At 41.3% G+C, this 71878-nt stretch overlaps 9 protein-coding genes across 9 annotated transcripts; 6 read left to right on the plus strand and 3 right to left on the minus strand.

The window, feature by feature from the left end:
• Window positions 1-228: 228 nt before the first annotated feature.
• On the plus strand, window positions 229-993 carry LOC106091304 (trypsin-like). Its single transcript, XM_059368596.1, has one exon. It carries the CDS (start codon window positions 229-231, stop codon window positions 991-993), a length of 765 nt encoding a protein of 254 aa, XP_059224579.1.
• A 3720-nt stretch (window positions 994-4713) lies between these two features.
• LOC106091311 (trypsin-like) lies at window positions 4714-5528 on the plus strand. The gene has a single exon (XM_013257789.2). The coding sequence runs from the start codon at window positions 4725-4727 to the stop codon at window positions 5487-5489; it is 765 nt and encodes a 254-aa protein (XP_013113243.2). The 5' UTR covers window positions 4714-4724; the 3' UTR covers window positions 5490-5528.
• Window positions 5529-7671: 2143 nt separating this feature from the next.
• LOC106091310 (trypsin-like) lies at window positions 7672-8524 on the minus strand. The gene has a single exon (XM_013257788.2). It carries the CDS (start codon window positions 8482-8484, stop codon window positions 7720-7722), a length of 765 nt encoding a protein of 254 aa, XP_013113242.2. The 5' UTR covers window positions 8485-8524; the 3' UTR covers window positions 7672-7719.
• A 3604-nt stretch (window positions 8525-12128) lies between these two features.
• LOC106091309 (trypsin) lies at window positions 12129-12975 on the plus strand. The gene has a single exon (XM_013257787.2). It carries the CDS (start codon window positions 12159-12161, stop codon window positions 12924-12926), a length of 768 nt encoding a protein of 255 aa, XP_013113241.1. The 5' UTR covers window positions 12129-12158; the 3' UTR covers window positions 12927-12975.
• Window positions 12976-23478: 10503 nt separating this feature from the next.
• Window positions 23479-24355, plus strand: LOC106091308 (trypsin-like). Its single transcript, XM_013257785.2, has one exon. It carries the CDS (start codon window positions 23510-23512, stop codon window positions 24272-24274), a length of 765 nt encoding a protein of 254 aa, XP_013113239.2. The 5' UTR covers window positions 23479-23509; the 3' UTR covers window positions 24275-24355.
• Window positions 24356-27551: 3196 nt separating this feature from the next.
• Window positions 27552-28400, minus strand: LOC106091313 (trypsin). The gene has a single exon (XM_013257791.2). The coding sequence runs from the start codon at window positions 28360-28362 to the stop codon at window positions 27601-27603; it is 762 nt and encodes a 253-aa protein (XP_013113245.2). The 5' UTR covers window positions 28363-28400; the 3' UTR covers window positions 27552-27600.
• A 13803-nt stretch (window positions 28401-42203) lies between these two features.
• On the plus strand, window positions 42204-43102 carry LOC106091298 (trypsin zeta). The gene has a single exon (XM_013257777.2). It carries the CDS (start codon window positions 42229-42231, stop codon window positions 43066-43068), a length of 840 nt encoding a protein of 279 aa, XP_013113231.2. The 5' UTR covers window positions 42204-42228; the 3' UTR covers window positions 43069-43102.
• An 8137-nt stretch (window positions 43103-51239) lies between these two features.
• Window positions 51240-52075, plus strand: LOC106091297 (trypsin eta). Its single transcript, XM_013257775.2, has one exon. The coding sequence runs from the start codon at window positions 51254-51256 to the stop codon at window positions 52040-52042; it is 789 nt and encodes a 262-aa protein (XP_013113229.2). The 5' UTR covers window positions 51240-51253; the 3' UTR covers window positions 52043-52075.
• Window positions 52076-67609: 15534 nt separating this feature from the next.
• LOC106091301 (trypsin 5G1) lies at window positions 67610-68633 on the minus strand. Its single transcript, XM_013257780.2, has one exon. The coding sequence runs from the start codon at window positions 68491-68493 to the stop codon at window positions 67720-67722; it is 774 nt and encodes a 257-aa protein (XP_013113234.2). The 5' UTR covers window positions 68494-68633; the 3' UTR covers window positions 67610-67719.
• Window positions 68634-71878: the final 3245 nt, after the last annotated feature.

A 71878-nucleotide genomic window follows, 5' to 3' on the forward strand; every position in this document is an offset into this window, starting at 1 on the left:
TTTATATAGGTCCTCCTCCTCCTCCGTCCATCTTATTTTATTGTAAATTTTTTATGTATAAAAGTTTAATAATAATTGGTTCAAAACATTTTTATACAAATTTTAAAATTGTGCTAAATATAGGCAAATATTGAGTTGCCCTATCGCTAATATAATCAAATTTTCTTATCTGGGTATAAATAGGCTAATCGATGCACATTACAATCGTCATTCAGTTTTGTTAATTAAATGTTCAGTATCGTAGTTATTTTCGTCTTGTCCACCAGCGTTTTTGCGGGTCCTTTGCTCCATGGAAGGCATGGTCGCATTGTCAACGGCGTGGAGACTACCATTGAGAAACATCCCTACCAGGTCTCTTTGCTAACCTATTCGGGTGGCCATTTCTGTGGTGGCGCCCTCATCAGTGAAGACATCATTGTGACCGCTGCCCATTGCATGCTGGCCTATTCAGCTAAGCAAGTAAGAGTGCGTCTAGGGTCAAACGAATACGAGAAAGGTGGTGAATGGGTGGCGGTCAAGTCTTTAAAATACCATGAAGGTTTCAACCCCTTGTCCATGATGAACGATATTGCTGTCATCAAAATGTCCAGCCCGGTGAGGCAATCGGCCAAGATTCGTTACATTCCCATGGCCACTAAGACCCCTGCTACTGGTACTTCTGCCATGGTTACTGGCTGGGGGGTTCAGTGTTTTTTGACTTGCACCACCAAGTCAAAGATTTTGAAAGAAGTTGATGTGAATATTATTAATGAGAAGGACTGTGCTTCCAGCGAATACAAATATGGTTCCACAGTCAAGCCTACCATGGTCTGCGCCGCTGCCCCCGGTAAGAGCAGTTGCCAAGGTGATTCTGGTGGTCCTTTAGTTGCCGAAGGCAAGTTGGTTGGCATAGTGTCGTGGAGTGTCGGCTGTGGCAGTGATGGTTTTCCCGGTGTTTATGCTGATGTTCCCTCTTTACGAGCCTGGATAGAAAAGACGGCCAAGGAATTATAAATTGAAATGATTGATCCAATAAAAGTTTGTTTTAAATTTGTAGTTTTATTTTCACAAGTCGAGTGCGAGACGCTGCCGCCAGAGGCACAGTCTTGGATTGACGGAACTCTGTTATTGCCATCTGGGAGATCATTCCATACAGATGAATCAAAGCTAGAGGCAAGAGTGGGCCTGAGGGTCTACATTGAGAATCCAGGGACTGAGAAAGGTTTTCGACTGCCTGACCATAATACGATTCTGGAAGCGGAGATCCGGGCGAACACAGAACGGGAGATGTGGTGAGGTGTACACACAAGGACTTCGACTGTGAACATCTTTATGGACAATAATTTGGCCAGGGCAATAACAACCAGGACGGTAAGGTCAAGAACAGTCTTGGAGGGTAACAAGGAGACGAACGCCTTCTCTGAAGATGACACAATCCGCATCATTTGGATGCCTGGTCAAAGCGAAGTAAGGGGATTCAAAGCATGGCTTGTTTGTGCATCACAGCCGCAGTGAGGTCGTTACTATCTGATGCACTGAATTTAGTGCTACATCTAATGCCCCTGAACATTGCGGCTAGACAAATTGCTGCGACCACTGCCGTGAGGTTAAGGGAGCATTCTCTTTGGTCAAGTGGCGGCTACGAACACAGTGTAATCTTTGATCCTTGATACAATATCCGATGTTCCAGACAGTGTGGATTACACCCTACCGGAGCCGCTTTTTGATAAAAAGTACTGTACCACTATTCCTGATAGAGCCGATTGAAACTACTATATCCCAGGTAATAGAAGTTGCATAGACTTCTATTCGGATGGTTCAAACTAGACGACCAGGTGGGCTTTGGGCTGTACTCTAAAGATCTAGAACTGATCATATCGAAAAGGTTACCCGGCCACTGCAGTGTGTATCAAGCGAAGATCCTTGTAATTAAGGAAGTGGTGGAATGGCTATGATATAATGTCATAACGACGATTGGCGACGATAAATACATTCTCAGACAGCCAGGAAGCCATTAAATCCCTGGAGAACGTAATTCTAAATTCAAAAACCGCTCTCGACTGTCGCAGATCTCTCAAAGAGATGACTGAACAGTTCAAAACTCAACTGTTCTTGGTGCCGGGCCACAGAGATATCCTAGGGAATTGTAAAGCGAACGAGCTTGCAAGACTTGTAACTACCTTAAACATTCCAGAGAAACTGGAATCTGTGAGTATGCTTCTAACGACATGTAAGCTAAGTTTTCAGGACCTAGCCTGAAGGACAATGAATGATAGGTAGATCCAGGCACGGAATAGCTTTGAGCACCACACAGGCTGGAAAATTGAGGTCCGATCTGTGTGGTGTTCATTGTTGTGACGAGAAGCTTAGCTTCGAGCTACTGGGCGCGTCCACAGGTTGCAAATAGTGCAATGCTCCATACGCAGTAGCTGCAACGGTTGTCGCGGACAATCAGCGGTATCGAGCGGAGAGTCTCAGTGAGAGGTCGGGCGGTACGGCTCTTGCACAAATACTCGGTATCTATGATGCTCGATATGACAGGGCGAGTTAATGGCGTCTTTAAATAACCAATGGCCACCCTGTTCCAGCGGCGATCGGTCCTTTGGACCGGAACGAGCTTGCTCACCTTCAGCAGCTTGACGATGATCGACACCTTCACATGAAAATATGGCTGCTACAACAACAACGATCGATCCAAGGAACGATTATTGATTGGGATCATTACCTTGTTGCAGGAAAGGTTTGCACCCGTGTGAGCATGGCTGATGGGTATGGACGCTGGACATTGAAAAGTTGGAAACACAACAGATGGCAACGACATACTCCACTCGACTGACTCAACTGCTTGATGAAAGCACTCCTTATCCCGATGATATAACGGCGCAGTGTTCATCCCTTGCCCACTCAATGAAAAATGCCGCGAAATCCGTTCTTGGACAAGCCTCCCCCCAGAGACTCATGGTACGATCCAGAGTGTCAATATGCATATAGGGCAGCCCAGTAATCATCAGCAACGTGCCAGATGAAAGAATGGTACCGGGACAAAAGGAGAGAGGAGAAACGTATATTACGCAGAAAGAAAAATAAAGAAAGGAAAGTCATGAGTGTGAAGAGGACAGGAGTCAGAATAAAGTCCAGTAATCCCACCAAAGAATCAAACATCAAACCCATGACTTTAGTGCAGGCAAATCCTTCTGCTGAGACAAAGAAGGAAATTTTGTAACTGATAGAAATATTGTGCCTTGGGATAAGGAAATAAAATCTCCCAGCTGCTAGTGTCCGACAATGGTGGCGAAGGGGAAACCGCAGAACCAATCCCTGATGATGGTATAGAGTGTTTACCTAATAGTCAGAATGAGGTCCAAATAGTTATAACCCGACTGAAAAACCACGAGGCAGCAGGAGTCGATGGGTTGCCCGCTGAACTATTTAAGACCGGAGGCTGGAAAGGCGCTGACAAGGCACATGCATCAGCTCGTCCGCGCAATCCGATTAGAAGAACACATACCCGATGATTGGAACCTCAGCATACTGAATAGATATGGCACACCACTCGCAAGACAACGCATGCTATTCGCCTATGCCAACGACATCGATATCGATATCATGGGTTGGTCACCGGAAGTAGTAACTGCAGCCTTTGAAAGAATCGAAAGAGAATCAGTGAAAATGGGTCTCGAGACGAGGCAGTGCTTGGAGTGATTAAGAGAAAGATTTTTTGTAAAATTTATGGATCAGTTTGCATTGATGGGGAGTATCGGCGTCGTTCCAAATCGGTCTATAAACTGATATAGCTCCCATATAAACCCCATTAGTCCTCTACGGCCCTTAAATGTTGAAATACGTCACTAAAATTAGGTTTATTGGCCATCAAAGCACAATGGTCTGCAAGGACAGTTTTTTGTTCTATTAGCTTGACGAGCGCAGAGGTTTGCATATCCGCCTATGACGCTGAACACATGGGTTCGAATCCTGGCGAGAACATCATAAAAAAAAATCAGCGGTGGTTGTTTCCTCCTAATGCCGGCGACATTTGTGAGGTAATATGCGGTGTTAAAACTTCTCCCCAAAGAGGTGTAGCACTGTCGCATGCTGTTCGTTGAGCTTAAAATTTGAATCGGACAGCACTCAGTGATATGTGGGAAGTTTGCCCCAGTTCCTTAGTAGAATGTTCATGGGCAAATTTGCAATATTTGTCGCATATTTGTTTGCATAGCTTGTCGTTAGCATTTTTGGTCCGATTAACGATCCAAGACCATCAAACATATTTTGACAAACATTTTCTCAGAAATTTGACCAAAAATTTTCTGCAAAAAAAAACAACATTCCGGGTTTCGTTCTTATTTAATTTCAGTAAACTCATTATTTCAAGAAGACTACAAACATTTGAAGATAAAAATGTGCTGACTTTATTTCACACTGAATAGACTATTCAATGAAGTGAAAATTTTTTGCGCTGAATTGTTGTTGACTGCGATAAGGAAAAGAGGCCTACGCACAGACTGATGTGTGTCCATAGACAATAAATGACTAAAAACAGTTCTTATAAGTTTATTATCTTAGTCTTGGCCAACATAAGCCAAAGCAGCTAATATGACAATGATCTAAATTGGCTAATTGACGCATTGGAAAGCCCCCATATCAGGATTTCGATAAGTCAACGTAGCTATTGATGAGCTAGTGTGACCATAGTTTTTGCTATAAAAGACCTCTGCAATATTCAGTGGCCAGTAGTCGAAATCAAAATGTTCCGTTTCGTAGCTGTATTCGCTTTGGTTAGCTGTGCCTTTGGCGCCTCCTTGCCCGATGAATTGGATGGTCGCATTGTCAATGGTGTGGATACCACCATCGAGAAGCACCCCTATCAGGTCTCCTTGCAAACCACCTCTGGCAGTCATTTCTGTGGTGGTTCCATCATCAGTGAAGACATCATTGTGACCGCTGCCCATTGCATGCAATCCTATACCGCTTCCCAATTCAAGGTACGTCTTGGCTCTACCGAATACAACAAGGGTGGTGAATTGGTAGCTGTCAAAGCCTTCAGATATCACGAGGGCTACAACTCCAAGACCATGGTCAACGATATTGCCGTCATCAAATTGGCCACTCCCGTCAAGGAATCCTCCAAGATACGTTACATCGCCTTGGCCGAAAAGACCCCTGCCACTGGAACTCATGCCATTGTCACCGGCTGGGGTACCAAGTGTTATTTGACCTGTGTCAGCTTGCCCAAGACCTTGCAAGAAGTCGAAGTTGATATCGTTGATGAGAAGGCCTGTGCTTCCAGCGAATACAAATATGGTTCCGAAATCAAGCCCACCATGGTGTGCGCCTATGCTGTCGACAAGGATGCCTGCCAAGGTGACTCCGGTGGCCCATTGGTTGCTGAAGGCAAATTGGTCGGTGTTGTCTCCTGGGGTTATGGCTGCGCCAGATCTGGCTATCCCGGTGTTTATGCTGATGTTCCTTCTCTCCGCACCTGGGTTGAAAAGACCGCCAAGGAATTGTAAATTGAAAAGTGATGCCAAATAAAATTATGATTTAAAAAATAATAATACTCTAGAAAAAACTTTCCCAAAATTTTGGAGTGATGATGAAATTCTCCATAAAAGGGGCGTGTTTCAATATTTTCATTATATCTCCCCAGTTGTTTTAGGCCAATGGTAGTGTGTTTAATTTTAGGCACACAATGTTGATAAGAATTTGGACGATAACCGTTTCATATCAGTTGTACAATAAAAGCAATTTGGTAAAAGCAAACAACAAAGATGAAGAACGTTTAAAATTATTTTAGTAATTTTAAACACCCCGATTTGGGGGTTTTTTGGAGAGTGGGGTTGTCCCCCGAACTGATCTACTGTCAAATAACATTTATTGTAACCCCATATTGCCATTGGGCTCAAAATCAAATCAAATTCGTTTTCTAATCTGAAATACCTTTCATTTCAGTCTCTTATGCAAAAGTCAGCAAATATGTCCGGTTTGGGTGTGGGCCCTAAAAACTATCAATGTCGAGATCCACTCCCTTTAAGACCTAAATTGCTATGGTGAGCAAATACGTCCTATTTGGTCGTTGTTATGGGGATAGGACATCCCCTAGGCAGTTGGTCCCGAATGTTGATATCAGATTCGTAGTCCATAGTCGGCAAACATGACCAGTTTGGGGGGTGTTTTGGTGGTTGGGGCGGCAGTTCAGTGACTTGGTCCTAAAAATATATATCAGATTCGTGTTCTACTCTAAAATACCTCTTATTATAGCCCCATATTGGAATGGTCAGCAAATACGTCCTACATGGGTGGTGTTATTGGGGGTGGGGTGGCCCCATATACACTTTCTCCGAATATTAAAATTAAATTATTGGTTTACTCCCAAATACCGTTCATATGAGCTCAACATTGCTATGGTCGTAAAATTGTTCCTTTTGGGGGATGTTTTTGGGGAGGGGGCGGCCAACCAAACACTTAGCCCCACATTTGAATATTAAATTAGTATTCTTAAATTGGTAATACATTGTTAATAGGATTAGAAAGGAGATTTAGACGTGACAATATGTTCGGAGAGTCATCACTGTACTAGGTTTGTAAAAGCACGACCAACGTCGAATTCGATAATCTTCCGAAATAAAGTGAAAACCCACTGCACAAAATTTTGAAGACTACTTAAGGAATGATTTGAGCATATGGGAATATTTCCGTCATTGCTACAGATTGACGGACGCGTTCGAATCCGGGCGAGAACATCGGACAAAGCAGTGGTTGGCGACATTTGCGGGGTACAATGCCATGCATGGTCATTTAAAAATTTTTCCCCAAAGAAGTGTCGCACTGCGGGACGCCGTACGGACTCGGCTATATAAAAGGTCCCTTATCATTGAGTTTAAACTTGAATCGGAAAGCACTCATGTGTGAGAAGTGTGCCCCTGCTCTATCGCTGGTGTTTTTAAAGATAAGGGTAATGAGAAGTGCTTCTTAGGGGAGGGATGGCACCTCAGACATTTCGACTCAAATATGGATATCAAATTCGTGCTGCACTTCCAAATGCCTTTAATTTGAGCCCAAATTACCATGGCCGGTAAATATGAAATGTCGCCAACATTAAGAATGGGACTTAAATGAAGGGTATTTGAGAGTAGAAAACGAATTTTATATCCAATTTTGGAGCCAAGTATTTTGGAGTACGCTCTAAAGCACCCCCTAAACTGAACTTCATTTCCGTTGGGTATAAAGAACGAATTTGATATCTATTTTGAGTGCAAAGTGCCGGTGGCTGCTGCACCTTCAAAACACTCTCTCCAAACGGTTCATATATACCGACCATGGCAATATGGGGTTCAAATTAAAGCGATTTGGAAGTGCACCACGAATTTGATATCCATATTTGAGTCGAAATGTCTGAGGTGCCATAACTCCCCTAAAAAGCACTTCCCATTACCCTAATTTTTAAAAACACCAACGCGTTCACCGTCGTAGACTACAATGCACGAATTCTATATATCCGCATTCAGGCCGAAGTGTCCCCACCCGAAAAAGATATTAGAGAGTTAAAGAAGGCGCAGCGGAGCGGGTCCGGTTCGGCTAGTGATTACCAAAATTAATTTGGACCAAATTTCCTAAAAAAATGAAATTTTTACAAAATTTCTTTGAATGATTCTTTCCAATCACCAAACCCTATCTATAATCTTAACACAAAAATTCAATAATCAATTAATCGCATTTATTTCTTCTATCGCAACAAAACGTTTACAATTCCTTGGCGGCCTTTTCAATCCAAGTGCGGAGAGAAGGAACATCAGCATAAACACCGGGATATCCGGCAAGAGCGCAGCCCTTGCCCCAGGAAACAACACCGACCAATTTGCCTTCAGCAACCAATGGGCCACCGGAATCACCTTGGCAGGCATCCTTGTCTTTGGCATAGGCACACACCATGGTAGGTCTGATTTGAGAACCGTATTTATATTGGCTGGAAGCGCAAGTCTTCTTATTAACAAAGTCAACTACGACTTTTTGCAAGGTCTTGGGCAAAGTGTTGCAGGCCATGAAGCAGGTGGTACCCCAGCCGGTGACCACAGCAGGAGTTCCATTGGCGGGAGTTGTATCAGCCAATTTAACAAAACGGATCGTAGCGGATTCCTTGACGGGACGGGCCAATTTGATGACAGCAACATCGTTCACCATTGTGTTGGGGTTGTAGCCTTCATGGAACTTGAATGACTTGACCTCTACCAACTCACCACCAGTGTGGTATTCAGTGGAGCCGAGACGGACCTTGAATTGAGAGGCAGAGTGCGATTGCATGCAATGGGCAGCGGTAACAACGACATCCTCGCTGATGATGGAACCACCACAGAAATGACTGCCGGAGTTGGTTTGCAGGGAGACCTGGTAGGGATGGTCCTCGATGGTGGTAGGAACGCCATTTACAATGCGTCCATAGAAATCATTGCTGGACACGCCAGCCAGGGAGTAGCTCACCAACGCAAACAAAACTACTAAGCGCAACATTTTGTTGTGAGTAGAAAAAACCAAACTGATGAGTTGGTGTTGGAAAATTTTCCCTTTTATTCTTTTGAGTTTGCTACTCGAAACATGTGGACATTGTGGAATTTTTTAAGATCTATATTTCACGTGAGTTTTGCCGATATTGGTTAAATGATTGAAGTGCCATCACTTGCAGGGGCTTAACTGATAGAAGGCGAATAATTTCAGGAATTAAGTCAATTTTCATCGCGATTGCGGTATTTGTTTCATTGAAGAATTTTAAAATATTTTCCAAGCACAGGCCTAATGTTTGCGTGACATATAAAGGGTGATATTTCAGCTATTATCTTTTTGGAAACACTGGTTTAAACAGCTCACGCATGTTTTGTGTTTTGTTTCACTGTCAAACATCTTCAGTTTGGTCTATAATTTAACCATGAATTGTCTTACAAACGAACAAGGCTTCCAAATTATTGAATTTTATTATCAAAATGCGTGGTCTGTTAAGAAAGTTCATCGCGTGCTTCTTCCATTTAAACACGACGCTCATTTTTGACTCAATGGGTACGTAAATAAGCGGAATTGTCGATTTTGAGGTGAAGATCAGCCTGAAGCATTGTAAGAGCTACCAATGCATCTAGAAAAAGTCACAGTTTGGAGCCGTTCATAGGCTGGTGGCATCATTGGACCGTACTTCTTCAAAGATGATGCGAATCGTAACTTAACTGTGAATGGTGAGTGCTATCGTGAGATGATAGCCAACTTTCTTTATCCAAAATGTAGGAGCTGTACATGCATGACATGTGGTGTCAACAAAACGGTGCAACATGCCACACAGCACGCGTAAGGATGGAATTATTGCGAGGCGAGTTCGGTGAACATTTAATTTCACATGGCCGCCTAGATCGTGCGATTTAACGCCTTTAGACTATTTATGTGAAAGCTCATGTCTATACAGACAAGCCAGCTTCAACTAACGCATTGGAAGACAACGTTGAAGCATTAGTTCGTGAGATGCCGGCCGAAATGTTGGAAAGAGTAAACCAAAATCGGTCTAAGCAGATGGACCATTTGAGGTGCAGTCACGGTCAACATTTGCATGAAATAATCTTTAAACCTAAATTTATATGGACCGTACTATCGATTTAAATGCATGCATTTTTTTTTTTTTTATTGATTTTTTTCAAAATTCATTTGTGGCTTAGCACTTTTTAAGAAAAATGTCTATACCAAAAAAATTAAAACGCGTTAAGGTCAACCATGGGTATTCTAATACCCGTATTCTTTGTGTATAAACCTGATCTTCTGATCTCATAAAATCGGAGTTTAGTTATATATAGCCGCTATATAGATCGATTTCTAGACTTAAAGTCTTGAGGCAATAAATTGGTCATTTTCCACACAGTCCATTCTGGTAGACCTCTACCCATTTCTGTGAAGTGTGGTTCAGATCGGACTATATTGGGATATAGCTGCCTTATAGACCGACCGCCCGATCTCCCGATATTGGGTATTGAGGCCATAAAAGAACCATTTATTTCTCGAATTCGCACAATGTGTTCTGGTAGACACCTACCCATTCCTGTGAAATGTGGTCCAGATCGAACCATATGTGGATATAGCTGTCATACATACCGATCTCCCGATCTCGAGTAATGAGCCAATAAAAGAAGCATTTTTCATCCTATTTCGGTGAAATTTGAAGCAGTGCGTTTTGATAGACCTCTACACCTTTGGCACAGTGAGTTCTGGGACCCCTCTAAGCCCTTTTGCTGAACATCATCCAGATCGGACCATATTTGCATATAGCTCCCATATAGACCGATCTCCTAATACAGAGTATTAAGCCCATAGAACAAGCCTTTTTCATCCGATTTTGATGAAATTTGAAGCAGTGCGTTTTGATAGACCTCTACACCTTTATGTTGAACATCGTCCAGTTCGGACCACATTTGCATATAGCTGCCATATAGACCGATCTCCCGATATAGATTATAGAGCCCATAAAAGGAGTATTTTCATCCGACTTTGATGAAATTTGTAACAGTGCGTTTTGATAGACCTTTACACCTTTGTGTCGAATATCGGCCAGATTGGCCCATATTTGCATATAGCTGCCATATAGACCGATCGCCCAATATAGAGTGTAGAGTCCATAAAAGGAGCATTTTCAACCGACTTTGATGAAATTTTTAACAGTGCGTTTTGATAGACCTTTACATCTTTGTGTCGAATATCGGCCAGATCGGACCATATTCGGATATAGCTGCCATATAGACCGATCTCCCGATATAAAGTATTGAGCTCATAAATGGAGAATTTTTCATCGAATTTAGATGAAATTTGAAACAGTGCGTATTTACCCAATAAATACCCAAGCGTTGGGTAGAAACCCATCTCTAACCATGCCCAGTTTTAACATGGGTCGCATTAAGTTCTTCAGTCGTTTTTATAGGCAGAAACTAAAACGAGTTGAAATAGAAGTCATAACAGAATAGAAATTCAACTTTTATACCCACCATCTAAATCGATCTAGCCATGTTCGTCCGTCCGTCTGTCGAAATCACGATAGAGGTCGAACGCGTAAAGCTAGCCGCTTGAAATTTTGCACAGTTACTTAATATCGATGTAGGTCATTGGGGATGGCAAATGGGCCATACCGGTTTAGATTTAGATATAGCTCCCATATAAACCGATCTCCCGATTTGACTTCTTGAGCAGCTGGAAGCCGCAATTTTCGTCCAATTTGGCTGAAATTTTGCATGTAGTGTTCTGTTATGATTTTTAACAACTGTGCCAACGGTACGGTCCAAATTGGAAACAAATATCGAAAGACAAGGTTAGGTAAGTTTAAAAAGAGGATGCGCATATTAATTTGCCCATGGCACTATGGACATACACCTAAGCCAGATTACTGGCCTGTTGTGCGCTTCAAATACTAAAAAAGTAAGCTCGAAAAAGAAAATCTGTGTTAGGAATTCGTTGCTACTTACAAAATCCCTAATTGTTTTCCATATCACGCTCTTAAGTTGGTTCATGTCTGGTATTAAGTCCCCCCTTAGTACCGGTGTCCTTTAGCCACGAAAGCCGGGCAATGACATAGGAAAGGCTCCAACATCTCATCATCTTCACCACATGCCCTACACATGCTATCACTTGCCTCGCCGATTTTGCATAAGTGAGCTCGTAGTCCTATGTTTCCCGCTATGATACCAAAAACTATACGATGGACAAAGTTTCCGTAATTTTTGCCAACATCGAAACCTGTAGATATAATTATAGAATATCTTGAAACTCGTGCAGAAGCAGATTCTGTAGTTGCAAAGAAGAAATAACCAGCAACTATAACAAGTACTTGACCAAACCGTACAACCAAAATTTATTTAATTCCTGCAGTTAATTGTCTTATATTAAAATACTTTAGTTAAGCCCCTATAAACGTTAGGAGAAAACACTTCAATAGCTTTAAAGTGTAGATATCAGACACGTGTTTGTAGGACATTATTAGACCAATATCGACAGAACTCATACGAAACTAAATCTTCAATTAATTCTATGAAAGACCTGTCTCCATAAACATGGTAAATGATACGAAAATCCCACAATGTCCACAAGCGTCGAGTAGCAAACTCAAAAGTATAAAAGCGAAATTTTACAACTACCAACTTATCAGTTTCGTTTTTTCTCTGGACAGCAATATGTTACGTTTCGTAGTTTTGTTATTTGCCTTGGTGAGCACCTCCCTGGCTGGCGTCTCCCGCAATGATTTCTATGGACGCATTGTAAATGGCGTTGCCACCACCATTGAGGAACATCCCTATCAGGTCTCCCTGCAAGGTCTCTCCGGCAGTCATTTCTGTGGCGGTTCCATCATCAGCGAAGATATCGTTGTAACTGCTGCCCATTGCATGCAATCGCACTCCGCCTCTCAATTCAAGGTTCGTCTCGGCTCCACTGAATACAACACTGGTGGTGAATTGGTAGAGGTCAAGGCTTTCAAGTTCCATGAAAACTATAACTCCGGCACCATGAAGAATGATGTGGCTGTCATCAAATTGGCTCGTCCCGTCAAGGAATCCGCTACGATCCGTTTTGTTAAATTGGCTGATAAAACACCTGCCACTGGCACTCCTGCTGTGGTCACCGGCTGGGGCACCACCTGCTTCATGGCTTGCAATACTTTGCCCAAGACCTTGCAAAAAGTTGTAGTTGATATTGTCGATGAGAAGACTTGCTCTTCCAGCGAATACAAATATGGCTCTAAAATCAAGCCCACCATGGTGTGTGCCTATGCCGAAGACAAGGATGCCTGCCAAGGCGATTCTGGTGGCCCATTGGTTGCTGGAGGCAAATTGGTCGGTGTTGTTTCCTGGGGTAAGGGCTGCGCTCTTCCCGGCTATCCCGGTGTTTATGCCGATGTTCCTTCTCTCCGCACATGGATTGAAAAGACCGCCAAGGAATTGTAAACATTTGTTGCGAAGAAAAAAATAAATGTGATTATTTGATTATTTTGAATTTTTGTGTTTTGTTGTGATGTGAAAGGACACAGTTTATAGTTAATTTTATATAAATATAACATTTCTTTAAATTTAATTTTCGATTTTGCTAGCTGACAATTGAAGAGCTTTTAGTGAAATACCATGCTATTAAAAGTATATCGCTTGACTAACAGTTTAACAATAAAAGTGCCTTTATCTGAATCCCATATGATCTTTATTGGTCTTCGAATTTAAGTTTGGATGTAAGGTGTACTCTATTCTTAAAATACTTTATTTCAGCCCTATATTCTCATGATATCTGATTTTGTGGTGTTTTCGGGGGTGAGGTTGTCCCCCAGGCACTTGGCCCTGAAAAAATATCAGCATCGTGCTCTTCTTTCAAATACCATTACCTTAAACCCCATACTGCCATTGGTTTAGGGAAGTTTACACGATGAGGCTTCCCCGAAACACATGGCCCCAAAATAGGTTATCAAATTCGTTTTCTAATCTCAAATACCTTTCATTTGAGCCACATATTGGCATGGTCGAAAAATTTTTTTCCCTTTGTGGGGTGTTTTGGGGAAGGGATGGTCGTACATCTGGATATCAAATTCGTATTCTACTCCCAAATAACTTTATTTGAGCCCCATATTACGGTGGTCAGTAGAAAATTGCTGTTTGTATGGTATTTTGGGAAAGGAGTAGACCCCTAGAAAATTGGTCCCGAAAGTGGGTATCAATTCTTGCCCTACCCCTCAATGCCTTTCATTTAAGCTCCACATTGACATGGTCGGTAAATATGCCTTATTGAGGGGTGTTTTGGGGATTGGGGTGGTGGTCCCCTGCACACTAAGCCAGGAAATATATCAGCAACGTGCTCTATTCTCATATATCTATATATCATTTATTTGAACCCCATATTGCCATTGGCCTCAAAATTGGATATATAATTCGTTTTCTAATCTCATTTAAACTCCTTATTGCAAAAGTCAGCAAATACGTCCGGTTTGGGGTATTGGCCCTAAAACCTATAAATATTTAGTTCCACTCTCTTTAAGACCCAAATTGTCTTGGTGAGAAAATATGTCCTATTTGGGGGTTGTTATGGTGGTGAGACTTTCCCTAGACAGTTGGTCCCTAATGTTGACATCAGATACGTGGTCTACTCCCAAATACCTTTTATTTGAGCCCCATTTTTCCATAGTCGGCAAACATGACCGGTTTTTGGGGTGTTTTGGGGAAGGTGTGGACCGCAAGAAACATCGTCCCTCATTTGGATATCAGATTCGTATTCTGCTCGCAAATACCATTCATTTAAGTCCCATATTGCCATAGTCGGTAAATATGTCCGATTTAGGGGTGTTTTGGTGGTTGGTTGGTCCCCCTAACACTTGGACCGACATTTGGATATCAGATATGTTTTATTCGTGTGGGGCGGCCCCCTAGATACCCTTTCCGAAATTTGGATACCAAATTTTTATTTTTAGGGTACTATATGAGAGCACACAAAATTTCGCTTAAATCGCACCACCCATCTCCGAAATCTGGCGTTTCTGAAAATTAGGGTAAGGGGGAGGGTCCACCCCCTTCAGATATCAAAAAATGTTGTACCCTATTTTCACCACGGGATCATTATGCACCATCTGTGAAAATTTCAAGAAAATCGATTCAGTCGTTTCTGAGTCTATAAGGCACACACACACAAACAAACCTACAATCAAACACAAATTCATTTTTATATAAGATATACGACTAGCCGAACCGAGCCCGCCCTGCTGCTCCTTCTTTAACTCTCTAATATCTTTTTAGGGTGGGAACACTTCGCTCTGAACGTGGATATCGAATTCGTGCCATTGTAGCCTATGTCCGCTTAGACGCTGAACGCCTGCGTTCGAATCCTGGCGAGAACACGATCAAAATTAAAAGCAGCTGGCGACATTTGTAATGTATCATGCCATGCATGGTCATGTAAAAAATTCTCCCCAAGGAGGTGTCGCACTGCGGCACCACGTTCGGACTCGGCTATAAAAAAGGTCCTTTATCATTTAGTTTAAACTTGCACTGAAAATAGATATCAAATTCGTTCTTTATTCCCAGCGGAAATGAAGTTCAGTTTAGGAGGTGCTTTAGGGCTCCAAAATTGGATATCAAATTCGTTTTCTACTCTCGAATACCTTTCATTTGAGTCCCATATTGTCATAATGGGTCAATCAACGTAGTTGACTTATTTTTGGAAGAAAAAGCGCCACCTAGACTTGAACGCAAATTTTAATGTCATATTCGTAATCTCCGTAATATTCGTAAAATCCCAAATGCCTTTTATTTGAGTCCTATATAGACTTGGTCGGCTAATGTGCCCCTTTGGGGTTATGTCGTATTTGTATTCTACATTCGAATACTTTTCATTTGAGACCCATATTGACATGAACGTCGAATATCTCTGTTTAGAGGAGTTTTTGGGTTGGGTGGCTCGCTCGTTTTCTAGTCTCCAATACCTTTCATTTGATGTCCATATTGTGCCTATCGGCCCACTTTTTGTTTTGGATAGTGTTTTTGGGATAAGGGGCGGGACCGCCCCCTTCCGATATCTAAAAATTATATAGCCTATTTTTCCTTCCAGACAAACTTACACTATCTGTGAAAATTTTAAGAAAATTGGTTCAGGCGTTTTTGATTCTATGAAACAAACAAACCATGTCCATTTGAGGCGTTTTTGTGGTGACCCCTATACTGAGATCTGATTTTGTATGCAAGATTTGTAATCTACTCCCTAATATCTTTCATTAGAGCCCCATATTGACATGAACGTCCAATATGTCTGTTTAGAGGAGTTTTTGGGTTGGGCGGCTCGCTCGTTTTCTAGTCTCCAATACCTTTCATTTGATGCCCATATTGTGCCTATCGGTCCACTTTTTGTTTTGGATGGTTTGTTTGGGGTAAGGGGCGGGACCGCCCCCATTCGATATCCAAAAATTATATAGCCTATGTTCAGCCGTTTCTGATACTACGGAACAAACAAAAAAACCGAGTCTCCTATATTCATGATGGGTCTTATGCCAATTTTAGGCGTTTTTGGAGGGTAGGGTGACGCCCTATACTTCGATCCGATTTTGTATGCCAGATTCGTAATCTACTCCCGAATATCTTTCGTTTGAACGTCCAATATGTCTGGTTGGGTGAATTTTAGGGTTGGGACGGCCCGATATGTACTTAGACTCAAATTCGTATAGCATTCCCATATTGTCGCGATCGGTCCACTTTTGATTTTGGGTGGTGTTTTTTGGTAACGGTCCGTCCCCGTTACCCAGTTACTTGGACCCAATTTTTAATATGAAATTCGTATTACACTCCTGAATACCTTTCATTTGAGCCCCATATTGTCCCGATCGTTCCACTTTTAGTTTTGGATAATACCATTAGGGTAAGGGGGAGGATCCGCCCCCCTTCTGATATCAAAAAATTATATAGCCTATGTTTCCGTCCAGACCAACCAACACAATCAGTGAAAATTTCAAACTAATCGGTTCAGTCGTTCTTGAGTCTATACGGAACAAACAAACAAACCGACAAACAAACACAAATTGATTTGTATACCCTACACCACTACTGTGGTACAGGGTATTACATCTTAGTGAATTTGTTTGCAACACCCAGAAGGAAGAGAGATAGACCCATTGATAATTATGCCGATCGACTCAGAATCATGTTCTTATTCGTCTGTCTGTCCATGTACAGGTCGCCGTTTTCATCCGATCGTTTTCAAATTTGGTACAGGCGTGTTTTTCAGCCTAGAGACGAGGACTATTGAAATTAGAAAAAATCGGTTCGGATTTGGATATAGCTCCCATATATATGTTCGTCCAATTTGCAGTAATAATGCAATTAAATGGTCATTTGTTAAACGATTCTCTCGAAATTTGGCGCGAAGGATTTTCTTACGACTCTCGACATTAATGGTGAATTTCATGGAAATCGGTTCAGATTTAGATATAGCTTTTATATATATATATATATAGCCCGATTTTTACTCCTAGAGCCACTGCAAGCGTATTTATTGACCAATCATCCCAAAACATCATACAACACTTTCCTTGGCGACTTCCACAATATCTGAGGAGTTTGCTCGAATTCGGTTCAGATTTACATATAGCGCCCATATATTGGGTTGCCCAAAAAGTAATTGCGGATTTTTTAAAAGGAAGTAAATGCATTTTTAATAAAGCTTAGAATGAACTTTAATTAAATATACTTTTTTTACACTTTTTTCTAAAGCAAACTAAAAGTAACAGCTGATAACTGACAGAAGAAAGAATGCAATTACAGAGTCACAAGCTGTGAAAAAATTTGTCAACGCCGACTATATGAAAAATCCGCATTTACCTTTTGGGCAACCCAATATATGTACGCTCGATTTGCAGTAATATTACAATAAAATGGTCTTTTGTTAACCGATTCTCTCGGTTCTTCTCTCGGGAAGGATTTTCTCTTGACTCTCGGCATTACTGGTGAATTTCATAGAAATCGGTTCAGATTTAGATATAGCTCTCATAAATATGTATAGAGTATTAATTGTTAAGTACCACTCTAATACACAATTATACATTGTACATAAATCTTAACATTCTAACATCTTAACACTCTCTCTCATATCTGTTGTCATAAGTTGATGTATCTCATAGACACATACACACATACACCTGTTTATACATATATTTAGTACTAAGCTCTCATTAGTAGTTCTTGCAGCTTTGATTTGCAATAAAGAAAACAGTAAGCATTTGAATACTTACAAGGCCGCTTGTTTCTCTTAACATAATAGTGTAATACACTACATAATTGGCGACGAGGAGAAAAAAAATAACGGAAAACAGCAACAACGATTGCAATTTCAAGTTTGAGGTTCAATAACCTATAAAAAAAAGTGAAGTGCATATGTATATATATATGCAAATGAAAAAACTGTGTTATGGAATTAAATGAAAATAATTATTCAATGCCGCCAAAAATGGATGATGCAAATGTGACTCTAAATAGTGGTCAAATGACGGTGTTCCAAACAACGAATGTGAACGAGTTCAACCCTAATGTGGAATCTTGGGAAGTGTGGAAAGAGCGCCTTGAAATCCATTTCTGTGAAATTGGTTGCACAGAGGACAACATAAAAAAATCGATTTTGTTGAAGTCGATTGGTGCAGTGCCGTATAAAGTGCTACATAGTTTATGCAGCCCTGATTCCCCTGTTCGTAAGACGTATGATGAGCTGTGTGTGATATTGGACACACAATATACTCCACCAACGATCGTTTTTAGTGAGCGAAAGAAGTTTCATGTGGCAGTTAAGAATGATGGCGAGTCTGTTGCAGAGTGGTATGCTCGTGTGAAGACCCTAGCACTTAATTGCAAATTTGGAGCCCATTTAGATGCATTCATCTTAAACCAATTTGTAATGGGTTTGCCAAATTTTATGTTCGAGAGGCTATGTGAGGAAGATGAAACTCTAACGGTGCAAAGTGCGTTGAGAAAAGCTATGATATTGGAAACAAAAAACATGGCGAAAGTAGCAGAAAGGGATCAAAGTTCAGTAAACTTTGTTAACAGATCGAAGCCTTCGAGAAAAAATGGCGGTGGTGGTAACAGCGGCAATAGTTATGGCGGTAACATAAGTGGTGGTGGCAGCAGCGGTGGTAGCGGTAGCAGAGGCAGTGGCAGCAGAGGAAATTTTGGTGGCAGCAGAGACAATAACGGCAACGGTGAAAGAAAATCATCGTGCTCTCATTGTGGTTGGCGTAACCATAGCTCGCAGTCTTGTAAATACAAGAACAGCAAGTGTCATTCCTGTGGAAAAATTGGCCATTTGGCATCTGTTTGCTACAATAAAAAGAGAAGTGTTAATTACGTTTCTAATGATACTAGTGAAGATTATGTTGATAATGATGTTTTCAATTATTCTATTTTTAGTGTGGCTGAGCGAGGTTCTAGTGACGTGTATTCCCTTCCAGTAATAATTGATGGTGTCAAATTGAATGCTGTGTGTGATACAGGTGCGCCATGTACATTGTTGCCTTTGTCGTTTTATGAAAACAACGATGTTAAGAAGGTTCTTCGTCCATGCCATGTACCATATGTGGATTATAGCGGAGACAAATTGAAGCTGGTTGGTGAATATGATGCCTCAATTACTTTTGAAGGTAAAACTAAATCTGTAGTTGTTGTTGTTGTTGAGTCATCGAATCCCCCATTACTTGGACGTTCGTTTTTACGTGCTTTCAACTTTGAATTGCTGCAAGTGAACAATGTAAATTGCCCAAATTTAAATTCCGTGATCGAGCAGTTGAGAATGGAGTTTTCTGAGGTTTTTGAGGAAAAATTGGGTGAATATAATATCAATGCTGTTTCACTGAGGGTTGCTGAAAATGCAACACCTGTATTTTGTAAACCAAGGCCTGTCCCTTTGGCTTGGAAAGACAAGATTGAGGCGAAATTACGTGATTTAATTGCGACTGGTGTGTTGGAACCAGTAGATAACTCCGATTGGGGTACACCTTTAGTACCAATTTTGAAACCAAATGGCGATTTTCGCATTTGTGGAGACTATAAAGTCACAATTAATAAGTTTTTGGAGGATTTCAAGTATCCTTTGCCTCGGATTGAAGAAATTTTTGCTTCTTTGGAGGGTGGTGAACTGTTCACTAAACTTGATTTGTCGAATGCCTACAATCAACTTGTTCTTGATGAGGATTCCCAATTGTTGTGTGCGTGGAGTACGCACATTGGAACTTTAAAAGTAAAACGTTTACCTTTTGGTGTTAAGACAGCAGCAGCTATTTTTCAAAAAACTATGGAAAATCTATTTAGAGGAATTCCATATGTTGTAGTATATCAAGATGATATTACAGTCACTGGTAAAAATATGCAGGAACACATAAGTACGTTGCGTTTGGTTCTACAAAAATTACAAAGTTCTGGATTAAAACTGAATTTAAAGAAGTCTGAATTTTTCAAATCCAAAATATCGTATTTGGGTTTTAATATTGATAAAAATGGACTTAGCAAAAATAATGATCGAATTTCGAGCTTAATTTCTGCCCCGATTCCTACAAATGTTTCGGAATTAAGAGCTTTCGTTGGTATGGCGAACTATTATTCCAGATTTATTGAGAATTTTGCGCAAATCATGTCTCATTTTTACCACTTGTTGGGTAAGGGCGTTCCGTTTGTCTGGTCGGATGATTGTCAGCAGGCGTATGATTTGATTAAAAAGTTTGTAACTTCAGATCGGGTTCTGGTCCATTTCAACCCTGAATTACCAATAATATTAACAACGGATGCTTCAAATAGTGCAGTAGCAGGAATTTTATCTCACCAATTTTCGGATGGTCTCAAGCCCATTGCTTTTGTTTCAAGAGCATTATCAAAAAGTGAGAAAAATTATAGTACACTTGAAAAAGAGGCGTTGGCGATTGTGTTTTGTGTAACAAAACTCAAACAGTATTTACTTGGAAATACTTTTGTACTAAGAACGGACCATCGTCCGTTACTTGCAATTTTTGGTGCAAATAAAGGTTTGCCTATGATGGCCTCAGCACGTATGCAGCGCTGGGCACTGATTTTATCCGGTTTTAATTACACCGTTGAACATGTTAAGGGAGTGCAAAATGAAGCTGATGCTATTTCTAGAATGCCCCAAAGAAATTTTGAGAGCAATAATATTGAATATTCCTATATAAATTTCATAGAAAATGAGGAAAATTTCAACTTGAATTTCAAGACTGTATCTCGTGAAACGAGACGTGACACTGTTTTGTCAAAAGTAGTAGAATGTATTGCAAGTGGAACCCTGCACAATTTAAAAGAAGATTTGTATACGCCATATCGTGAAAAAGATACACAACTTTCTGTCGAAAATGATTGCGTTCTGTGGGGATACAGAATCGTAATTCCAGAGAAACTGAGATCTGCAATCTTAACAGAATTACATCGTTCCCATTTGGGAATTGTAAAAACAAAGGCTTTGGCTAGATCGTATATATGGTGGCCTGGTCTTGATAAAGATATCGAAGGTTTAATCAGGAATTGTATTCATTGTCAAAAATTGCAATCCAGCCCGGAAAAGAGCAGCCTAATTCCATGGGTGCCTGATGGTTCTGTGTGGAGCAGAATACACATTGATTATGCTGGCCCGATTAAAAATTTTCATTTCTTCATTATCATCGATGCTTTTTCAAAATTCGTCGAAGTATTTAAAACCAAAGATTTAACAACTGCTTTTACAATTAGAAAGCTGAGAGAACTGTTCTCACGCTATGGTTTGGTTGACACGCTCGTTAGTGACAACGGACCACAGTTCACATCATATGAATTCAAGAATTTCTTGGCCTTAAATGGTATAAAACATGTCTTGACTCCTCCAGGACATCCGTCCACAAATGGTCAAGCAGAAAATTTTGTCAAAACTTTTAAAAAGTCTATTTTAGCAAATTTAGACCAAAACAAAGATGCCAATTTGGATCAAATATTATGTCGTTTCCTAATGGATTACAGAAACATGAAACATTGCACAACAACTGAATCTCCAGCTATGCTGTTCTTTGGCAGGAAACTGAAAACCAGATTTAGTCTTCTAAAACCCCCAACAACAAAACAAAACATACTTAAGTCTCAAGACAACAACATAGTTCATCACAACGGTAATCGCAAAGAGTTTTTTTTTGAAGGTGAAACTGTGTTAGTACGCGATTATCGAAATCCAAATAAACCTAGTTGGACTAAGGCAGTAATTCAACGGCAACTAGGTCCACAATCTTACTCCTGTGTTTTGTCTCACAACAACAACGTCATCAAACGTCATCTTGATCAAATTCGTGGTCATAATCTAACACAACAACAACAGCCAATCGAGCAACCAACAACAACTAATAACAACAACACATCATCATCTGAACCTGTTCCTATGCAAATGAATGAGGATGTTTCACTCACTAGAATGGAGCTCAGACCACGAGAGGGAGGTAGAGTTGTAAAGAAATAACTCAATTAAAATTTTCTATGTATTTTCAATATAAAATCATTTATTTATTATCAGCTTTAGGAGGAGCATATAGAGTATTAATTGTTAAGTACCACTCTAATACACAATTATACATTGTACATAAATCTTAACATTCTAACATCTTAACACTCTCTCTCATATCTGTTGTCATAAGTTGATGTATCTCATAGACACATACACACATACACCTGTTTATACATATATTTAGTACTAAGCTCTCATTAGTAGTTCTTGCAGCTTTGATTTGCAATAAAGAAAACAGTAAGCATTTGAATACTTACAAGGCCGCTTGTTTCTCTTAACATAATAGTGTAATACACTACAATATGTATCGCCCGAATTTAACTTCTGGAATCACGGTAAGTGCATTTATTGACCCATTTTGCCAAAATTTTGCAAAACGCTTTCCTCGATAGTCATAGATGCCATAGTATCTGAGAAGTTTTCTTGAAATCGGTTCAGATTTAATTATAGCTACCTAGATATAGCTAGCTACGTCCGATTTTGAGAAATATTGCAATAAAGTGCTCATTTTTTAACCGATTCTCTCGAAACTTTGGCAGGAAGGACTTTCTTATGACTATCGATATTACTGGTGAATTTCTTAGAAATCGGCCCAGATTTAGATATAGCTGTCATACTCCAAGAGCCACCGCAAGCGCATTGTTTGTCCAATCTTGCCAAAATTTTGCAAAACGCTTTCCTCGACGACTACCACATTATCTGAGAAGTTTGCTGAAAATCGTTCAGAATAAGTTAACCGTAGTTATAACAGTTTGAACATATTTGCTCGGAATTTGATACAGATTGTTTAATAACCCATCTGAAAACTTCCGCCGAGGTCCATCAGAATTGGTTCAGAATTGGATATAGCTCCCACATTGAACTTATAGGGTAGGTGTAGGGTATTATACAGCGGGTGGCGCCCGACCTTTGCCCTTCTTTTATTGGTTATATATAAGATTTTGTCAAATAGGAGGTATACTTATCTAGTCATTCCATGTGTAACCCATCGAACTATCAATTTGTGACCCCATAAAGCATATATGTACATTATTAATCAACTTGACATTCTGAAACGATCTAACCAAGTTCGCCCATCCGTCTGTCGTTTTGTGAAAATCATGATAGCGATCGAATGAATAAAAATCTTTCCTGGAAATTTTACACAAATACCACTTATTGATGTTGGTCGTTATCGATTGCAAATAAAAAAAAATACATAAAAAATTTTCCTGGAGTTTTTGCGCATCTTTATAACTGCCTCAGCTAAGTCCAAATGAATTGTGAAAAAAAGTACTGTAATAGCTTCCAAGAATAGAAATCACATATATATGACGTTATTTGGAAAAGCCCACCTCTGAAATATTTATTCAATTGAAGGAAATCCTCACCTTAAGCTGGGTAAATGATAAGAAAATATCCGCAGTGTTTATTGTTTTCGTCTACAGAATTACAAACTATAAAGAGTGGGCATTTGACTGCGAATTCATCAGTTTTTTCTTCTTTATACAATAAAATGTTGCGCTTTGTGGTATTGTTCACCTTGGTGAGCTCCTCTCTGGCTGACGTTTCCAGCAATGATTTCTATGGACGCATTGTAAATGGTGTTGACACCACCATCCAGGACCATCCCTATCAGGTCTCTTTGCAAACTAACAAAGGCGACCATTTCTGTGGCGGTTCCATTATCAGCGAGGACATTGTTGTTACCGCTGCCCATTGCATGCAATCGCACTCTGTCTCCGAATTTAAGGTTCGCCTAGGATCAACTCAATACAATACTGGTGGTGAATTGGTTGAAGTCAAGTCATTCAAGTCCCATGAACGCTACAACCCCAAGACAATGGTGAACGATGTTGCTGTCATCAAATTGGCCCGTCCTGTAAAAGAATCCGCTTCAATCCGTTACATCAAATTGGCTGACAAAACTCCTGCCACTGGCACTCCTGCTGTGGTTACCGGCTGGGGCACCACTTGCTTCTTGATCTGCAACACTTTGCCCAAGACCTTGAAAGAAGTCGAAGTTGGTATTGTCGATGAGAAGGCTTGCGCTTCCAGCGAATATAAATACGGTTCCCAAATCCAACCCAGCATGGTGTGTGCCTATGGCCTTGTTAAGGATGCCTGCCAAGGTGATTCCGGTGGCCCATTGGTTGCTGAAGGCAAATTGGTTGGTGTTGTTTCTTGGGGTAAGGGTTGTGCCCTCGATGGTTTCCCAGGTGTCTATGCTGATGTAGCCACCCTCCGCTCTTGGATAGAAAAGACCGCCAAGGAAATGTAAAATTCTACGTTGTATAGCAAAAAAAAAATTAAAGAACATGAGATTAATTGAATAAAATAAAATTAATTGAAATTAATTTAATTTCTGGTGTTTCTCTTCTAAATAATGAAATTTTGATTGAATTTCCTATAGAAAGTTTTATCCAATGACAACTCAACAAAGTTGTCAATAAAATGAGTTTTTGGTAAAATTTCTTATTGCTTTTTTGCGGGAAAACCTTTACGCGTGTGACGAGTACGACTCTCGCCTTATGCCTGGTTAAAACCCAACCTCTGTTAACCCTGGCGATTAATTCCAACTCGAAACTGCTTTCGCATTACTTTGAGGTGGATCCCATATCTGGTGATTTTCATCTTCGTTATGTCTGCGTCCAGACCTCCGCATTCATTTGATTAAACTCCGCCGTGTCCACGTCTATCTTCTCCTGCGTAGTACTTGTCGGCGTATCTCATCACCGCTTCCCAGTTCTTCTTGTGTTCTAGCATCCTCTGGATTATTGTCCCATGCGAAACCTAGTCAACGGCTGTTTCCAATTCCCTTGGTCCTTCAATCCGGCACTCGCAGTGGAAGAATGTATGTTCCACATCGTCTGCAACTCCTAGCTCCTCTTAAATGCACATGCTAGAGGAGCATTAACCCATTGTGGGCAGGTATTTCCGGAAGTAACCATGGCCTGCCAGCATCTGTGTGACGAAATAGTTGACATTGCAGTGGTTCCTATCTCTACACATTCCTACATCGGGTATTAGTCGTTCGTTCCCATTTCGTTCACCTTTGTTGCCATCGCGCAATGGCCCGAGTATGATCCGTTTGAACCTCACCCTATCCTCTCTGGGTGTTGGACTTCGCGGTGTAGAGCCTGGCACGCTCCATGGCCTGTAGGTCTATCGGAACCATTCCGCTTATTACAGGGTCTGCGGGCTCCGCCGCTGTCCGCCTGCCGTAGTTTGAGCTCTGCAACTTCCGTGTCTCTTGCCGTGATGACTGCAGCGATGTCGTGAGCATATCCGATTAGCAAGGTTCCGTCTGGCATTTCTGTGTTTAGTATTCCATTATAACTGTCATTCCAAAGATCCGGTCCAAGTATGGAGCCTTGTGCCGATCCTGATGTGACCTTATATTCACTCGGTTCACCCCGAGAGTTATAGACAAGTATCCTGTTATGCAAGTAACTTCTCATTATTCTCATCAGATACGCCGGTATATTAAAGTCCTCTCTGAATGTTGGGAGGACGTTAGACCATCTGTGGCTATTGAATGCGTTGTTCACATCCAGTGTGGCTAAGAAGACTATCGAGTAGTGGTTGCTTTGCCTAGCTGTTTCTACTATCTCCACCACTTATCTAACAGCTGTGATTGACGGAAGAGCAATGGAAAACATAGTCCACACACTTTTCCCCCGACACGATCGTAGAAAAGATGAAGCTTATGAAGAGCCCACTGACAAAACAATCCCGTTTACGACGGAATACCGGCCGGAGTCATCAAGCAACTAGCAAAAAACAACCGGAATTTCTTGTAGGAATGTTTAACAAGTGCCTATTTGAAGGTGTTTTTCCGGAGGCATGGTAGAGACAAAAGCTGCTGCTCATAAGCAAGGGCAAAGATGATCTAACATCCCCATCCTTACTCAGGCCACTCTATATGCTGGATACTGTCGGCTAGCTTTTGGATCGACTTATAAAACCGCGGTTCCAGGACACCATCATTGAGGAAGGTTAACTCTCAATGAGACAACATGGCTTCCGGGTAGGAATGTCCATGATCGGATCTGTAAGAGATGTGCTGGTGATAATAAAGACGGCTAGGCAAAGGAACCACAACTCTGGGCCGATGGTCCTCATGGCCGCACTAGATGTGAAGAACTTATTTAATAGTCCCAGATGATCTGACGGCCTCCTAAATATCCCCGAGTATCTGATGAGAATATTGAGAAGTTGTTTGAGGTCGCATCAGCAGCAGCGCATGCCTCCATTCTTGGACCGGGTCTTTGGAATGCCAGTTATGATGGAATACTGTGAACAGAAATAACGGACGGCACCTAACCAGTAGGATATATGATAACATCGCTGCAGTCATCACGGCAAGAGACAGGGAAGGTATAGAGCGCAAACTACGACAGGTGATGCTATCGGTAAAGAAGTGGCCAGATTCCCACTGCTTGCAACTTCAGATGCAGAAAAGTGCTTCTGCTGTTACTCCTAGCAAAAAAAAAAAATCCCAGTGAAGGTGGATATACGTCTAGACGACATACTGGTGAAGATCAAGAAATCTGTCAAATATCTAGGAATCCGACTGGATCCAAAGTTGACCTATGCAGAGCAAATCCGGCACGCGACAACGGCTCAACACAGTCGACTGATGGCAAACATAGGTAGGCCTCTCTTAATGGAGACATGCAATAGCATCCCACTCTATGGGAGCAAAACATGGAATAAGGCAGGACAGCGGCTCTCCTCTAAGGATCATATTGTCCTAACGAACAGTGTCGAAGCCCGTAGCCCTTGTAATGGCGGCAATAGTCCCGCCAAGTCTACACCCAGAGAGAACAGGGTGAGATTCAAACAGACCATACACGGGCCGTAGGGCATAATAAAATAGCATAAGGCGAGAGACACCGCCTCTGGTCCCTTTTTTCATCATGGGAGAGGCACAACACGAAGTGCTTCTGGTCCGTACCGGGATTGAAAAGAACCCCGGCATTAGTTGTATTCGGTTTGCCAGAACCTCCTCCATCATCGGCAGATGTCGTTGAGGTGTATCCGGTGCATGGAGTGAGTCATTTCCGATCTTGACGCACTGAATATGTTGCAAAGTGCTGTGCGAACATAAACAGCAGTGGGTCACAAGCGTCGTTGTCGTCGCTTTCTGCGTCCTCGTCGTCGGACTTTTGCGTGTTGGCCTGTAAAATTCTTAGCATGCATACTGACATGAAATTTTGACAAAATTTCCTATAGCAATGACATTTTGACACAATTTCCCATAGAAATGAAATTTTGACAAAATTTCCTATGGAAATGAAATTTTGACATAATTTCCTTTAGAAACGAAATTTTTGACAAAATTTCCCAAAGAAAGAAAATTTGGATAAAGGGAAATTTTATACAGAAATGAAATTTTTGATAAAATTGCCTACATTCTCGAAATATATACCAAATTTCCTTAGAATCGAATTTTTTACATACTACTGAAATGAATTTTTGGCAAAATTTGAAAAATGTTTGCCTAGAAAAGTAATTTTGTCTAGTTTTTATGTGGAAGTTATAAATCGATTACATTTTCTACGAAAATATTAATATTTATTTGATATTTTTCTTTGTAACAATTTACATTTCTTTGGAGGCCTTTTCAATCCATTTGCGGAGTGCAGCGACATCAGCGTAGACTCCTGGGTAACCAGGTTCAGCGCAGCCATGGCCCCAAGACACAACACCAACTAATTCGTCTCCCACTACCAATGGGCCACCAGAATCTCCTTGGCAGGCATCCTTCTCCACAGCATAGGCACACACCATGGTCTCCAGAATTAGAGACCCGTAGCTGTACTCACTGGAAGCACAAGTCTTGTAGTCAATGATGTCAACTTCCACTTCCTGCAAAGTCGTGGTAACATCACAAGCAAGGAAACAGGTGGTACCCCATCCAGTGACGACGGCAGTTGTGCCTGTGACAGGAGTTTTCTTTGCCAATTTTACATAACGCACTTTGGACGATTCTCTTACAGGGGTGGCCATTTTGACAAGGGCTACATCGTTTACCTTGGTATCGCGGTCATACTTCTCATGATTTCTAAATGACTTTACAGAGACTAATTCACCACCGACTTCGTTGTTTGTAGATCCCAGACGCACTTTGAATTCACTGGCGGAATAGCGTTGCATACAGTGGGCGGCTGTAACAATGATGTCCTCACTGATGATGGAGCCACCACAGAAATGCCTACCATCATTGGTTTGCAATGACACCTGATAAGGATGTTTTTGAATGGTGGTATTGACACCATTCACAATGCGACCATCTAAGCAATTGGGGAAAAATTCTGCAACAGCTGTATTTACCACTCCTAGAATCAAAAGGAAAGGCAACATTTTGTTGGCGCAAAAGAGTGTGGGGAACTGAATAGCTTCTGAGTAACTGCAGAAATTTTATATCAGAATTTATGATTTTACATTATAAAAGTTAAAAGGGTTTCTTATCATTGTCTCTAATGCACTGGGAATGATTGTGGATCATCATAGTATTTTTCTTTGTTCTCGAATATGTCAAGAAACGTTAATTTATAGTATATGGTATTTATGAATATGGAAGATCTATGATATTAGGTGTGGAAAATACGTATCTATTTTAATACCCACCACCATAGGATGGGGGGTATATTCATTCAGTCGTTCCGTTTGCAACACATCGAAATATCCATTTCCGATTTAAGACGATTTAACGATGTCAGTGTGTGTGTCTTTCCGTCAGTTGTAATCACTCTACAGCCTTCAAAAATTGAGATATTGAGCTGAAAATTTGCACAGACTCGTATTTATTCCATACGCAGGTTAAGTTCTTGAATGGACCCAATCCGGACTATATTTGGATAAAGCCCCCATATAGACAGATCTACCGATAAAAGGTATGAAGGCCATAAAAGCTTTCTTTATTACCCGATTTCGCTGAAATTTAAAGCAGTGGGTTATTTTAGCCTCCTGACACCCAATCTAAATACGGTTCAGATCGAACTATATTTAGATATAGCCCCCATATAGACCGATCTCCTGGGATCTCCCGATCTCTTTTTATCCGATTTCGCTAAAATTTGAAACAGTGAGTTATTTTTAGCCTCCTGACACCCGATCTAAATACGGATCAGATCGGGCTATATTTAGATATAGCTCCCATATAGACCGATCTCCCGATGAAGGGTCTGAAGGCAATAAAAACTTGATTTATTAACTGATTTCGCTGAAATTTGAAACAGTGAGTAGGTTAAGGCCTCCCAAATTCCGACCTAAATATGATTCTGATCGCACTATATTTAGATATATCTGCCATATAGACCGATCTGCCGATAAGAGGACTGAAACCCATAAAAGCTTTATTTATTACCCGATTTCGCTGAAATTTGAAACAGTGAGTTTTTCTGAGCCTCACCATATCCGACCTTAATATGGTTCAGATCGGTTTATAATTGGATATATCTGCCATAAAGACCAATATTTTGTTCTACAAAATTGAATAGTGGCATATATATTAGACCACTCAATGTCCGTGCCAAATTTGGGTGCTTAAGTTATCCAATTTTCACCGGATTGTGACGAAATGGGGTTTACATATATGCCCGAGGTAGTGGGTATCCAAAGTTCGGCCCGGCCGCATGTATGTATGTATTTGTCTGTTAATTAAGTACTTTTTAACCAGTGCATAACTTGTTAGGTAGTTCCTTGTCCATCTTAAATCTGTAGCAGGATATTGGGATCAATTGTGACTTTATGTACCTATGATCTGATTAGGTGTATTTCCATAGTGGGGACCTAAGACCTGATTATGATGTAATTGTTGAATCTATCTGCATCTACCCGAAATTCCCAAAGCATTACAGAATGGAATATATATTTCATATACCTGAAATAACAATAACATAGTAGTGGGATTCCCCGGAATGAACGCAATACGAATACTTGTAATATGCCTTTTGATGCCCTCTGTTTACACCTCGAAATATGCGTCTAAGACCCCATAAAGTATATATAATCTTGATCGTCATTTCATTTTAAGTCGATCTAGCTATGTCCGTCCGTCCGTCCGTCAGTCTTTTCGTCCGTCTGTCCGTCCGTCCGTCTGTCGAAAGCACGCTAACTTTCGAAGAAGTAAAGCTAGCCGCTTGAAATTTTGAACAAATACTTCTTATTAGTGTAGGTTGGTTGGTATTGTAAATGGGCCAAATCGGTCCATGTTTTGATATAGCTACCATATAAACCGATCTTGGGTCTTGACTTCTTAAACCTCTAGAAGGCGTAATTCTTATCCGATTTTATTGAAATTTTGAACGAAGTGTTTTGGTATCACTTTCAACAACTACGCTAAGTATGGTTTACATCGGTCCATGTTTTGATATAGCAGCCATATAAACCGATCTTGGATCTTCACTTCTTGAGCCTCTAGAGGGCGCAATTCTCGTCCGATTTGACTGAAATTGTGCACGTGGTGTTTTGCTATCACTTCCTACAACTGTGCTAAATATGGTTCAAATCGGTACATGTTTGATATAGCTGTCATATAAACCGATCTTGGATCTTGACTTCTTGAGCCTCTAGAGGGCGCAATTCTTGTCCGATTTGACTGAAATTTTGCATGAAGTGTTTTATTATAACTTCCAATAACTGTGCTAAGTATGGAGTAAATCGGTGTAGAACCTGATATAGCTTCCATTTAAACCAATCTGGGGTCTTGGCTTCTTGAGCCTCTAGAGGGCGCAATTGTCATCCGATTTGGCAAAAATTTTTGTACAACGTGTCTAATATGGTAATATGGTATATGGTTCAATATACGTGTCTAATATGGTCTGACTCGATCAATAGCTTGATACAGCTCCCATATAAACCTATCTCCTGATTTTGCTTCTTGAGCCGCTACAAGTCGCTATTCTTACCTGAATGAACTGAAATTTAACTCAATGTCTTCTACAATGGTCCAAATCAGACTAAAATTTGATAAAGCTTCAATAGCAAAGTAGTTCTTATTCAATATTCTTTGTTTGCCTAAAAAATGATACCGCGCATAGAACTCGACAAATGCGATCCATGGTGGAGGGTATATAAGATTCGGCCCGGCCGAACTTAACACGCTGTTACTTGTTTTTTTGAAAATCAAAAAAAGTCAACTTTGAAAGGCCATATCTTCTAAACAAAAAATCTGACATTTTGTGGGTAGCATTTTTGAAATCTTTGGAATGTTTTATTTAAGTTAGGTTCTTTCAAAATTGTGTAGGTGCACATCAAAATTTTGATTTTTGCCATCTGTTTCCTCAATCTGCGACATAGTTCGACGTTCGTATCGAGTATGGTCTATGTGGCTGTCATATATACCGATCTCCCGATTTATGTTTAAGGCCCATAAAAGCCGTTTTTATTAACAGATTTCGCTGAAATTTGGCTCATTGAGCTGCGTTAGACCCTTCGACAGCCATGCCCTGTATGTTTCAAATCGGTCTATATTTGGATGTATACTGCCATTTTTTCCGATCTACCGATTCAAGGTCTAGGAACCATAAAAGTCTGATTTATTGCCCGATTTCGCAGAATTTTAGTACACATCAGTACTGAATATAGTGTAGATCGGACTATATTAAGATATAGCTACCATTGAGATCAATCCTCCGTTTTATGGTAGAGGTCAGTATATTGTGTCAGACCCCTCGACGTACCTGAAGAGTTTGGTCTAGATCGAATCATATTTCAAAATAGTTGCTAAGGCTTCATAAATAGTGTATTTTTTATCGGACTCCAGACTCCCTCCGGATGATGAAAAAGGACCTTGTTCAATTTAAAATGAAAAAAAAAAATGCGTTTTTATTTGAAATTCCATAGAAAAAGTACAAGATCGTTGTGGATCTTGTACTTCGGCAACATCAACGGTTGACTCAACCGTCGGTGTGTTAATATGTATATCCGACGTGGTGGGTACCCAAACTTCGACCCGACCGAATTTAATGCGACCCTACTTTTTCAATTTTAAAGTTGATTAATCTCCAAGTGCAATGTAATACCATTTTATAGTCCTTATTTCAGAAGTTATCCCCTGGACTTAGAGGGCTTCTACTATGTTTCTCTTTAATCCACACCTCATTAGGGTCAATGATAAGAAAACTTATTGTATTATTCTGATACCTTTAAGTTTCTATATAAAATGATTACCATTGATTGGAAGTTATTCAGTTTTTTTATTTCTGTAGACAACAAAATGTTGTCTTTCTTGGTGGTTATTGTTTTGATCAACTCAGCTTTTGCGGTGTTTTCGCCCAATGACTTTAGTGGGCGTATAGTGAATGGCGTCAATACCACCATCCAAAAGCATCCCCATCAGGTGTCGTTGCAAACCACTGATGGTCGTCATTTTTGTGGTGGCTCCATCATCAGTGAGGACATCGTTGTTACCGCTTCCCATTGCCTCATGAACTTGGAAGGCCCTCATGAATTGAAAGTGCGTCTTGGCGCCACAGAATACAATACAGGCGGAGAATTGGTATCAGTCAAATCTTTTAGAATGCATGAGAATTTCGACACTGAGTTAAGGACAAATGATGTTGGTGTGGTGAAATTATCCTCACCAGTCAGAGAATCTTCCAGAGTGCGTTACATAAAATTGACAGAGAAAACTCCTCCCACAGGCACTCGCGGCACCATCACTGGCTGGGGCGCTTCTTGTTTCCTTGTCTGTGACTTGGTGACACACTTACAAGAAGTCGAGGTAGAGATCGTTGATTACAAGACTTGTGCTTCTAGTGAATACAATTATGGATCTGAAGTCCGGGAGACCATGGTCTGTACCTATGCTGTGGAGAAGGGATCTTGTCAAGGTGATTCTGGTGGCCCTGTGGTTGTGGCAGGCAAATTGGTAGGCCTCGTTTCTTGGGGTGCCGGTTGTGCTGTCCCTGGTTTTCCTAGTGTCCATGCTGATGTGGCTTCTGCGCGCAGCTGGATTGAAAAGGTAGCAAAGGAGTTGTAAAAATGTCATTGTTTTTTTATAAAGAAAATGTTAAACTTTAAAAAAAGTTCTTAATTTAAATTAAAGCTAAAATAAAATTTTAAAGTTTAATTTTCTTAGAATTTAGATGAACTTTTAAATCAAGAGTTCCTTATTTAAGTACATTGTCATTTAGATTGTCCAAGCATTGAAGACATTGAAGAAAATGTCAATAGGATTACGACTGCACTGATGGGGTCCTTCGAAGATAGTTGTCCTCTTTGGGAAAAGAAATCAGCCCAAGAAAAATCCTGGATGACCGGGGAGATTCGCAAGCGTGTGTAGCAGTCTCGCTCCGGTGGAGGTTTATCTGGATTACCTCAATCATTGGTCCTCCAGTAAATGGACATCTTGGGAGTAGGTGATGATCTCATCGTCTGCTCCCTGTTCCTTAGGCTGTATTGAGTTTCCCATCACTGCACTCCCTGATGTTTTAATATTAGAATCTTTGCATATCCTAGTCTTCCGAGTCTTGAGAAAGTCGGTAATGATTTCATCATCGGGTCCCTGTTCGTTAGGCTGTATTGACTCTAACGTCCCTACACTGCCTGATGTTGATAAATGCATTATCAAAGGCCTTACAAGTGAAATTCGGGAGATACATGTATATGGGAGCTATGTCTAAATCAGATATCTATGAAATTTACCAGTGACCAGAAGAGTGTAAAGGTGGAATTACATAGGTACCACGCGCATCACTTTTGCGTACTTAAGCAGTAAAATGCGTTAAAAAATTGGGTCCACCGTAGCGCAGATGTTAGCATGTCCGCCCACGACGTTGAACGCCTGCGTTCGAATCCAGACGAGAACATCAGAAACATTTTTTCGGCGGTGATTATCCCCTCCTAATGCTGGCGACATTTGTGAAGTACTTTGCCATGTAGAAAAGAGACAAAGAGGTGTCGCACTGCGGCACGCCTTTCTGACTCGGCTATAAAAAGTAGGTTCCTTATAATTAAGTTTAATTTGAATCGAAGAGCACTCATTGATATGTGAGAAATTTGCCCCAACTCCTTAATGGAATTTTCATAGGCAAAATTTGCATTTGCATGTTGAACTACGACGTGGTCATGATGTTTTTGGCCATTTCCCTACAGGAAAACTTTATTTTTGTCCTGTCTTCCTTTATGCTGAAGACTCTTGAGAGGTTGATAAAAACATATCTTAAGGCAAAGATCGCTGGAGATAGCCTTTCTCGGTAACAGGATGTATAATTGTATAAATTGTATATAAGCGGCAAGGCCTCTGAAACTGCCCTTCACGAACTAGTCGCCTACATAGAGAGCTCACTCGCTGTCAAGGAATATACAACGATGACGTTTCTTGAAATTAAAGGTGCTTTCAATAATATAAAACCGATGGCATCTACACTTCCCTATTAAAGTTTATTAATAACTTACTTGCTAAAAATGCATTACGGCAGGCTTGGAATCTTTAGATCTAAAAAGATGGGTCAGAAGAGGAACTACTTAAGGAGGTGTACTGTCTCCTCTACTTTGGAATATGGGAAAAAAAGGTTGTAAAAGTAGTAGCTGTAGAACGTTCAATGCTATATGGTGTTGTGGTCTTGTGGACGACGCTTTAAAAGTCAATCCACTATTCAATACTCAGCCGGATCCAAAGGATGGCTTGTTTGTGCATTACACCAACACTGATATGACGACACCATCTGATGCACTGAATTCAACGCTACGCCTAATGCCTCTAGGCAGTGAGGCTAGACAAGTTGATGCAACCATTGCAGTGTTAACTGTGATACAATGCCGGATATTCCAGGCATTGTGGGTTGCACTCTGCCTGACTCACTTATTGATAACAAGTACAAGCGTGCTAAGTTCGGCCGGGCCGAATCTTATATACCCTCCACCATAGATCGCATTTGTCGAGTTCTATGCGCAGTATCTCTTCTTAGGCAAACAAAGAATATTGAATAAGATCTGTTGTGCTATTGGAGCTTTATCAAGTTATAGTCCGATTCGTATTAGAATTGCGCCTTGTAGGGGCTCAAGAAGCAAAATCGGGAGATCGGTTTATATGGGTGCTGTATCAAGCCATTGATCGATTCAGACCATATGAGACACGTATGTTGAAGGTCATAATAGAAGCCGTTGTACAAAATTTCTTCCAAATCGGATGACAATTGCGCCCTCTAGACGCTCAACAAGTCAAGATCCTAGATCGGTTTATATGTCAGCTATATCATACTTAGCACAGTTATTGGAAGTCATAACGAAATCTTAGCCAAATCGGATGAGAATTGAGCGCTCTATGAGCTCAAGAAGTCAAGATCCAAGATCGGTATATATGACAGCTATACTAGGTTATGAACCGATTTGAATTATACTTAACACAGTTGTTGGAAGTGATACCAAAACACTACGTGCAAAATTTCAGTATAATCGGGCGAGAATTGCGCCCTCTTGAGGCTCAAGAAGTAAAGACCCAAGATCGGTTTATACGGCAGCTATATCAGGTTATGTACCGATTTGCGCCATACTAAGCACAGATATTGGAAGTCATAACAAAACACCTCATGCGAAATTTAATCCAAATCGATTGAGAATTGCGCCCTCTAGAGGCTCAAGATCACAAGACCCCAGATCGGTTTATATGGTAGCTATATCAGGTTATGTACCGATTTGCGCCATACTTAGCACAGATATTGGAAGTCACAACAACCACCTCATGCAAAATTTCAGTCAAATCGGACGAGAATTGCGCCCTCCAGAAGCTCAAGAATTCAAGACCCAAGATCGGTTTATATGGCAGCTATATCAAAACATGGACCGATTTGGTCCATTTACAATCCCAACCAACCTACACTAATAAGAAGTATTTGTGCAAAATTTCAAGCGGCTTGCTTGACTACTTCGAAAGTTAGCGTGCTTTCGACAGACAGACGGACGGACGGACAGACGGAGGGACATTGCTAGATCGACTTAAAATGACATGAAGATCAAGAATACATACACTTTTTGGGGTCTCAGACGCATATTTCGAGGTGTTACAAACAGAATGACGAAATTAGTATACCCCCATCCTATGGTGGAGGGTATAAAAATACTGCACCACCTTTCTTATGAAACCGATTGTAACTATATATCCATGGTTATGGAAGTTACACAGACTACTATAAGGATGGATCCAAACTAGACGACCAAGTGGGCTTTGGCATGTTCTATGAACAACTTGGATTGGTCATATCGAGATCTATCCCCCAACGAGATGGCTGAACAGTTCAAAATTCACCTGTTCTGAGTGTCGGACCACAAAGATATCCCAGTTAATTGCAGAGCCGACGAGCTTGCAAGTGTTAGGCAGTTCCTACAACAGCCTAACACATTCCAGGAAATCTGTAATCTGTAGGTATGCCTCTAGCGAGATGTAAGCTAAGACTTCAGAATCAGGCCCGAAGGGCAACGAAAGACAGATGGTCACAATGTGAGGGCTTTGAACACTCCAAAATTATGTATTATGCATGTAGAACAGACGTCTCAGTCATTGTGTTCGCCAAGACTTCTCATTGACTGATCGTCAAACATGAAGACAGACTGAAGGTTGCAAATAATGAGTTTTGCCGAAGTTGTGATGTGAACATCACAACTTCGGCAGATGTGAACATTTGCAAGTTGTTGGGCTTTCTAAAGCGATCTGGATGGTTCAACGGTAGGAACTCGATAGAATCTTCCTTCTTTTGGTCCTATGGTATAATAAGGGACGAAAACGTCATGGTGAGTCTGATGGCAGACTGCCACTTAAACCTAAACTAACCCACAGCTGTGCTTTGGTTTATTTTCTGGGCGTTTACATAAACGTTCCATATTAGCCAGATTGGATTTTGACCACATCGAAGACAATACCTAAGCGAAAGATTTTTTTAAATAAAACTATTTAACCTTCACATACTTTTGGGAGCTTGACAGCGATCAATGAAATTTTGTTATTGGGATTTCGGATTACTTAAACTGGTAAGCAATAAATCTACATTTCGTCCAAAGTCAGCTTTGTTTCAATACGAAATTTATTGAAAATTGTGGTAAACAGCAAATTTTTCCAACATTACTTTTAAAGGAAATTTCATTAAAATTTCTTTTCTATAGGAAATTTTCTAAAAATGTCCTTGCTGTAGGAAATTGTATCAAAATTTCATACCTGAAGGCAATTTAGCCGAAATTTAATTTTTAAAATTTTGAAAAATATTTTATGGCTTGCCCAAAAAGTAATTGAGGATTTTTCATATGGTCGGCGTAGACAAATTTTTTCACAGCTTGTGACTCTGTAATTGCATTCTTTCTTCTGTCAGTTATCAGCTGTTACTTTTAGCTTGCTTTAGAAAAAAAGTGTAAAAAAGTATATTTGATTAAAGTTAATTCTAAGTTTTAATAAAAATGCATTTACTTTCTTTTAAAAAATCCGCAATTACTTTTTGGGCAACCCTATATTTTGGTAGGAAATGTTAACAACATTTTTATAAGCGATCTTAACCAACATTTTATTTCTTTATCAAAATTTGACTTCTTTAGGAAATTTTGTCAAAATTTAATTTCTTTTATCAAAATATATTTTTATGGAAAATTTTTAATATCCAATTTTTTTGCGAATTTGCATTCTTTTACGAAAATTTGTCCAAATTTCATTTTTACAGGAAATCTTGCTAACTTGTGGTGTGTGGGAAATTTTGTCAAAATAAAATTTCATTGGGAAATTTTTCTAATCTCTATGGAAAATTTTCTCAAAATTTCATTTCTATAGAAAATATATGTCAAAGTTTAATTTGCTTTAATTTTTAATTTTTGTTTGTTTCTCTTTCTAGAGGAGCTCAATGATCGGAGATGCAAATGGAAAATGAAAGCCAAAGATAGCAACACACACCAACCACTATGGGACGCGTTTCGTCTTTGGTTAGAAGACTTTTCAACCATATTAGGTGTGATACCTTCAAGCGCCGTGCGTTGGTATGCTGTATTTGAATGGTATTAATAGCGAAGACGCATCTATGATACAATTACTACATTAACCAAGCTCGACAACCCTGCTTATTACATGTACTTTTCCCAATGCATGTATTTTTGTGTAATGACAGACATTCTGTCTGTGGCAAATTACACTTCTTCCGTACTACACATGATTTTGTTCATCTGTTGGAAGTTGTATTGATGGCTTCAAACGCTAAGACAAAGACAATGGCTCTCGCTGTTGCTCCGCCTAGCAAGCGCCTAGCTTTACTCCTTCGAAAGTTATCGTGCTTTCGACAGACAGATAGACGGGCGAACGGACATGGCTAGATCGACATAAAATGTCATGACGATCAAGAATTTAAATACTTCATGGGGTCTTAGACGAATATTTCGATGTGTTACAAACGGAATGACAAATGACAAATTTTTATTCTACACGAAATTTCGCCAATATTTTTATTCTATTGAAAAAATTTCTATTCAAAAAGAAGTTTTGTCAAAATTTCTATTTTAAGAATTTTACCAAAATCCATTTTTATACTCATTACCGAAGGATGGCATTATGTCATTCCGTTTGCAACGCATCGAAATATCCATTTCCGAACCTATAAAACACGAGTATATATATTCTACATCGTCGTTAAAATCTAAGAGATGAAGCCATATCCATCCGTAGTTCTTTTAAAATCGCGCTACAGTCTTTAAAAATAGAGATATTAAGTTCAAACTTTGCACAGATTCTTTTTTATACGCACCTCCGAAGGATGGGGGTATATTCATTTTGTCATTCGTTTGCAACACATCGAAATATCCATTTCCGACCCTATAAAGTATATATATTCTTGATCAGCGAAAAAATCTAAGACGATCTAGCCATGTCCGTCCGTCTGTCCATCTGTCCGTCTGCCCGTCTGTCTGTTAGAAAAATACAGAACTTGAGCTGAAACTTTGCACAGATTGTGTTTTTGTCCATAAGCGGGTTAAGTTCGATGATGGGCTATATCGGACTATATCTTTATATAGCCCCCATATAGACCGATCCGCCGATTTGGGGTCATAGGCCCATAAAAGCCACATTTATAATCCGATTTCGCTGAAATTTGACACAGTGACTTATCTCAAGCTTTTCAACATCCGTGTCGTATTTGGTTCAGATCAGTCTATATTTAGATATGGCTACAAAAAAACCAAATTTTTTTGAACAATATCCACTCAATCCATGTCAAATGTGGTCCAAATCGGACCATATTTCGATGGGGGCATAAATTATGCATTTTTCATCGGATTATGACGAAAGGTGGTTTACATTTATACCCGAGGTGGTGGGTATCCAAAGTTCGGCCCGGCCGAACTTAACGTCTTTTTACCTGTTTAAGTTCGAAGATGGTCCATATCGGACAATATCTTGATATAGCCCCCATATAGACCAATCTGCCGATTTAAGGTATTAGGCCCATGAAGGCCACATTTATTATCGGATTTTGCAGAAATTTGAAATAGTGAGTTACATTGGGCCACTCGACTTTCTTGTTTAATTTGGCCCAGATCGATCGAGATTTGGGTATAGCTGCCATATAGTCCGATATATCGATTTACGGTCTTGGCCCATAAAAGGCGCATATATTCTTAGATTTCGCAAAGATTTGACACAGTGACTTATGTTAGGCTTTTCGATATTCGTGTTCTATTTATATGGTTCAGATCGGTCTTTTTTGGATATAGCTGCCAAAAAGACAAATGTCTTTTATACCCACCACCATAAGATGGGGGTATACTAATCAAGTCATTCCGTTTGTAACACCTCGAAGTATTGATCTAGGAGTCCATAAAGTATATATTTTTGATCGTCTCGACATTCTGAGTCGATCCAGCTATGTCCGTCCGTCCGTCCGCCTTTCGAAATCACGTTAGCGGTCAAACGCGCAAAGCTAGCCGGTTGAAATTTTTCACAGATACTTAATATTGATGTAGGTCGTTGGGGATTTCGAATGGGCCATATCGGTTCAGATTGGGATATAGCTCCCATATAAACCGATCTCCCGATTTGACTTCTTGAGCCCTTACATGCCACAATTTTTATCCGACTTAGCTGACATTTTGCTTGTGATTTTCCGTTATGACTTCAACAACTGTGCAAAGTACAGTCCAAATCGGTCAAGAACCCGATATAGCTCCCATATAAACCGATCTCCCGATTGGACTTCTTGAGCCCTGGAAGCCGCAATTGTTATCCGATTTAGCTAAAATTTCGCATGTGGTTTTCCGTTATGACTTCAACAATTATGCCAAGTACGGTCCAAATCGGTCAAGGACCCGATATTGCTTCCATATAAACCGATCTCCCGATTTGACCCCTGGAAGTCGCCATTGTTTGTTTTGACTCTCAACAACTTTGCCAAGTACAGTCCAAATCGGTCTATAACCAGATATAGCTCCCATATTTTAACAGAATCCATGGTAGTGGGTTCCCAAGATTCGGCCCGGCCGAAATTGGCACGCTTTTACTTGTTACTTGTTAAATTTTATCAAATTTTTTTCTTGGTTAAAGTTTAATTTTCCCAATTTGGTGAAATATTGCTTTGTCTGAAAGTATTCTAAAGCGAATCCCAATATTTTTTTTTTGTCTTACTCTGGTTATCTCCAAAATTTGATAAGACGTTACTTAAACTACATTTACAAAAACTTTGGGATGAATGGATTTTAAGAACTTAAGTCCATTTATAACAAATAAAAAGGCGTTAAGTTTAGCCGGGATGAATTTTGGATACCCACCACCTCGGGTATATATGTAAACCATCTTTATTCATAATAAGGTGAAAAATTAGTTATTTATGCCCCCATAGCAGCTATATCAAAATATGGTCCGATTTGGACCAAATTTGACACGGATATTGAGTGGTCTAATAAGTACAAGTCATTGTTTAATTTTGTAGAACAAAAATTGCTCTTTTTGGTAGCCATAACCAAATATAGACCGATCTGAACCATATACGACACGGATGTCGAAACGCCTAACATAAGTCACTGTGTCAAATTTCAGCGAAATCGGATTATAAATGTGCCTTTTATGGGCCCAAAACCTTAAATCGAGAGATCGGTCTATATGGCAGCTATATCCAAATTTAGACCATCTGGGCCAAATTGCAGAAAATTTTCGAAGAGCCTAACGCAACTCACTGTACCAAATTTCGGGGAGATCGGTCTATATGGCAGTTATATCCAAATCTGGACCGATCTGGGTCAAATTGCAGAAAGTTTTCGAAGAGCCTAACACAACTCTCTGTCCCAAATTTCGGCGAAATCGTTTAATAAATGCGCCTTTTATGGGCCGAAGACCTTAAATCGAGAGAACGGTCTATATCGCAGCTATATCCAAATCTGGACCGATCTGGGCCAAATTGCAGAAAATTTTCGAAGAGCCTAACGCAACTCACTGTACCAAATTTCGGGGAATTCGGACATAAAATGCGCCTTTTATGGTCCCAAAACCCTAAATCGATAGATAGGTCTATATGGCAGCTATATCTAAATCTGAACCGATCTAGACCAAATTGAAGAAAGATGTCGAAAAGCCTAACACAACTCACTGTCCCAAATTTTGGCAAAATCGGTTAATAAATTCGCCTTTAATGGGCCCAAAATTTTAAGTCGAGAGATAGGTCTACATGGCAGCTATATCTGGACCGATCTGGGCCAATTGAAGGAGGATGTCGACTGTCCTAACACAACTCACTGTCCCAAATTTCAGCAAAATCGGAAAATAAATGTGTATTTTATGGGCCTAGGACCCTAAACCAGCGGATCGGTTTATATCTTCGAACATAACCTGCTTATGAACAAAAAAAGAATCTGTGCAAAGTTTCAGCTCAATATCTCTATTTTTAAAGACTGTAGCCTGATTTCAACAGACAGACGGTCAGACGGACGGACATGGCTAGATCGTCTTAGATTTTTACGGTGATCAAGAATAAATATACTTAGGGTCGGAACTGGATATTTCGATACTTTTGTAATTTATTTGTCAGACCAAGTTGAAGATTATTTTTAAAGGGAAACTTGGGAACGATCCTAAAACTACTATTTTATCTCAATTTTTTCTTTAAGTGTACAGTATCGTACCATCAAGTTCCCATCTAATCATTTGAAGCTTATGATTTATATTTTTTTTAAATCGATTTCTATTGATAATCTCCAAAGCGATTTGGTGTTTTGCTAGAAAAAACACAGTTTAGCGGGGTTTAGTTTCTTGCTGAACTTCCGATTAACATGAACCGTCTATTCTCTCTGACTTTGCTGCTGCTGCTGGTGGGTCTAACTTTGGCTGCTTCCCTACCTTTAAACAGCAATGAGGTTGACATTGAACCCTCTTTGAGGTTGGATGGACGTATTGTAGGCGGTTATCCCGTGGACATCACCAATCATCCCCATCAGGTTTCCATGAGACGGAGATCGTGTGAGACTTGCCCTTACACCCACTCTTGTGGCGGCAGTATTTACAATGAGAAAGTCATCATAACCGCCGCCCATTGTGTTAATGGACGTTTTGCGGAGAACTACACCATTGTGGCTGGCACCAGCAAAAGAAATACAGCCGATGGTGTGGTAGTGCGAGTGGAAAAAATTGTGATGCATGAAGACTACAATGGCGCCGTATATACCAACGATGTGGCTCTGATGATTCTGGCCTCCCCTCTGCCTTTGAATGGTATAACCATGGCCCCGGTGGCCTTGGCCACTGAAGTTCCACCCCATGGCTCGAAATCGGTTATAACTGGCTGGGGCACTATTCAATCGGGTGGTTTTGCTTCCGACCAATTGTTGGCCGTCAATGTGCCCATTGTTAGCAACGAGCGCTGTGATGACTACTATGCTGTCTCATATGGCCCCGGACGCATTACGGACAGCATGTTGTGTGCCGGTGTGGAGGGTGAAGGAGGCAAAGATGCCTGTCAGGGTGATTCTGGCGGTCCTTTGTTGGTGAATGGCAAACTGGCTGGCATTGTTTCATGGGGTCGCAGTTGTGCCCTGGGCGATTATCCCGGAGTCTATGCCAATGTGCCTTATTTGCATGATTGGATTATGACCAACATTGAGGCTAATCTATAGAGAGAATGAACTTTTCACATTAAAATAATAAAATGGAAGAATTTATTCACATATTTTTGGGAGTGTTTTTTTCTTTCAATTTGGGTTTATTGATTTTGATTATTGCAAAAGCGTTGGACTTATCTCACAAATGGTAGACTTCTGATAAGCTACTGCGATAGTCGTTATTGTTAAACAAAGGCATTAAAAAGGTTGTAAAATGAATTGGGCTATAATAGGAGAATTATGAGTTAATTTAAAAATTGTAGCACTTAGAGAAATTATGTGTGGGTCAAAGAATAAAAAGCTATTTTTAAACTAGAAACGCTTGTGCCCACCTTTGTTGTGTGAGGAGCAGTCCCTCCCGCCTGGAGAACGTCTACAGAACCTTTAAAACCGTGAAGACTTCAACCTACTACTTAACATTTGATAGGTACATTGTCGGGTCTTAGTGCTCATTTTGAGGGGATATTGGAGTCTCAGATCACCGAAATCAAAATTGCGAAGGGATACGGAAGATTGCAGCAGGCTTTATGAGTTAATTCAATCTTCCGGCATTTGGTAGATGAAGATACAGGACAGCCCATAGTTCCAAATTATCTGTAATTTCGTCAGGTAAGGTTCAAATAGGTCTTTAACCGCATATAGCTCCCATATAAACCCCCCTAATTTATCTCTAAAAAAAGTCATTCGAAGAAATGTATCTTTTCACTGCCATGCAGCAAAAAGTTGTACGCACTGTATTTTTACCCAATACACTTCCTCATTTTTTTTTTCCTATCGAGGACGATCAGGTTGGACCTAACATTACCTGAGGTTTAATAGGGTCTTCGCCCACGTTTGTGATACCTTCGGTCAGAGGGTACTGGACTCCTTTTCTTCCACGTGTTTTTGAAGAATCCTCCTATTAAAAAGCTGAACTGATTGGGCTTTTTCAACCTCCTATACTGATCCTATCCAGCGATGTCGCCGTCCCGGTTAGATTAAGTTGAAAAAACAGTGCGGTTATTAATCCGCCCCACGCCACTATTGACATACACCTAAGCCAGTAATCGGCTTGTTGTGCGCTTTAAAAACTAAAAAGTAACCTCGAAAAATATAATCTGAGTTAGGAATTACCTGCTACTTACAAAATCCTTAACTGTTTTCCATATCACTCCCCTAAGTTGGTTCATGACTGGCATTGTGTCCCCACCTGAGTACCGGTGTGTTTTAGTCGCGAAAGCCGGGCAATAACATAGGAAATGCTCCAATGTCTCATCATCTACCCCATATGCCTACACATGCTATCACCTGCCGCATCTTTATTACTTCCTTTCAGGAATAGCCTCGTTCTCATACGATCTGGATTCCCCCATAGAATTTTCGCGGTCCTACCGACTGTTTCGCTGTTTCATAGTGTTACATGCATTCGTCGCCCACACCCTTAAATCGGATTGCGTCGATCCGAAAGGTTTCGGGTTATCCAAGTTTATTGACGGCAGTCCGATGGCCTTCACCGCCAAATCGTCTGCCCAAAACCAAACGATGCGGATCGTGCCATTCTCAGAGAAGGCGTTGATCACTTTCTTACACTGCAAGACTGTTCGTGACCTTACCGTCCTGGTTGTTATTGCGCTTATGGAAATTTTACTGTCCGTAAAAATGTTCACACTCCACGTTTTCGAGTTAGCATCACACCACCTCATGCATTCCAAGATCGCCCGGATCTCCGTCTGCAGGACCGTATTATGGTCAGGCAGTCTAAAACAGATCTCAGTCCCTGGGTTCTCAATGTACTTACAAGCCCACTCTGGTTTATAGCTCTGATCCAACCGTGTGACATGATCTTTCAGATGACAATACTAGGGTTCTGTCAGTCCAAGATTGTGCCTGTGGCAACAGTGTCTTGCACTCGAACTCAAGTGTCGTCTCAGGTATCCGATCGGAAACCTCTTCCCTTACTTCCAGGTTTCCTATCGTCGCCGCGGCGATACCGCGATAGTATGAGGTCCATTCTCCCATCGCCTTTAGTCTCATAGCTGTCAGTCACAGACTGTGCAGATCTCGAACTCAAGTGTCGTCTCAAGTATCCGATCGGAAACCTCTTCCCTTCCTTCCAGGTTTCCTATCGTCGCCTCGATTATACCGCGATAGTATGAGATGCTCCCATTCTCAATCTATTCTCCCATCGCTTTAGGTCTTACAGCCGCAGTGGCTGCCTCACACTTAATATGAATGTCAATGGGTCAGATATCTAGAATAGTCTCCAGTGTCCTAGTGGGCGTGGTCCTCATCGCTCTGCCTATGTCAAGACAACATGTTCTCTGAACCTGTTGTATGGTCTTGCACTTTTTCTCCATAGCAATCCACCAAACTACTGCGGCGTAAATAAGTATTGGTCGAATCACGCTCCAATAGAGCCAATGGATTATCCTCGGATTCAGGCCCCATTTCGAGCCTACGCCCGTCTAAATAGTGCCCAACATCTGTGAGCCTTCTCAATACGCTCCTGAATGTGAAACTTCCAATTCAGTTTCTTGTCCAAGATCACACCTAAGTATTTGACCTTATTGAGGAAACGTGGTGCGTTAAATTGGCCCACCTTCGTCTTCTTCGTGAAAAGGCATATTTCAGTCTTCTCTGGGTTAACATTGAGACCTCTGGGTCTAGCCCAGTCATATGACATATGCAAGACCCTTTCGGCCCTTCTGCACAGCTCGTTTGAATCCTTATCCCTTAGAAGTATTAAAACATCGTCTGCGAAGCAGACGGGTTCAAATCCCTCCTCAGTCAGCATCCATAATAGGTCATTTATGGTGGGTGACCAGGGAGTGTGGCGATAAAATGCCCCCCGGTGGCGTACCCTGTGCCACTTTCTCCCTTTGTGTAGGTCCACAAAATGTTGAAAGCCCCTCGATGTCAATGCATACCGTCAGGGTGTACGTTTTGGCATCGAAGGATTCTTCTATTTTATGCACAACCTAGTGCAGGGCATTCTCCACTGACCTTCCCTTGACATAGACATGCTGTTTGTAAAGGGTGATTTTTTGAGGTTAGGATTTTCATGCATTAGTATTTGACAGATCACGTGGGATTTCAGACATGGTGTCAAAGAGAAAGATGCTCAGTATGCTTTGACATTTCATCATGAATAGACTTACTAACGAGCAACGCTTGCAAATCATTGAATTTTATTACCAAAATCAGTGTTCGGTTCGAAATGTGTTCAAATTTTGACAAATTTTGTTCAGCGATGAGGCTCATTTCTGGTTGAATGGCTACGTAAATAAGCAAAATTGCCGCATTTGGAGTGAAGAGCAACCAGAAGCCGTTCAAGAACTGCCCATGCATCCCGAAAAATGCACTGTTTGGTGTGGTTTGTACGCTGGTGGAATCATTGGACCGTATTTTTTCAAAGATGCTGTTGGACGCAACGTTACGGTGAATGAACACATTTCGAACCGAACACTGATTTTGGTAATAAAATTCAATGATTTGCAAGCGTTGCTCGTTAGTAAGTTTATTCATGATGAAATGTCAAAGCATACTGAGCATCTTTCTCTTTGACACCATGTCTGAAATTTCACGTGATCTGTCAAATACTAATGCATGAAAATCCTAACCTCAAAAAAATCACCCTTTATTTGAGCAGTTCGCTGGATGTCCTACTCTTTATCATGGTGTCTACAATACGTTCCATGGTTTTGAGTAGAAAGGACGTAAGGCTTATGGGTCTGTAGCATAACTTGCCTTGCCGGGCTTCGGTATAAACACCACCCTTGCCTCCTGCCAGGCTTTCGGAGTATATGCAATTCCTAGGCACACTGTGAAAATATTGGCCAGATGAGGCGCCAGATAGTCTGCCTCTTTCTGTAGTCACAACGGAAATATTTCATCTGGCCCGGGTGACTTAAATGGTTTGAAGCTCCTCAATGATTCCTTCACCATAAATTCCGTTATTATAAACCTTCGATCAACGTCATTATTCCAAAATTCCGGTGTCTCCGTGAGTCCCGTTGTATCCTATGGAAATTTGGTATTCATCAAAAGCCTCAACATGTCCTTCGTTATCTCCGCTCTCACTCCCATGTTGTCTACTTAAGTTTCAAATTGATGGGTTTTTTTGAGAAACTTTTTTATCTTGGCGGAATCATTAACGCTATCGACCTGTTCGCAGAAAAGCTTCCCCTGTTCGTTAGGCAGTATTGAATCTCCTGTCACTGCACTGCCTGATGTTTTAATATAAGGGTTTTGCCTATCCTAGTCTTCCGAATCTAGAGAAAGTCGGTGACGGTTCCATCGTCAGCTCCATGTTCGTCAGGCTGTATTGAGTCTCCCGTCCCTGCACTGCTTGATGTTTTAGTATAAGAATCTTTGCCTATTCTAGCTTCTCAATATTGTAAAGCTCGGTGATGGTCTCTTCTCTTCATCGGCCCCCTGTTCGTTAGACAAAATTGAGTCTCCTTTCACTGCCTTGTCTGATGTCTCAATATGAGGATCTTTGCCTTTCCTAGTGTTCCCAATATTTAAAAGAAAACACAGCCTTGTTCCCATAGAACGCCATTCCTTTAGTCTTAGCCAAACTTGTCATGAAGACTTAATCAATGCATACCACAAGAAGAGTACCTTCCTCCTTCTCCTCCCTAAGGAAAACCGACCATTTCTCCGAGAACAAACCTTGGCTTTGCTTGCCTAATAATTTTACCATGCTTTTTGCTGTCCCATCCCTTGATGAAGATCGTCGCCTTTGTGAGCTGTAGAATGTCCATCTTTCTTACCAGGTCGAGCATGGCGTCCTCCCATTGACTGTGAGTGTGGATACCTTCCAACAAGATTTTTGACAGTATCAATTCATTCTGCTGACGCAATCCACAGCATCAAGATGTCACCTCTATACTCGCAGCTCATAATTTTTATGAGTGGAACATCCTTAGCTGCAGAGTGGAACCTCCTCAGCTGCACAGGCTTTGACTGACAGAACCCTAGTATTGCCATCTGGAAGATCATGTTACACGGTTGAATCAAAGCTATAGGCCAGAGTGGGCTTGGGCGTCAATATTGAGAACCCAGGGACTGAGATCTGTTTTAGACTGCCTGACCATAATACGGTCCTACAAATAGAGATCCGATCACAGAATGCGTGAGATGGTGTGGTTCTAACTCGAAAACGTGGAGTGTGAACATCTTTACGGACAGTAAAATTGCCATAAGGGCAATAACAATCCGGACGGCAAGGTCACGAACAGTCTTTCGAACACATGTTCGAAAATCCGCTCGTTTACCAGATCCTACGCTTGAGACCGATAATCTGGTGGAATCCTACCGAATGGACTGCTGATACATATGACTGCATTTCTATTGTTCCCCTTCCGTGATATCTATGGCGTCCTTTAAGTAGCCACAGTCCTCCATGAAGACTCAGGGGCCGTGCGCGCTTTCTTCGTTCCTGTTCCGACTTTGTTTCCCTCCGCGGGATACTTTCTGGAGTCTCCATTGAGGGAGGGCTGGCTAGGCCTTAACAGAGTACTTGAAAGCGGCTCTTTTTCTTCGTTGTTTTTATCAGTGTTATGCCCTTCGAGAGATCTGATTGTCTTTCCAGCTTCCGTACAAGAGCTTTGAATATCAGTTCACTACCAGCATCCTAAAGTTTCACCGGACTACGCCCCAGATTGCTTTCTCGGTGTTCTTGTGAGCTTAGCAAAGCCCTCGCTTACAATTGGCGCTATCCCGCTGTCCTCATCTTTCGATTCGGCTGCGATGACTTGTTCATTGGCACGACGAATGGTTATGCCTTTGAAGCATTAATCTCGACAACAGGTGCAAGCACCCACACCGGTGGGAGTGGACCCACTATTACTGGTTCTAGATGACTCGTGACTTACAGACTGATCACTCGCCGTCGGTACTTGGGTTATAACATCCTACACCGTCAGCTTTATTTTTTCGCGACTACTTTTCTTAGTTGCTCTTTTTTGTCAGTTTTGGATAGCGGGAAAAAAATTCTGGTAATCGCGCCACTCCACCTCTGCCATGGCAAGCCTCAGATGATGTGGAACCGCCCGCTCACCCCTATCCCCTATACGGAACTTAGGACCACCACCGACTGAAGGATGAAAACTTCCCCGTAAGGTCCGTAAATAAGTTAAGGCGCTATTTTAACCAATCACCCACTTTTTACTCTTCTGCCCGAGGCTGAACATAGTCACCAGGGGTATACTAATCTAGTCATTCCGTTTGTAACACCTCGAAATATTCATCTGAGACCCCATAAAGTATATATTGTATATTCTGGATCGTCTCGACATTCTGATTCGATCTTGACATATCCGCTCGTCCGTCCGTCTACGGAAATCGGTCGAATGCGTAAAGCTAGCTGCTTGAAATTTTGCACAGATACTTAATATTGATGCAGGTCGTTGGAGATTGCAAATGGGCCATATCGAATCAGATTTGAATATAGCTTCCATATAAAGCGATTTCTCGATTTGACTTCTTGTGCCCCTTAAAGCCACAATTTTTGCCCAATTTCGCTGAAAATTTGCACATAGTGTTCTCTAATGACTTCCAATAACTGCGCCAAGTACGGTCCGAATCGGTCTATAACCTGATATAGCTCCTATATTAACCGATCTCCAGCTTTGACTTCTTGAACCCTTAAAAACCGCAATTTTTGTTCGACTTGGCTGAAATTTTGCATGTAGTGTTTTGTTATGACTTCCAACAACTGTGCCAAGTACGACCAAAATCGGTCTATAACCTGATACAGCTCCCATATAAACCGATCTCCCGATTTGACTTCTTGACCCCCTGGAAGCCGCAGTTTTTGTCCGATTGAGCTGAAATTTTACACGTAGTGTTCTTTAATGACTTCCAATAACTGTGCCAAGTACGGTCCAAATCGGTCTATAACCTGATATAGCTCCCATATAAACCGATCTCCCGATTTGACTTCTTGAGCCCCTGGAAGCCACAATTTTGATCCGATTTGGCTGAAATTTTACACGTAGTGTTCTTTTTGACCAAGTACGGTCAAAATTGTCCTATAACCTGATATAGCTCCCATATAAACCGATCTCTCGATTTGACTTCTTAAGCCCCTGGAAGACACAATTTTTGTCCGATTTGGCTGAAATTTGGCATGTAGTGATTTGTTATGACTTCCAACAACTATGCCAAGTACGGTCAAAATCGGTGTATAACCTGATATAGCTCCCATATTAACCAATCTCCAGATTTGACTTCTTGAACCGCAAACCTTAACCTGATATAGCTCCCACATAAACCGATCTACCGATTTGTCTTCTTGAGCCCTTACAAGCCACAATTTTTGTCTGATTGAGCTGAAATTGCCCATAGTATTCTTTTATGACTTCCATGTGGTGTTCCGTTATTACATCCAACTACTGTGCCAAGTACGGTCCAAATCGGTCTATAACCTGATATAGCCCCCATATAAACTGATCTCCCGATTTGACTTCTTGAGCCCTTACAAGCCGCAATTTTTATCCGATTCGGCTGGAATTGAGTGTGTAGTGTTTTGTTATGACTTCCAACAACTCTGCCTAGTACTGTCTAGATCTAGAATCTGATTTAGCTCTCATATAAACCGATCTCCCGACATGACTTCTTAAGTCCTTACGAGCCGCAATTTTTGTCCGATTTGGCTGAAATTTCGCATGAGGTGTTCTGTTACGACTTCCAAGAACTGTACCAAATACGGTCCAAATCAGTCTATAACCTGATATAGCTCGATCATCCTAGTTCGGTTCCTAGAAGCTTTAATCTTTGCTGCTTTGACAGAAGTTTGGTATGTAGAATATAGTTATGTCCTTCAACTAAATTTATTTTGCAGAATCCATGGTGGTGGGTTCCCAAGAATCGGCCCGTCTGAACTTAGCACGCTTTTACTTGTTAATTGTTAGCAGATTCTTTCCTCTCTCTCTCACTCTCTCTCTCTCTTTTCTTTTCCAATCCTTATCTAATCCTATACAAATTAAATTAAAATTTTTTTTCCTCCGTGTATTTCTTAAGAAAAAAAAACTACACCCAATTTGTATTATCAACTTAATACAATTCATAAAAATATGCCATAATTCTTATCGCCGATCTCGCATCTACCATTAGTGATAATACGAAAACAAACACGGCAATTTCCAAATCCCTCTAGCAGGGTGGCGTTGCCGCTTTTTTGCCCCAAAGAGTTAGTAATCGATGTCACTTCAACATGTTTAAGTTTTCGGTATTTCTAATTCTAGTTGCCGCCGCCGAGTACACTTGGGCAGCCTCCCTTAGCGAGGGTCGAATTGTGGGAGGCCGAGATGTGTCCATAGCCAGACATCCTTATCAAATATCCTTGCGCTATAAGTCATGCGATGTGTGTATCTTCATGCACACCTGCGGTGGAGTCATTTACAATGAACATGTCATTCTTACCGCGGCCCATTGTGTCTACAAACGTGAAGAGCGCTCCTTTGTTGTTGTGGCTGGTAGTGATTATCGTGCGGGAGGAGATGGTTTTATTGGTCTGGTCGACAAAATTGTCATTCATGAGAACTATAATCCTGCCTTGACTGATAACGATTTGGCGCTGGTATTTTTGTCCACTCCATTGGCTTTTAATGTATCAAACACCATAAAACCAGCGGAATTGACCGAACAAGAACCCAAGGCTGGCTCTAAAGCCTTTGTCAGTGGTTGGGGTACAACTTCAGAGGGTGGAGCAAATTCTTTGAAACTTCAAGAGGCTGAGGTGAATATCGTAGATCGCAATGATTGCGAAGAGGCCTATGGATTTGAACGCATAACTGAAAATATGTTGTGTGCTGGAACTGTAACTGGTGGACGTGATGCTTGTCAAAATGATTCGGGTGGTCCCTTGGTGAGTGCCGATAACAAATTAGTTGGCATTATTTCCTGGGGCAGAGGTTGTGCTCGTCCCGAATATCCAGGTGTTTATGCTAATATTGCATATTTTAGAAGTTGGATTGAAAATACAGTTAAGCTAAGTTCTTAAGTCGAGGGAGAATAAAAACAAATAAAACAATTACCCATCATTTTTTTTTTTAGAATAATTTTTTTGCTAAAATTTAGTGGGAACCTCTGGTTTACATTTTAAGGGAACTGCATTTGCAGTTTGTTATATAAATGGTTGTGTGTCAAGGTTGGGTGTCACTTGTGGGCAACGCGGTAAGTACTCTTGCAAAACCAGCTAGTTTTTTTAGCAGATGAAAACATGATGGGTGTGAAAGTAATGAGGGCAACATACATTAAGGTCACAGCTGGCCTGGCGAACGCAAATGTAGATCAATTTTTGGAACCGGCAAAGCTGCGAGGACACACGCTGCGTTAAAACGGTCGCGATGTGTCTTTCGTCGTGCGTAAATACACAAAGGGCTAATGGACTACAATACTAATCTTTCAACCACTGGAAGAAAGGTAGATTGGATGAGGCTGAAGATTTTTTCTGATGTTCGCGCCAGCATTTAATGAATTCGTAGGATACAACTCCTACAGATTTGTTTTCGCGAGACATGCGGAGTTTAATACGAAAACTGTATGTCTCCGATTGCCATATACAGTTTTCGTATTATACTCCGCATGTCTCGCAAAAACAAATCTGTAGGAGTTGTATCCTACGAATTCATTAAATCCTGGCACGAACATAAGAAAAAAAATTTTCTGCTGTGGTTAATACAAAACAAATTTCGCCCATGAGCATTCCTCTAAGGAACAGGGGCAAACTTCTCACATATCAATGAGTGCAGTCCGATTCAAGTTAAAGTTCAAGAAAAGGGGCCTCCTTTTTATAGCCGAGTCCGAACGGCGTACCACAGTGCGACTCCTCTTTGGAGAGAAGTTTTACATGGCATAGTACCTCACAAATGTTGCCAGCATTAGGAGTTAAAAACCACCACTAAAAATTTTCTCTGATACTCTTGCCAGGGTTCGAATCTAGCCGTTCTGAGTCATAGGCTGACATGCTAACCTCTGCGCTACGGTGCTGTGGTTATTCCCTTCTAAATTCTCCCCAAAGAGGGTCGCACTGTGGTACGCCGTTCGGACTCGGCTTTCAAAAGGAGGCCCCTTATTTGAACTTAAACTTGAATCGGACTGCACTCATAGATATGTGAGAAGTTTGCCCCTGTTCCTTAGTGTAATGCTCATGGGCAAAATTTGTTTTGTAATAACCACAGCAGAATATTTTTTTCTGATTTTTTTTCTGATTTTTTCTGGTGTCAGACAGCACTCAGTGATATGTGAGTAGTTTATCCCTGTTCGGTAATGAAATATTTATGGGCAAATTTGCATTTGATAATCACCCTGCCACGATCAAAAGAGGAGGGGAATGCGTCGAGACGGAACCCGACAGAACTGTGTGGATGGGTCATCCGGTTGGATTGGGGTCAAGGTGTGCACCAGCGGGGAAGGACGGAACTCAAAAGTTACTTTGACAGCAGCAGCTAGTGAAGCATCTAATGAGGAATCGTCCACATCGCAAGTGTCCAGTATTCTGAGGAAAAGTGGTTCCACTGCTTTCTCACCTGCCCCTGGATGCGTACGGAAGCTCATCATGACAAGATCTAACGAATCTTGTGAGGATGAATTCCTGGAGGACTCATAAAACGAGGCTAACACAACAGTGGTGGAAATTCACCATTGTAAGGCCGCTTCGGCGGCATAAAAGGTCCTATTTATGGCAGGGGAATTTGACATAGTTCTTAGCCAGGAGCAATGGGTGTGGAAGAATGGTTCGTGGACTAAGTGTTCCTGTATTCTTGCAAAGAGTAGTCTAAATGCTCTTTTTGTACCCACCACCGAAGGATGGAGGTATATTCACTTTGTCGTTCCGTTTGCAACACATCGAACTATCCATTTCCGACCCTATAAAGTATATATATTCTTGATAACAGTAAAAATCTAAGACGATCTTGCCATGTCCGTCCGTCTGTCTGTTGAAATCACGCTACAGCTTTTAAAACTAAAGATATTGAGCTGCATAGATTCTTTTTTGTTTTGTCCATAAGCAGGTTCGAAAATGTCCCCATATAGACCGATACGCTGATTTAGGGTCTTAGGCCCATAAAAGTCACATTTATTATCAGATTTTGCTGAAATTTGGGACAGTGAGTTGTGTTAGACCAGTCCACATCTTTCTTCAATTTGGCTCAGATTGGTCCAGATTTGGATATAGCTGCCATATAGACCGATCTCTCGATTTAAGGTTTTGGACCCATAAAAGTCACATTTATTGTCCGATTTCGCTGAAATTTCGGACAGTGAGGCCTTTCAACATTCTTCTTCAATTCGACTCAGATCGATCCAGATTTGGATATAGTTCCTACATAGACCGATCTCTCGATTTAAGGTCTTGGGTCCATAAAAAACACATTTATTGTCTGATGTCGCCGAAATTGAGGACATTGAGTTGTGCTGGGCCCCTCAACATCTCTCTGCAATATGGCTCAGATCGTCTCAGGTCACTCGATTTGAGGTTTTGGGTCCATAAAAGGCGCATTTATTGTCCAATTTTGCTGAAATTTGGGACAGTGAGCAGTTTTTAGCTCTTCGACATCTTTCTTCAATTTGGCTCAGATCGGTTCAGATTTGGATATAGCTGCCATATAGACCGACCTCTCGATTTGAGGCTTCGGGCCCATAAAAGGCACATTTATTGTCCGATGTCGCCGAAATTTGGGACAGTGAGTAAAGTTAAGCCCCTCGACATCCTACTTCAATTTGGTCCAGATCGGTCCAGATTTGAATATAGCTGCCATATAGAGAGATCTCGATTTAAGGTTTTGGGCCCATAAAAGACGCATTTATTGTCCGATGTCGCCGAAATTCGGGACAGTGAGTTGGCCCCATAAAAGGCTCATGTATGATCCGATTTCACTGAAATTTGACACAGTGACTTATGTTAGGCTTTTCGACATTCGTGTCGTATATGGTTCAGATCGGTTTACCTTAAGATATAGCTACTAAAAAGATTAATATTTTGTTATACACAATTGGCCAATGACTTGTACTTATTTGTATTTGATCCAAGTCGGAGCATATTTCGATATAGCTGCTATGGGTCACAAGGTATGAATTTTTTCGTCGGATTTTGACAAAAGGTGGTTACATATAAACCCGAGGTGGTGGGTATCCAAAGTTTGGCCAAGCCGAACTTAACGCCTTATTACTTGTTTTAAGTTACAATCTGGCGATTTGTAATAAAGAGGATAAACCGACCTTTATTTCCTGAAATAGGCAGGAGGTACAACATGTTACCTTTGTATCGGAAGATATAAATGGAAGAATATGCGATTGGGAAGTGTTGGATGGCCACAGTTTCTCTGATCATTCGTTGCAGAATGGGAGAAAATACTGTAGAAGTGGTCCCTCGGCTAAACAGAAGGAAGGCGGATTGGGATAATTTTTGACACACATTCTGCACTACTACCCTTCTAGACCAGAAAAGGAAGTGGAAACTGCGGAGGGCATAGACATAATGTTCAAACGGATCACAAAGGCTCTGAATGACTCGCTTGTGTCAGCATGTCCTAGTGCCAAGCCAAGGGGCAAACAGCGACCGCCATGGTGGAGCCTATAGCTGGTTGGTCTAAGGAAGGACTGCAGAAAACTCTTCAACGGGGTGAAGACCACAAGAGCACCACACGATTGAGACATCTATAAGGCTGAGCTTAGAAAACATAAGGGCGCGCTGGGAAGGGCTCAGAACAAATCCTGGGTGGAAATCTGCAGCTCCATGGAGGATACATACTACGGTGTGGTATATTCAGAAATCAGAGAATGTATGGACAATGTCTAGTGAGGAAACACTAGAACTACTCGTTGACATTTCCCGACACATTTCCCGTGACATTCTCCTACGGACAACGTGGCGCCAGAAATGGTATGCAATCGTTGGAGGTTGTTGGGGAAACTGTATCTTAGCCGAAAATCCTCTGAGCGATAAGAAGTTTCGACTCCTTTAAGTCGCCAGGTCCTGATGATGTATTGCCGGTTGAATTACAAGCTGTGTCTGATAGACTGGTTCCCTGGCTTAGGGAGATATACTCTGCTTGTATTAGCATGTAATATTTACCTGTGGGATGGAGGGACACAAAGGTAATTTTTATTCCGAAAGTTGGAAAACCTTGCCACACGAAGGCGAGAGATTTTCGCCCTATTAGTCGGTCATCATTTATGCTGAAGACTTTTGAGAGGTTGATAGATATACATCGTAGGGTAAAGATCCCTGTAGATCGCCTGTCTCGGCAGCAGCATACATATAGTAAAGGCAAGTCCACTGAAACAGCCCTTCGTGACCTAGCTACACGAAGTGTTCATAGAGTGTTCTCTCGCTGTCAAGGAATATACAATGGTAGCATTTCTTGACATTGAAGGTGCTTTCAATAATGTAAACCTTCTTCAGTCTTGAGGGAGCTGAAGATGTTAGGCAGCGATACTACCATACAGAAATTTATTAATAACTTACTTACTAAAAGATGAATTACGGCAGGCTTGGGATATGTAGATCTCAAAAAATGGTTCAGGATAGTAACTCCTAAAGAAGGTGTACTGTCTCTGCAAGAAAAAGATTTAAAAGTTCTCGGATATACAGATGACGTGGCTATTGCATTTGTGGAATGTTCCTCAGCACTCTTATATATACTTCAGGAAGCACTAAGTGCGAAAGCGAAGTGGGCTACCAAAATTGGTCTAGGCGTATATCCGTGTAAGACAGAAGTTGTTCTTTCAGTGGGAGATACAAGTTACCCAGAGTGGCACTTGTCTCCTTGGGATCCCCCAAGGGGTCCATTAGGTGAAAAGTATATAGGAGCTCTCCATCACGGTGGGAAGTGGAAGATTAATGCTATCCAGGTATCGTAGAACAGTGGTGTATAAATGGTGTATAAACGGTGGTAGACGGCAGGATGGATGGCAGGAAGGTGATGGATGGATAGGTGGTGACGGACGGTGGAAACGATGGGATTGAGCATGGATGAGTATTTAGTAGACTCCATTGAAAAGGTCGGTGAGTTGAAAACTGCTGTACCGTTGAAGTCTTCGAAGTCGTGTGGGTGTGAGTGTAGAAGTTCTGATGGTTAGAATGATTTCCACACGTATATGTATACCGAATGAATACCGTGTTGTTTAAATGTCTCGGTGGCATTCCTGTTTTGGCTCAGTCCTGTGCTGAGTGATTTTGGGTTATGCCACCTGATTTCTGAATGACGTGATCAGTCTGGAACTGTTTGGAGTTCAACTGGAAGTAGTTGGAGTACGTGGTCGAACCTGAGTCCTTAATCTGGTACCACTGGAAGCAGGAGCCCCAGGTATTTCGGTTCCAGCTTGATTATGATAAGGAATCCGTGGTGGCTGTAGTTTGGACTTAAAAACGCAGGAATCTGCATATAGATACTCGTTGTGGTATTGCATCTAATCAACTGAGAGCCGTGACCCATAGATCGGAAGGAGTTTGAGATGGTCCTTCGCTCCTAACTAAGGGGGAGATCACGTCCAATCAAACGTGGGATCGAATTGGTACTCATGCTGGCTTCAGTCATGTATGAGGGCATTGGTAGGCGCATTATATTCAACCGGGGCGTTAAGCCAACACGGAAGCTACTCGTATCAAACAGCACTAAGACTTGTCTACTTGGGATGAGAGAATGTCCCAATTACTGAAAGGGCAAAATACTTGGGCGTTTTGCTGGTCAGGAAGTTATAATTCAAATAATTATGCGAAAATTATGTGGCCTAATTTAGACTTTAAGAAGTTTACCGCTTTGCTGTCGCTGGTTAGAAGGAACGTTTCGGTCATTCGTGACAGTTACTGCCTGATCCGAAAACATGCTGACGGACTGAAGGTTGCCAGTAACTGGCAGTCGAAGGGGTTCCTCTTTAGTTTATAATTTCTTCGAGAACTTGTCTGATTAAGCGGATGTGAACATTCGGAAGTTGTTGGTCTTTTTAAAGAGATCTGGATAGTTCAACGGTAGGAACTAGAAGGCATCTTACTTCTCCCGTTTCTGTGGTATTACAATGGACGAAAACGTCTAAGTGAGTGAGTGAGTCTGACGGCAGACTTCCACTTGAATTAGGGAAATTTCTCGGATGGATAATGGGCAGCTTTAATTTGTGGCCTGTAAAATCCACGTGTGAATTACGTTCTCGGACGAATAGTACAATGACGTGGAAATTGTAGGAGAGACAAAAAAATTTATCAATTGTAGCCTCACTAAGCGCATGAATAACAAGTAAGAGCGTGCTAAGTACGGCCGGGTCGAATCTTATATACCCTCCACCATGGATCGCGTTTATCGAGTTTGTTGCGCCTTATCTCTTTTTAGGCAAACAAAGAATAGTAAATAATAACTGTTATGCTATTCGAGATATATCAAATTATAGTCCGATTCGGACCATAAATGAATTGAATGCTGAACATTGTAGAAGTCATTGTGTAATATTTCGGTGCATTCGGATGAGAATGAGCCTTGTAGGGGCTCAAGAAGCAAAATCGGGAGATCGGTTTATATGGGAGCTGTATCAAGCTACAGATCGATTCTGACCATATTGAACACGCATGGGAAAAGCCATTGTACAAAATTTCAACCAAATCGGATTAGAATTTCGCCCCCTAGAGGCTCAAGAATTCAATATCCCAGATCGGTTTATATGGCAGCTATATTATGTTATGTACCAATTTGCGCCATACTTAACACAGTTGTTGGAAGTCGTAACAAAACACCTCATGCAAAATTTCAGCCAAATTGGATGAGAATTGCGCCCTCTAACGGCTCAAGAACTCAAGATCCAAGATCGGTTTATATGGCAGCTATACCAGGTTATTAACCGATTTGAACCATACTTAGCACAGTTGTTGCAAGTGATACCAAAACACCTCATGCAAAACTACAGCCAAATCGGATGAGAACTGCGCCCTCTAGCGGCTCAAGAACTCAACATCTAAGATCGGTTTATATGGCAGCTATACCAGGTTATGAACCGATTTGAACCATACTTAGCACAGTTGTTGAAAGTAATATCAAAACACCGCGTGCAAAATTACAGTCAAATCGGCTAAAAATTGCTCCTTTTAACAGCTGAGGGAGTCAAGACCTGAGATCGGTTTATATGGCAGCTATATCAAGTTATGAACCGATTTCAACCATACTTTGCACATTTGTTGGAAGTGATACCAAAACACCACGTGCAAAAATTTCTGCCAAATCGGACGAGATTTGCGCCCTCTACAGGCTCAAGAAAATCATAACCCAAGATCGGTTTATTTGGCAGCTATATCAAAACATGAACCGATTTGGCCCATTTACAATTTTACCAACTGACCTACACTAATAAAAAGTATTTGTGCAAAATTTGAAGTGGCTAGCTTTGCTCCTTCAAAAGTTAGCGTGCTTTTGACAAACAGACGGACGGACGGATTTGGCTAGATCGACTTAAAATGTCATTACATACTTTATAGGGTCTTAGACGCCTATTTCGAGGTGTTACAAACAAAAAGACGAAATGGTGGAGGGAATAAAAAGTGCAAGAAGCTCACCATGCGAAACAGTTACTCTAGGCTTACGTGAGCACACAAGTAAGAAGGGATTTTTAAGTGGACAAGCCTCGATGGTCTTTTGTGGCCTGAGGAAGCACACAATTGGTTGGAAGGATACTCACACGAGTGAATCAGAAGCAAGGCAGTAAATTGCTTCCTACGTAACTTGTCCAATGAGAATGAGAAGAAGTTCTAGGACGTCCAATGTGGTTCCTTTAACTCCCTTAGACAAGGTTAGTTAAGGTTGGAGGGTGCGGACTCTAATTCCCTTTTATGGCAATCCATCTACTCGTTGGTGTCTATATAAGAAATGCTCCAACGATCGTCATCTTCCTCCCAGGCCTTACATACCATGTAACCTGCCTCAAAAACTTTTGAACCTCAACAATAGTTAAAATTAACTAAATTTGGGAAATATTGAACTTCCTATGGCTTTAAAACTAAGCTTAATGATGCCGGTTGTTAACAAGAAGAAGAAGAGGGCTGCATACTTAGGATCTTGAGACTCCATTGGGGAAGGGATGAGTCTGCAACGAGTACTTGAAAGCGGAGAGCTCTTCTTCTTTTACAGCGGTTTCCCAGTGTTCTGCTATTAGAATGATCTGATCTTTATACCAGTTTCCGCAGAAGTGGTTGTGTCCCTCCTACACTTTTAGATTCCTTCGTTGGGCCCCAGAAAACTTTCTCAGTTTTGTCGTGAACTTAGTTTACGCTCACTTCTACTACCATCTCGCTGATATCGTCTTCAATTCGGCGGCGATTACAGTATTATTGAATCATAACTCTCGACTACAGATGCTAAGGTACCAACATTGAAGTAAATTAATCAAAAAACTTGTCAAACACAAACTCTGGTAGAGGTAATTCCAAAGAGGCTAACAGAAAAATGTTTGCGCTCCCAAAATGTTACCGCAAATTAAATGCTTATTGGTGTCGGTAATTATGTTTTTTTTTTAAAGCAAGCAGTTCTGCCGAAAACATTAATAATTCAAATTTACAGATATTAAAAAAATTGGAAGCTACGACTGCCAAAACCCTTTATACGTGCATTACGCCATAGTTTCCTACGCGGGAAAGGAAATAATGCATATTTAGAAAATGCAAACGACGCAAACTGCATGCTATTGAGAGCAGAATTCTGCTTGCTGCATGTTCTTAGATAATTCTCGTTTTTCTATATTCACAACCAGTCTATGTGCGAAGTTCAAATTCTTTATCTTTCAGTAATTTATTTACGATTTTTCGTCCCATTTGAAGTTGACGAAGTTTTACTGGTTACATGTTATATATACTCGTTATGTTCGCTGGGTTGTATTGTATAGTATTGAAAATATTAAAGCATACATTTAGGAGCTTCACAAGACATTCCTTGCATTTAGACTTCCTATAAAATTGCTATAAATTAAATATATCGCAATTTCTAAAAAAAAAGTTCAAAAGCCGCCAATCAAAACATTGGGTAAGTAAAAATCATGTTATCATAGATATAAACAATCGCTGGCGAATTATTTAAGATAACACGATTGTAAAATCATAAAGCAATAACCTAAAATGAAGAAAATCAGCCAGCAATAATTCTTTAACAATGGGCTCAAAACATTGAACCAGCAACTCGTAGATAGAACTGACCAATTTGACCTACGCAACAGTCGTCTTTTAAACTCGATACCAATTACAACGGTTCAGCGGTGAAAATGAAACTTGTCGCAATTCTTTTACTTGTGTCTTTTGTTTTTGGCCATGCTTTGCCTTTGGAGGAAACAAAGGATAAGGCTATGGAAAGTGATGACTCACGTATTGTGGGCGGTAATCCTGTTGATATTGGTGCCTATGGCTATCAGATAAGTCTGCGCAAAAAAAGCATATTTGCCCCTTATGAACCGTATCAACACATTTGTGGAGGCAGCATTTATTCCGAAAAGTTCATCATAACAGCAGCTCACTGCATTATTGCCAGTGTGGCCAGCGAATTCAAAGTGGTGGCCGGCTCTAATTTTCGCACTGGCACGGATGGTGTTATGGTACCTGTCAAGCAGATCCTTATGCATGAATTCTACAATCCTCAAACGTTTAACAATGACATTGCCCTGTTGGAATTGGACATACCATTACCCTTGAATGGTTTTACAATTCGCCCCATTGAGTTGATGGATACGGCACCCACTGCTGGCACCAAATCTACGGTTACAGGTTGGGGAGCCTTGGCGGAAAATGCTCCTTCGCCTTTAGATTTGAATGCAGTCGATGTGCCAATTGTCAGTCAAGAACAATGCAATGAAGACTATAAGGATCTTATTACTGACCAAATGTTGTGTGCAGGGCTTCGCGGTATAGGTGGCAAGGATGCATGTCAAGGTGATTCCGGTGGTCCCTTGGCCATACGCAATAAATTAGCTGGAGTGGTGTCTTGGGGTGCCGGTTGTGCTCGTCCTGAATATCCAGGAGTTTATGCCAATGTATGGGCTCTGAAGGCTTGGATTTTGGAGAAGACTTCCCAAGAAGAATAATGTAGATTCCAAAAAACTATATTGAAATAAAAATGAGGTGATCAGCTATGACCATCTATAAGATAACCACAGTCGATGGTAGAAAGACATCAATATGTTTTATTTTGTTCGTTCATTATGGCTAGATGCTTAAGGCAGGGGTATGGATAATAATTAAGGATTTTGTAAGTATCACGGAATTCCCAACTTAAAATTTCTTTTTTCGTGATTAGTTTTTAGCGCACAAAATGCCGATTACAGGCTAAGTGTATGTCCATAGTGGCATGGGGCGGATTTATATCTGCACCCTCTTTTCAACCTAACCTAGTGAAACAGGACACTAATATTTTGTTAATTCGTTGATTAAGTTCTTGAACAGTCGAAATCGTTCTATATTTTGATCTAGTTGCTGCTTAGACATATCTCCCGATTAAAAGTTCGAGTCCACAAAATGTATACTTTTAAACTGCATCTGGTCTAAATCGGACCATGTTTAGGTGAGGCTGCCTTATGGACCGAAATACAGGTTGACATGAAATTTCAAGTCAGTCTAGCCATGTCCGTCCATCTGTCTAAAGCACTTCACATTTCGAACTAACAAATGATTCTTACCTAACCTTTGGTTAGGTTTAATGGAGAGTTCACTCGGAGGCCAGTTTGGCCCATTGTGATAGCCTAGAAAGAAAAAACAGAAAAATGATGTGAGACCTCTGGCCATATCCAGAGATAATACACGAAAAAAAAAGAAATAGGATGAAAGGAGAACCAGAGCGGGGGCTAAAACGGCTATCGCTCATGCAAGCACGTGTGTGCCTTCGCCGGATCTTTTCGCACCATCCGTCGCAAACACACACACAAAGCTCAGGAGACCTCCGAGAAGCACATTCGCAAGATCACCCAGGTTGCATAAGAACCGCCTCCGCAGCAAGCAGAGGCTGCATCCCTGCAGACCCAGATATGAACAGAGCAAGTGATCGATGGCCTCCTCCTCATCCTCATCAAGGCAACTCCCGCACGCACAAGACATTGTGCGGTATTTCCATTTGTTCTGCCATGCGGCCTATGGCTCTGTGTCCGGTTATGACCCCTGTCAATGTGCTCAGCGACCTCTTATCAGTCATCCTTCGGTCGATGGCACGCCAGAGCGCCTAGCGGTCTGGCAACCATCCCATCTTGCCACTGACCCCTCTCTGGCCATCTTTCAGTAGTTCGAAAAATGACAGGTAGGCAAGGTCGGGGGCTGGTTCGGCGCAGGCGAACTTCTCCTGGCGCATTCGTCCGCTCCTTCATTCCCCTGAATCCCTATATATCATCATCACATTGTGGATCCGGAGCCTATCCAGAAACGCCTAACACCTCGACCTCTCCGACCTCGAATCTAAGGACTTAAGCGCCGCCATAAAGTCCACATAAATCATGAATTTTAAAGGTGGTAGACCCATTAACAGAATTTCTCTGGCACAGACCTCTGGCAGAAAAACCGTATACTCTTCCGGTGATCTCTGAGACATACCAATGTTTAGCGCGTCGGAGTAGACCCCCAACCCAGTCCCTGACTTAATCTTGGAGCCCAAGTTGAAGATTCCCTCCCCCTGAAACACAGCATTCGCAAGGCAAGTTTCTGAACCCCTCTCGAACTCCCTCACAAGAGTCTCACACGAGTCTTTTTATCCACCATACTGGTCTCTCAATGGCCGTATACATCCAATTAATCATCTGGGGGGTTACCCCCCACTTCCTACCGAACATTCTCCTGCAGGAGTAAAAACGCACAGTGCCTTACGGCTTTCTTTCCTCCGTATTCCTATTCCAGGATAGCTTCGAATCGAGGATTATGCCAAGGTACATCGCATCATTCGCATATTATTATTTCACTGGGAGATATAAGGGTTGAACGCCGTCCAGTGCGACATTATTGAAAGCCCCCTCAATATCCAAGAACGCCGCCATAGTGTACTCCTGCTGGCAAGAATCATGTTAAGCCTGTTTGGTGAAACGGGGACTTTAGGAGACATAGAAGGACTAAGAGGAGGGCCTATAATAAGGCGAATAAAACCAAGTTGTAAGCGGACTGGGACCTGTACAGAAAATCCCTAAACAAGTACAAGGGCGAATTGAATATAAGTACAAGAGCGAGGTAAATTCGTTCAAGAACGTTCTCTCTCTCTCCCTCAAAGATTCAGACAGCCTTTGTGGGCGTTTTAAGAGATGAAGGAACCTGAACAGAACCTAGCTATGACAAGCTCGAGCTACCGGATGCTCGGACGTAGCTGGTAGATCAAAGTATCTGGATGCTATCGATTTTTCTCTGCAACACAGTGACTGGACGGTCTGAGCATAAACCCCAGAAAGAAAGTTTTTCAAAAAAGATATATAAAATTCTGAAAAATACATGAAATCTTTATTTGAATCGATGTACAGTCCATATAATTCAATGTTTGAAGATTGTTTCATGCAAATGTTGACCGTGAGTGCGCCGCCTCAATTGGTTCATCCGCTTAGTTAAATTTTGTAATAGTCTTTCCAACATTTCGGCCGGTATCTTACGAATAAATGCTTCAATGTTGTCTTCCAATGCGTCAATAGAAGCGGGCTTGTCTGTATGGGCATAAGCTATAACATAGCCCCACAAAAATAATCTTCAGGCGTTAAATCGCACGATCTAGGCGGGCAATTGACCGGTCCCGAGCGTAAAATAAAATGTTCACCAAACTCACCTCTCAATAAGTCCATTGTTAGGCGTGCTGTGTGGCATGTGGCACCGTTGTGTTGAAACCACATGTCATGCAGCCAAGCTCTTGCATTTTGGGCAAAAAAAAGTTGGATATCATCTCACAATAGCGCTCACCAGTCACAGTTACGTTACGATTCGCATCATCTTTGAAGAAGTACGGTCCAATGATGCCACCAGCCCATAAACCCCACTAAACTGTGACTTTTTCTGAATGCATTGACAGCTCTTGCAACGATTCTGGATGATCTTCACATCAAAATGGACAACTGTGCTTGTCCAAAAATGAGCTTCATCGCTGAACACAATTTTAGCGCGATGAACTTTGATAATGATGAATTTTGATAATAAAATGCAAAAATTTGCAAGCGTTGTTCGTTTGTAAGATGATTCATGGTTAAATTATAGACCAAACTGAAGATGTTTGACAGTGAAACAAAACACGAAACGTCCGTGAGCTGTTTAAACCAGTGTTGTCATAAAGATAATAGCTAAAAAATCGCCCTTTAGAAAAAAAGTCAAGTCGCTTGCCGACAGAGCTTGGGGACAACTTTTTTATACAAAGCAATTGGGCGGTCAGTGAAAAACTATGCAGCGCCGGACTCACCAACTGAGCATTAAGCGGTGGAATAACATTCAGATCTATCAGAATTATGTCCTATGTTTGTCGTCAGGCTGTCTCCTCAGTCTTCATGTGGATCACCTCCACCAGGAGATACCTCCATCCGAAGGCACAACTTCATGCAGTGTAAGCAGTTTCTATTGGGCTGCTGATCATTTCATTACCATGGATAGGCATTTACATCCCAAAAGATGTTTGACAGAGAAACAAAACACGAAACGTGCGTGGGCCGTTTAATCCAGTGTTGCCAAAAAGATAATAGTTAAAAAATCACCCTTTATAAATAAAGTCTTCAAGTCGCTTGCCGACAGCGCTTGGGGTGCCCATAAAGACAATTTTATATATATAAAGCAATTGGCCGGTCAGTGAAAAACCATGCAGCGCCGGACTCACCAGCTGAGCGTTACGCGGTGCAATAACATTCATATCTATCAGAATGATGTCCAACGTTTTGCGTCGGGCTGTCTCCTCAGTCTTCAGGTGGATCACCTCCACCAGGAGATATCTCCACCCGAAGGCACAACTTCATGCAATCTAAGCAGTTTCTACTGGGCTGCTGTCGCAAAGACCATTTCATTACCATTTTGTGGATAGACATTCACAGTCCAGAGATATCAGGCTGGATCTACATGATCTAGAGTGAGGGGTTCAGCACAACAAGATAGAATCTCTAGTTGAGTTGGTGTTTCAGACACGGTAACACAAGCATTGAACAGCTGCCGAGTGAATGCAGTCCTTAGAGATTGACCGCCACCTATTGTGGCTAAAGAAGTTAGCCTTTTTCGACAAACCATAGTAGTTCTAGCTAAATTGCATTCCGCCGAATCCAGCCACCTCAATTCCTATAGAGTTGGGATTGATGACTGCGTATTGGATATGTGTCCCGATTATAACCTGGGATCACCCAACACACGCCAATCGTTTGAATGCCCAACCATTGCTACTGGACTTAGGTTAGGTTAAGTTGAAAAGACGGTGCGGATTTTAATCCGCCCCATGCTACTATGGACATACACTTAAGCCAGTAATCGCCTTGTGGTGTGCTGTGAATACTAAAAAAGTAACCTCGAAATACGATATCTAAGTTAGACATTTCGTGTTACTTACAAAACCCTTAAGTGTTTTCCATGCCACGCCCCTAAGTAGGTTCATGTCTGGTATAGTGTCTCCATCATTTGCCGCACCGATTTAAGATAAGTAAGCTCATAGTCATATGTGCCCCGTTATGATATCGAAAGCGGATATCCCGGTGATCACGAATTCCGTCATCACCGGGATCTCCGCCTGCAGGACTGTAGTATGGTTAGGCAGTCTAAAACAGATCTCAGCCCCTGGATTCTCAACGCAGACCCATACGCCCACTCTGTCCTCTAGCTTTGATCCATCCGTGTAACATGATCTTCACAATGGCAATACTAGACGATAACGTCAATCTTAAACGGTGCCACTGGCAGCAGAGCCTCCCACTCGACCTCAAGTGTCGTCTATGGTATCCCATTGGAAACTTCGTCCATTCCTTCCAGGTTTCCTATCGTTGCCTCGATTATACCACGATGGTATAAGCTGCTCCTATCCTCAATCCATCGCCTTAAATCTTTTAGCCGCAGTGGTCAGATATCTAGAATAGTCTCCAGTGCCCTAGTGGGCGTGGTCCTCATCGCTCCGACTATGCCAAGAAAATATGTTCTCTGAACCTGTTGTATGGTCCTTATGTTGAACTTTTTCTCCATAGCAGTCCACCAAACTATTGAGGCGTAAGTAAGTATTGATCTAATCACGCTCCTGTAGAGGCAGTGGACTATCTTAGTATTCAGGCCCCATTTCGAGCCTAAGGGCCGCCTACCTAATGCCCAATATCTGTTAGCATGCTTAGTACGCTTCTGAATGTGACACTTCCAATTCAGTCTTCTGTCCAATATCACACCTCAGTATTCGACCTTGTCAGATATCGAAATTCTTCTATTGGGGAAACGTGGCCCACCTTCGTCTTCCTCGTGAAAAGGCAGATTTCATTCTTCTCTGGTCTAGCCCAGTCGTGCTAGACCTAGGGGTTTCAAGGCTGAAATCTGCCTACTGGACCAGGTCCCTCAGGTGCTCGATTTATCCGCAGATTTCCAAGATCTGGACGGACTCCATCAGATGAATGGGTCTAATACAACACACTGATACAACAACAAACTTTTCTCCTCTTTTATTGCATTGTTTCAAAACACCATTGAACTTTTTACAAAATAAAACACTGTGCAACATTTATATTTTCTCCCATTTCCCATAATAGTTTCTAAATATTCACTACAATCTACAAACTAAGGCCAGCAGTTTCAGCAATCCATGGCACTACGGATGCTACACGAGCATATACCCCTGGATACATGGGCTCCGCACAACCAAAACCCCAAGAGACCACACCCACCAGAGTACCATCGAGAGACAAGGGACCTCCGGAATCACCTTGGCAGGAATCTTTGCCACCTTGAGGATAACCGGCACACAACATGCGACCAGTTACCACACCATGCTCATTGTAGGTTTTCTTACAGGCATCTTCATTGACTTTGGGCACACGGGCAGCCCTTAGAACATCGGTTCTTTCATGGGGATTTTTGGTATTACCCCAGCCGGAAACGGTGAGAAGAGTACCCTCGGCCAGCACATCATCGTTGGCGGGTAATTTGGCATATTGAATTTCAAAAAACAGTTCACTGCTGTCATAGTCTTCTAGTTCGAGTATTGAGAAGTCATAATCCTTGGTTTTGCGATTGTATTGAAGATGTTGATAAATGCGAATTGGTTGCAGAAGTAGACCTTCCTTTTGTGAATGATTTGAGCCTATGCGCACTTTAAAATGTGGGTATTCTTGCGAGTGATGTTCAGTGCAGTGAGCGGCGGTTAGAACGTAGCGTTTTGATATTAAAGAACCTCCACAAAAATTCCAGCCACCTTGCAGGGACACTTGAAAGGGAATGTCTCTGATATCGATTTCAAAACCACCCACAATGCGATCGTCCGAGGAGGCGGACAGACAACCAGACGCAATGGCAATCACAGCAACAATGTTGATAGTTAAACGCATAGCTGCCAAATGCTGTCCTTTAAAATGTCGCCTACTATTGTGTGCTCTATACTCAAGGTGTGAGCTTTTTATAGATTTTGAGCTTTTTTTATGGGTAACTTACTCCTCGACTTATGGCCTTAACCAGCGATTTGATACACCACTCTGCTGATATTGCCTTTGTAGGAAGTAAACACCGTGCTTTTCAACGCCCCTGAAGGAAATTTCCAAAGCTGTCTGTCATTCGCATTAATAAGAGATAGCGATTTATTTATGACACACTTTGTGGTGTGGTAAAAAGCAAACCCAACAAAAATCCAAAAAAGTGTCAATCAAAGCAGACACCTGCACTTGAAGCTTGTGGCATTGATTTGTAACAGTTCAAATTGTAATTCCCGATCAACAACTTCGATCAACGGCAAATATGCAATTTGCGCTAACATTTTTACTTTTCGGCATTGTCTTGGGCCACTCGCTGCCTTTGGAGGATGCGGAAGTTCAACTGGAGGGATCTCGCATAGTAGGTGGTCATGCTGTCGACATCAGTGTCTATGGCTATCAAATAAGCTTGCGAAAGAAGAGTATCTATAGTCCCAAAAATCCCTTCCGACACATATGTGGTGGCAGCATTTATTCGGAGAAAATCATTATAACTGCCGCTCACTGTGTTATTGCAGCAGTGCCCAGTGAGTTTAGGGTGGTGGCCGGCTCTAACTTTCGCACTGGCGCTGATGGTGTTATGGTACCTGTCAAGGAGATCATCATGCATGAGTCCTATGATCCCAAAGTCACCAACAATGACATTGCCCTGTTGATACTCAGCTTGCCATTGCCTCTGAATGGTTTCTCCATAAGGCCCATTGCACTTATCGATACGGCTCCCATGACTGGTGTTGAGACTACAATTACTGGCTGGGGTGCCTTGGCGGAAGGTGGTCCTTCGCCCCATCACTTGCATGTTGTAAAGGTTCCCGTTGTCAGCCAGGCCCTTTGCAATGAGGATTATGAAGGTCGCATAACAGAGGCCATGTTGTGTGCTGGCCATAGAGATAAGGGCGGCAAGGATGCATGCCAAGGCGATTCCGGTGGTCCTTTAGCAATTCGTAATCAACTGGCTGGTGTTGTATCTTGGGGAGAAGGTTGTGCACGTCCCGGTTTTCCTGGTATATATGCCAATGTCTGGCATTTGAGGCAATGGGTTTTGGATAAAGTTGCGCAGTATGAAAAATTGTGAATAGTTTTAAGTGTTTAAACCTATAAATAAAAATAAAAAAATTTTACTGCAGTGCAAAACAGGGCTTTCAGCAAAAAAATTAAATGTTTGGAAAATTTGGGTTTTCATGGGTAAATTTCAGATGAAAAAGGTAAAAATTGTTTACTAAATTTTTATATCCTCCACCATAGGATGGGGGTTTACTAATTTCGTCCTTCTGTTTGTAACACCTCGAAATATGCGCCTGAGACTCCATAAAGTATATATATCCTTGATCGTCATGTCATTTTAAGTCGATCTAGCCATGGCCGTCCGTCTGTCCGTCCTTCCTTTTGTCCCTCCGTCCGTCCATCAGTATGTCGAAAGCACGCTAACTTTCGAAGAAGTAAAGCTAGCCGCTTAAAATTTTGCGCAAAAAATTTTTATTAGTGTAGGTCGATGGGATTGTAAATGGGCCAAATAGGCCCATGTTTTGATATAACTGCCATATAAACCGATCTTGGGTCTTGACTTCTTGAGCCTCTAGAGGGCGCAATTCTCATCCGATTTGACTGAAATTTTGCACGTAGTGTTACTTAACTGTGTTAAGTATGATTCAAATCGGTTCATTATCTAGTATAGCTCATATAAACCTATCTTGGCTCTTGACTTCTTTAGGCTCATCCGATCAGGTTGAAATTTTGCACGAGGTGTTTTGTTATGACATCCAATAACTATGTAAAGTATGGTGCAAATCGGCACATAACCTGATATAGCTGCCATATAAACCGATCTGGGATCTTGACTTCTTGAGCCTCTAGAGGGCGCAATTCCCATTCGATTTGGCAGAAATTTTGTACAACGGCTTCTCCCATGACCTTCGATATACGTATGGTCTGAATCGATCAATAGCTTGATGCAGCTCCCATATAAACCTCCAAATTTTGCTTCTTGAGCCCCTACAAGCGGCAATTCTTATACGAATGTACTGAAATATTACACAATGACTTCTACAATGTTCGGCATTCATTTATGGTCCGAATCGGACTATAACTTGATATAGCTCCAATAGCATAACAGTTCTTATTCAATATTCTTTGTTTGTCTAAAAAGAGATACCACGCATGGAACTCGACAAATGGGATCCATGATGGAGGGTATATCGGCCCGGCCGAACTTAGCACGCTCTTACTTGTTTTTTTCTCATTTTTTAAAAAATATATTCGCTTTATGGGAAAAAGGAAAGAGGAGCGCCACATATGAAAAATTTTTCATATTTTAGTTTTAGAATCCTTCTAGAGTTATATTTTGTATAGTCACTCATCTACTCATTAAAATCTTGAATTTGATACCCATATTGTCTATGTTAGGGCAGTTTAAAATTTTCAAGGACCCGTAGGTCGTTCCTGGGTCCAGTTTGTGGAATTATCTATGCCATTATTAATCTTTTTGTCAATGTCTTTCAGAGTCAAGAGGACTGCCGTCAATAAATTTGGTTAGCCCGATGACTTTAAGGTCGACGCAGTCTGAGTTAAGAGCGAAAGCGGCGAACACTCTTAACTCGGACTGCCTGTACTACTGTGGAACACTAAACTTGTTGGTAGGACAACGAAAATCCTATGAGAACATCCGGATCGTGAGAGGACGAGGCTATAACTCAAAGTAAGTAAGAAAGAGGTCAGTATAGCTTTCGGTATCATAGAACTATGAGCTCACTTATGCAAAATCGGTGCGGCAAGTGATACCATGTGCAGGGCATTGGGGGAGAATGATGAGAAGTTGGAGCGTTTCCTAAGACATTGTCCGGTTTTAGTAGTGACACAATTCCAGACATGTACCAACATAGGGACATGATAAGGGGATTTTCTAACTAACACGTAGTTCCTAAATAAGATTTTCTTTTTCGAGATTGCTTTTTATACCCACCACCATAGGAGGAGGTATACTAATCTAGTCGAACGCGTAAAGCTAGTCGCTTGAAATTTTGCACAGATACTTAGTATTGATGTAGGTCATTGGGGATTGCAAATGGATCGGTTCAGATTTAGATATAGCTCCCATAGAAACCGATCTCCCGATTTGACTTCTTGAGCCCTTACATGCCGCAATTTTTGTCCGATTTGGCTGAAATTTTGAATGTAACGTTCTGTTATGAATTCTAACAACAGTGCCAGGTACGGTCCGAATCGGTTTATAACCTGATATAGCTCCCAT

This window comes from Stomoxys calcitrans, chromosome 5 (genome assembly GCF_963082655.1).
Source record: "Stomoxys calcitrans chromosome 5, idStoCalc2.1, whole genome shotgun sequence".
Lineage (NCBI taxonomy): Eukaryota > Metazoa > Arthropoda > Insecta > Diptera > Muscidae > Stomoxys > Stomoxys calcitrans.

Excerpts from the sequence above, each read along its gene's own strand:
- LOC106091304 (XM_059368596.1), top strand. The coding sequence starts at position 229 with ATGTTCAGTATCGTAGTTATTTTCGTCTTGTCCACCAGCGTTTTTGCG.
- LOC106091311 (XM_013257789.2), top strand. The coding sequence starts at position 4,725 with ATGTTCCGTTTCGTAGCTGTATTCGCTTTGGTTAGCTGTGCCTTTGGC.
- LOC106091310 (XM_013257788.2), bottom strand. The coding sequence starts at position 8,484 with ATGTTGCGCTTAGTAGTTTTGTTTGCGTTGGTGAGCTACTCCCTGGCT.
- LOC106091309 (XM_013257787.2), top strand. The coding sequence starts at position 12,159 with ATGTTACGTTTCGTAGTTTTGTTATTTGCCTTGGTGAGCACCTCCCTG.
- LOC106091308 (XM_013257785.2), top strand. The coding sequence starts at position 23,510 with ATGTTGCGCTTTGTGGTATTGTTCACCTTGGTGAGCTCCTCTCTGGCT.
- LOC106091313 (XM_013257791.2), bottom strand. The coding sequence starts at position 28,362 with ATGTTGCCTTTCCTTTTGATTCTAGGAGTGGTAAATACAGCTGTTGCA.
- LOC106091298 (XM_013257777.2), top strand. The coding sequence starts at position 42,229 with ATGAACCGTCTATTCTCTCTGACTTTGCTGCTGCTGCTGGTGGGTCTA.
- LOC106091297 (XM_013257775.2), top strand. The coding sequence starts at position 51,254 with ATGTTTAAGTTTTCGGTATTTCTAATTCTAGTTGCCGCCGCCGAGTAC.
- LOC106091301 (XM_013257780.2), bottom strand. The coding sequence starts at position 68,493 with ATGCGTTTAACTATCAACATTGTTGCTGTGATTGCCATTGCGTCTGGT.